Source organism: Chenopodium album, chromosome 20 (genome assembly GCF_948465745.1).
Source record: "Chenopodium album chromosome 20, dcCheAlbu1.1, whole genome shotgun sequence".
NCBI lineage: Eukaryota > Viridiplantae > Streptophyta > Magnoliopsida > Caryophyllales > Amaranthaceae > Chenopodium > Chenopodium album.
Genome location: NC_137853.1, coordinates 14,871,429 through 14,943,517, shown reverse-complemented (window position 1 = coordinate 14,943,517; position 72,089 = coordinate 14,871,429). Strand labels below are relative to the sequence as shown.

Here is a 72,089-nt window from a genome sequence, read left to right as displayed (position 1 = left end):
TTTTATTTTCCCAATTTTTTGTTCTAGGGTTTGTTTTTTGATCTGTTTGAATTTGGATTTTTTTTTATGTTTGATGATATGTATGTATATGAAAATTAGCTTTTGAACGTGAGAAATGCAGTTTTGAATGAAAATTTTTAGATTTTTCACCTAATTTTTCAATGAAGGATAGAGTGAATTACTCTAATTATTGATTTAATTGGGATGAAATTAAAATTGGAGCATTTTGTTGAATGGTGGTTAATAATTCTATCTTAATTAGACTTCTTAGGGTTTTAACGAGTATGCTGATACGAAGTTAATCGAATTAATGGCGAAATTGTTGTGCTTTTTTATTGGAGTTGGTTATTATGTTTGATCATTGCATGGGGTAAATGTTTTTGTTGTGCAATTGGTTATATGTAGGATGATTCCTCACAAGACAAAGAGGGGAGCCGCCGCATTGGCAAGGTTGAAGGTGTACGAAGGAGTTCCCCCGCCCTATGACAAAGTCAAGAGGGTGGTTGTTCCCGATGCGCTTAAGTGAGTTTGATCATCATTTTGATTATATCAGTTGCAAGTTCTTGATATGAAAATGATGTTTTTGTTTTGAGGTTCATTGTTTTATTGATATCTTTTGTTGGAATAATTCAGGGTGTTGAGACTTCAGAAGGGTCACAAGTACTGCTTGCTTGGCCGTCTATCTAAGGAAGTCGGCTGGAACCACTACAACACCATCAGGGTATGGTTATCCTTGTCAATCGATTTCTTTTTAGTTGATTAATTGTAACTGCACATTTACTTGTCAAACCAAATTTCAACAATTAAGATTTTCTTTTGCTTTGATATTCTTAATGAGATACATGAGGTTTCAGTAATTTTTTTCTTATGCAAAGAACTTCAGTAATTTATGTAGTGACAAATCTTCATTAAATTTTTATAGTTCTGTTATGCTGATAAATTTCTTAATTCTTGCTTCTGTATGTGACGTGGTTATAACCTGTAGGTCTTTTTTAGTGTGATTAGATTCCAGTTCGAATAAAATGTTTGCTGAAAGCGGGAACTGTATTGTAGCTGATAATGTTTGCATTTGCCCAAGTGTATGTTGCTGAAGTTGTGTGATTTCTTGAATTAGTCTAGTTAATTTATTGACTTTGACATGATTTGAATTTTTGTTACCTTTGATTTATAATATGTGCAATTTTTTGTTTTACATTTGTACCTGTGAAGCAGTTGAAGCTTAACATGCTTCCCCTTAATAAACTCGATACATTTGATCAGATTGACAAGTTAAAACATAAATGGGGTTTTTCCTTGTAACACTAGTATGTTATGTTTTAGAATTAGTAGTCTGATTTCTCAAATTTACATAATACATTGACTTTGCATAACTTGAAATCTTTATGTTGACATGTTAGGTTTGCTATCATGGAAACTTAGTTGTAAATTGTATTACATTTTATTTGTTCTCTGTATGCTACTCATGAAGTCTGGAACTATGAGTCTTTAACTTGCTGTTTAAGCAGCCTAGCAGTAAGCTGTTTGTTCTAATCTAATTTTAAGTTGTGCTGCACATTGTCATGACTTACAGGAGCTTGAGGAGAAGAGAAAGGAGAGGTCCAAGGTTGTATATGAAAGGAAGAAGCAGCTCAACAAATTGAGGCTGAAGGCTGAGAAGGCTGCCGAGGAGAAGCTTGGATCTCAGCTAGAAATTCTTGCCCCAGTCAAGTACTGAGCATAAGAGTTGAATGCTTGCGGTTTTGTGGAAGCTAGACAAATCAAGTTACGTTTTTTTGTTTGGATACTGCCATTTGTGCTATTAAATCAATTTTGTCATACTTCAATTATCATAGCTATCAGTTGCTCTGCTATTAGATTTGTAATTGTTTGGCCCATGTATTATGAATCTATGGTCTGTTCTGCTATAGGAGACTAAATTTTAGCTTGAGGTTGGCTCGGGTTTAAAGTTTATCTTATAAATTTATACTTGGCTATATTCTAGTGTAAAGTTCTAAGCTCAGTGAATCTCAAGCTGTGAAGGTCAGCCCAAACTATTGTGATTTCAGTTCCACAACACAGTGAATCTCAAGCTATTGTACCCCCCCCCCCCTCCCTCTCATGCACAGTAGCTAGCCCATCTATAAGCGCGCACCATAGCACACATGTGCGGCAGTAGCAGCTTCTTTCGTGCTTCATTTAAAGGGTTTGCTTGAGCATGATGCTTTGTAATGCTTAACATGAGGGCAGCGGCAAATGTCTCAATTTCATGGGTGCACTAGTCTCTTTGCGTGAGCACACCTTAAGAGCATGGAAGCACGAACTAGGAATTAACCTTTTTCTTCGCTTCTAGAGTTCTCCAACTACTATGAGCTTACACCACGAGCCTTACCTTGAGAAACCATCAAGATCAAGTATTTAGCTTCACCTAGGATCTTTATTCAGTAAAAAAAAAGGAACAAGTAAAGAAGAATAGACGAAAACAACTACAAAAATGGACGAAATTAAAACACAAAATAAGAAAGAATAAATAAAGAAACGAGGTAAAAGAAAATTAAAATACTATTCCCTTTGTTTTTAAATACTTGCTTCATTTCTCCATGTGCGGAGTTTTAGGAGAAATTGGAAAAAGTAACAAAATATGGAGGTAGTGGGGTTGGTGGAAGAATAAAAAATTATAAAAAGCAAAAGTATTGGAGAAATTGGAGGAGAATATGAAATTAATAAAATATGATATATGTTGGGTCTACTAGGTGAGATGAATGAATTAAATATTGTAAAAATTTTCCAAATAAGGAAATGGAGTAAGTATTTAAAAATGCCCAAAAATGGAAAGTGGAGCAAGTTTTTAAACGGAGGGAGTACAATATGAGTGCCTTAAATGAGACTCATTATAGCTCATGTGATAAAATTGTACGCTCACTCCTTTACTACAAAATAAAACTTCATGTGAAATCATATTCCACAAATCACCTTCGTTTTTTTTTAAAAACCAGAAACGAAATTATATTACCAAAGGATGACTAAATCGACCCTTGAAAACAAAGTTTGTAACCAAAAGGGGATAGCATGAAGCATACAGGGGGAAAATGTGCTAAACATGCTATCAATCCTTGACCACCCCAAACCGAAGTGGGGAGGAGGGGAAGAACATAAAACCAGAAAACCAAAGTTAAAAGGAAAATGCGCATAAATAAAATAAAGTGGGCTAATAGGGGAGCCTATGAAAAGCTCTGTGAAACGCTGCAAGTGAGGACCTTCAGCAGCCACCAACAGCAGCAAGGGAGTTCGCCAGTTCCTCCATATAGACCTTGGTGAGCATAGGAGGTGAGAAGAAATGATAGCCAACCTCATCATCTGATCTGTTGCGACCCATTTCAGCTAGACCATGAGCAAGTCTGTTAGCTTGTCTTTTCACATGAAGAATAGTAACACTCCAATCTCTTTGCAAAAGCTGAACAACATCGTTGATAATGTTGGATAGGGCATGATCAATGTAGTAAATAGGATTTTCCAGCATGTACTTCAAGGCTTGAGCATCAGTTTCGAGTTCCAGAAAACGAATCCCTCTAGCCCAGCAAGTGATGAGACCTTCCTTGATGGCCATGAGTTCGGCAGAAGCAGGACCCAAGGTGTGGATTCTGACAGCAAATCCAATTTGCCACTTACCAGAATGGCAACGAATCAGGCCACCTACACCAGCCACGCCAAGGCTCATCCAAGAGGCATCGGTGTTGAGCTTGTAATAACCTCGTTGCGGAGGAGACCACACTCTAGGGGGAGCCAAAAGAGAAGCTTGGATATTTGTGTTTTGCTCATAATTAGAAAACGAATGATGATAAATTTGCAAGTAAAGTCGAAATGTGTATTTGTGGGATATCCGTTTGGAAAGAAGGGTTAGAGGTGTGGGCGCTATGGTCGATCAGTAGTAGCCGAATACTACTGATCCTTGCGCACATTGGTGATGGGGGTGTGGTGGTTGGGTAGTCAACTGGCCTTGATAAGGCGCACTCGGCATAGCAGCGGCACCTAGACGCCGTGGGGTGTGTGCATCGAGAAAAGTTTCCTTTAGTTAAGCTCCATGACTATGTAACTCACATGGTGACACGGTGTTTACTAATAGTCCATCTTCTTGCGCTTCGTCTTCAGATTACTCCTTTGGTACTCCATATCCTTTAACACAATATATTTATTGTGACAATTTCTCATGGAATTGTCGAAAGTTTCTTGTAGATATTATTGGGTAGATATTATTGTCGAAAGTTTTTATGAGGCAATGGAGTTTGATGGCTGGCAACAATCAATGAAAGAGGAAATTCAATTCTTAGAAGACGATGACACATGTACCTTGGATCAACTAGTACACGTGCCCTTGGTAGTCAATGGCTGGGTCTACAAGACCAAAAATTATCGAATGGGGATGTCGAATGTCTCAGGTCTCGTTTGGTTGTTTTGGGTAATCATCAACAAACCATTATTGATTATAATAAAACATTTGCTCCAGTGACTAAGATGACTAATGTTCGAGCTTTTCTTGCTATTATAGTGTCCAAGAATTGAGAGCTCCACCAAATGGATGCTCACAATGCCTTCTTACATAATGATCTTGATGAGGATGTCTAAAAGGTGATCATTTGCGGGCTTGGGCGGGTAACGGGCCGAGCTTATGCTCATTTTTTTGTCCAACGGGCTTTATGTAGCACGCAAACCCGAACCTTTTATGCGAGCTTAATACTTTGTACATGCCCGCTTATTAAACGGGCTGGGCTTGCCCGTAGGCTAACGGGCCTTAATTTTTTGTTTTATTTTTTTATAACACTAATTAATCTTTTTATTATTAATTTGTGCTAAAATTATTTTGGTAGAGTTGTCTTAAAATTTTTTGTTCACAAATGATAACAGAAAGTAAAAAAAATTAAACTATGACAAATGTTATAAATATATGAAAGAAAAAACTTATTTAATAAGTATTAATGATAAAATATAAAATTAAAATAAATAATTGTAACTAACAAAAGCTTATAGTTCAATATAATCTCTTTGTATTTAATTTCTAAAATGCATAAAGTATGTCATAATTAACTAACTAAATAAAATTACTAAATAATAATAATAATAATAATAATAATAATAATAATAATAATAATAATTATTATTATTATTATTATTATTATTATTATTATTATTATTATTATAATAAATGGGCCAGGCAGACTGGCCCACGATACATATTTTCTTGTCCATACTCGTCCATTTATATTAACGGGTCGGGCCTAGCCCGCCCAAATATCCATTCTTTTTCAAATGGTTGCCAAGCCCGCCCATTTGCAGGCTGGGTAGGGCGGGCTTAGCGGGCCGTCCCGCCCATGAACAACTCTAATGTCTATATAAAGCTTCAACCTAGGTTTAAGAGCTCGAATCCTTCTTTGGTGTGTCGATTGTGAAAGTCATTGTATGGTTTGAAGTAAGCTACAAGATGTTGGTTTGCTAAGCTTGTGACAGCTTTGAAAAAGAATGGTTTTCTTCAATATTATTATTCTTTGTTTACATTTATTAAGGCCGACATTCAAATTAATTTCTTAGTATATGTTGTTGATCTTACTATTGTTGGAAACGATTTCGTTGCTCTTGCTACTTTCAAAGCCTATCTTAGTGCGTGATTGTTTAAAAATGAAAGATTTTGGTCCTTTGAAATATTTTTGGGCATAGAAGTAGCCCAAAATTCAGTGTAACACCCTAAAAATTCATTTTCTTTTAAGACATGTTTTGCTCTTTTTAAAGTACGAAATAGGAAATTCTAAGATATTACCGCCACCATGATAACGGCGGCTAAGATAATAATCAAAGAAACACAGCGGAAGACTCACTTTAAAACCATCTGAAACAAGTCAACTTTAAAAGTCAAACCAAACGAAAGTAAAATCAAACCAAAGTCAACGAAGTCAACCTACAACTCGGAATAATTGTAGGCCCTTTTCAAAACCCAAACGAATATTAAAACCACTGCGTTAGTCTCACAAGCAAATATATAATAATCAAAGCAAATAAAACACATCATAATCTTATGGAAACTTAACAAGATTTTCTCTTCACTCATGCCTATCATGAATATGCTCCATCACTTGAAAAGCTTCTTTTATACTTTGTCCCCCACTACTCGCCATTAAAAATGAGTCGTCGTAGGGCCAAGATATAGACAAAGTCAAACAAACATACAACACACAATCAGCAATGCTGAGTACATAAGCATAAACGATTCACACTAACATGCATATATCCTAGAATCACACAACTTACCTTTTTCCACCTATTTATAAGCATACAACACACATTTCATTATTTTACAGACATTTACACTCTTTACTTAATTTGATTATGCATCGAACGAGTTTCCCCCCTACCTGCCCCAATAAAGGGGTACTACCACGGGAGCTAACCAAGCCAGTATAAAAGAATCATTCGTAAGTAGCAGAATTCTTGCGCATAATAAAAAGGAAAATACAGCGTCTTGTACTCTCAGTAGAAGTTATGATCAAATGTAAAGTCACATAACTCCCCTTATATAATCATACTCAAGATATATACTTTGCAAGAGTTGTGGTGCATAATCTCTTTCATTTACGTTATTTACATATTTTAGACCTGTTGATGACTTTCAAACCATAAAACAACCAACACACATAATTCATTCAAGCAATTAAACATACCTATTTAATTCTTGAATACTTAGTGACCACATTTAATTTAGTGTTGAACCCCTTTTAAACTACCTCGACGTTAAATATTTTTTTTAGTGCATAATGCACCACAAATCCTATCCATCAGTGTTTAGAACACCTTAAGTGGACTTTGGCACCAAAATATAAATTAATCCTCGTGTACATAGACACTTAAATAGCTCATTTCCCATGCTTATAGCATCAATAAAAATTATATGAACTATAATAAAATTCTCTGCTCATAATCCAAACCAAATTAAACATTTAGGGCCTGTTCACATTTACTAATTTGAGCTGAACTGAACTGAAGTGAACTGATTGGACCTGAACTAAACTGAACTGAATTGAGCTGAAATAAATATTTTATGAGAGAGGGAAATTAGGAGCTGAACTAAACTGAACTGATTAGAGCTGAACTGAACTGATTGGAGCTGAACCGAACTGAAATTAAGTAAATGTGAACAAGCTCTTAGTTTGATTAAACATGCCTTTAATCATTCCAATGATGTTAGTGTGGTCCATATTCAACATGCCATCATAATCAATTCCAATCATTAAGTCACCTCAAATAATTCATACTTCATTGATCAATCACCACAATCCATCCAACCAATAATTGCAACCAATACCTATCATGACACTATCTTGGAATTAATTAAATAAGTCCTAGTATGCTTCTACACTTAAATAATTACCGAGTACGCGAACGTTCCTCGAATATGATTTTAAAATCGTCACGACTACACGAAATCACTCACTTGAAAGTCTTCTACAACCCAAAATTACAAAGAGACATTAATACCTATTCATAATAAATTTTCAGCAAAATATATACCCTTTAAAACACTTTTAAACCTTCTAAAACATGTTGAAATTTTATTAAACCACTCACTTTTATTCCCAATCAATGGGTAATCAAAATACCTTCAAGAAAACTTAATTCTAGTTTCTACATAAAAATTCCAGCATTATTAAAACTCTTAAACTTGCTGTAATTTAGTTTTAAAAACATTAATTTCAATAGTGTTAATCAACTACAACTAAATTCCATCAATAAATATAAATTTAGAAACCTAAGGTTTATCAATTTGGGGTTTTTTTTTAATTCAAATTAAAGATAAATTTGGAAATTATACACATATTAATCATCCTTAAATCATCACACACACCCAATTTCCTTAATTAATCAAATCTAGATTAATTTTAAAGCAAAGAGAAGAGTTTATATATATATATATATATATGGTTGATGCTGGTGTAACACCCTAGAAATTCCTTCCCTTTAAAATACCTATTTTACTCTTTAAAATACGATTTAGGAATATCTAAGACAATACCGCTACTGTGAGAACGGCTAAGGCAATTATCAAAGACACACAGCGAAAGACTTAAATCAAAACCATTCAAAACGAGTCAACTCAAAAGTCAACCAAACGAAAGTAAAGTCAAACCAAAGTCAAATAGAATCAACCTATAAATTGGAACCATTGTAGGTCCTTATTAAAATCAAAACCAAATCCAAACTTTGCGTTAGTCCCACACAATAATAATAATCATAATTAATCAAAGCATTAAACATATAATAAACTAATAGAAACTAGCATGATTCGCTCTTCACTCATACCCCATCATGAATATGCTTCAATCACCTGAAAAACTTCTCTCTACTTATTTCCACTACTCTCCATTAAAAATGGGTCATCATAGGGCCAAGGTAAATACAAGGCCAATAAACAAACAAACACATAATCAGCAAAGCTGAGTACATAAGCGTATTTAAACACATTAACATGCTTTCACATATCAACACACACTTACCTCAATGCACCTGTATACAAGCACACAACATTGATAAGTCTATTATATATATATTTTATTCCCTGTCCCACGGTCATATTTGTGCTTATTTGAGCTCTACGGAGCTATTTTTATTACTAATATACGTTTTCTAGTGTTTTTGTAGAGTTGGTATTATTTTGTAGGAATTTGCAGAATTATGATAATTCCCGAGCTTATTGAGCCACAACAAAGGCATTGGAGTCAGACCGTATTTTATGACCAAATATTTTAAGCCCAAGGCCGTGCTAATTAATTTGGCTCGGTGATTAAGGGCTCAATTAAATATGAAGGCCCGAGTTACTACCATGAGCTCAAACAAGTATGACGGACCAAAATATTATAATGGACGAATTCAGTTATAAGCCCAAGTAAGGAAAGGCCCATTATCAGATTTGCTGGCGTGAAGCAAGCGGGCCCGATCGGGCGAGTTTCTTGAAGTTTTGTAGTTAAGTCGGTGGGTTTTGTTATAAATAGGAGTAGTAGTATTACGTAAGGGGGAGGTCAGCTTTTAATTAATTTTCTCTTTGTCTTTAGTTTTAGTTGGTTCTTCCGTAGTTAGTTTCCAACTTTTATTAGTTTAGATTAATAATTTAGTTGATGTTTAACTTTGGATTCTTTGGTTTTTATTAGTTGCTTTAGCTTTTGATAATTACTGTTGGTTCTACTTTTCTTTAATAAATCCTTCGTATTGTTTTACTTTAATTTTGCTATTCTTAATTTTAATACTTGCTTTATTAATATTGCTTTTAATCATGTTTTCTTTAATCGCTTTATTTAGTTTAGATTTAATTATGTCTGAGTAGTTTAATTCTAGGGTTTATGGGGATCCATAATTAATATGAAGGGATAATTTGTTATTATTGATTATTGATATTGCTTAATAATTTCTTATTGAATTGTTTTAATTCTTTGCAATTAGATTATGAATCGAGCAGATGTAATTTGATTGTGAATGTTTAGCAATATTGAATTAATGAATCGAGCATATGTTAATTCGATATTAAAGGCTATTTTCAATAGGAACTTAGATCTAGTAAATTGCGAGAGCCTGTTAGATCTATGTTGGTTAATAAATTGCGAGAGCCTGTTAATCATGTTATTTGTGCAATATTAATTATTGATTGTTATGTTTTATCCCGGAATATTAATTATTGGTGAACCTGTGACCCTAGGCCTTCTTATTATTGATTTTCTCCCAAAACTTAATCTCCGTAGTATAATTTCATATTAAACACAACAAATTGGTTACCTTAATAATTTAGATTATATTAATTAATTAATTAGGAGTAGAAAGACCAGTTTCCCTGTGGATTCGACCCTACTTCCCTATCTACTTTAGTTAGAGGACTTAGGTATTACTTTTGATTAGGGGATACGACTTTACCCTGTCAAAACTTGGCGCCTTTGCCGGGGAAACGATTTTTTTTTTATTTCTGATTATTTTTGTAGTCTAGATTATTATTTTTATTTTTATTTTTATTTTTTTTTTATTTTTTTTTTTTCTCGTCTCAGGAGATAGTTTCTCATATTTGTTTGTTTAGTACAGATCAGGAATCAAGTATGAATCCACCGCCACCACCTCCACCTCGCAAGCTTAGCGATTATTCGCAGCCGTCCCTGACGGATTTTCCACATCTATCTCCTACACCAAATCTCAAGGGAGTACAATTCGAGATCAAACCCCAGTTTATTACTATGATTGAAAGAAAGCAATTTAGCGGAGCTAAGGGTGAAGACCCAAATCTTCATATTGCAGATTTCTGTCAATTTTGCAACACCATTAGGCAAGCTGGGGTCACACAAGACCAAATCAGGGAGATTCTTTTTCCTTTTTCTTTGTGTGGTAAAGCTAAATTATGGTATAATGGATTGAATAGAACTGCACTTGGTATTACTGACTGGGATACTCTTGTTTTGAATTTCTATAATAAATATTACCCTACAGAGAGGACAGCTTTGTTAAGGAGTTCAATCCTAAATTTTTCCCAAGAAGCGGATGAATCTTTATATGAAGCTTGGGAAAGATTTAAGGATTTGCAGAGAGAATTTCCCCATCATAAACTAGAACAGTGGCAGATAATCCAAGCTTTCTACAATGGGCTTGGATATAATTCAAGAATGATTTTGGACTCTGCAGCTAACAGAAGATTTATGAATTTGGATGTGAATATATCGAGTAATGTTGTCGAAGAGATGGCTATTCATAATTCCCAATATGGGAATCCCATAGGATTTGCAAATAAGGGAAAACATCAAGTCGATTCTATATCCTTTTTGCAAGCACAATTGACTTCTATTAGCCAGAAATTAGACAATATTAATAATTCTAATTCATCTTCCGTTGCTAATGTTTCTGCTATTGGTACTAACCCTGTAATATTTTGTGAAAATTGTGGTCTTGTAGGTCATTGGGCGCAGAATTGTAGGAGCTCACTTGAGAAGGTTAATGCTTTTCAGGCATATAAGCAAATTAGTCCATACTCCAATACCTACAATGCAGGGTTGAAAAATAACCAAAATATGTCTTACAATAGTACGAGTGTGCCTAACCCCCCACCACAGGTACAACAACCACAACAGAGGTACTACCAACCTCCACATCAGAGACCACAACAGGTTGTTACTCCTCCATTTGGTTCTGACCTATCAGAAATCAAAACGATGTTAGGTACTATGCAGAAGCAGATGCAGAGTAGAGATGCGCAAATTGACTCATTGATAGCACATAATAAAATGATAGATACTCAGATTGCGCAACTTTCCTCTACTCTGCAAACTCGCCAGCAGGGAGCCCTACCATCACAACCAGTACAACCTACAGAATATGCGAATGCAATTACCCTGAGGAGTGGTTCACACTATGATGGGCCTCCTATACCCAAAGATGATGAACCTGTTATAACAAAAATTGCTAATCCTGATTCCGTTATACCAAATGATGTTGTTACTAGCCCTGCAGGGCTCCAGGGTAGCACTAATATTTTTGATAATTCTTTGCAGGGTAAACTCCAGGACAAGAGTGGAGATGTACAGAAACCAGTTATCAAACTTCCATTCCTTAATAGGCATTTAAAGAGTAAGTTGGATAAGCAATTTAGTAAGTTTCTGGAGATTGTGAAGAATTTGCAGGTAACGGTTCCTTTTACAGAATTAATTACTCAAGTTCCTACATATTCTAAATTTATGAAAGAAATTTTAACTAGAAAAAGATCTATTAGTGAGGTAGAGACAGTTGCTTTTACTGCAGAATGTAGTGCTATTTTACAGAATAAATTTTCACCTAAACTAAAAGATCCGGGTAGTTTTTCTATTCCATGTCATATTGGTAATTTGATGATTGATAAAGCTTTATGTGATTTAGGTGCTAGTGTAAGTGTTATGCCATTATCTATAAGCTCTAAATTAAATATGGGTAAATTAAAATCTACTAATATTACTCTCCAAATGGCCGACCGTTCTGTTAAATACCCTTTAGGTATTTTAGAGGATGTTCCTGTTAGAGTAGGTAAATTTTATATACCTGTTGATGTTGTTGTTCTTGATATGAAGGAAGATTTGCAAATTCCGATTATTTTGGGTAGACCATTCCTTCATACTGCAGGGGCAATAATAGATGTGAAAAGTGGTAAACTTACATTATGTGTAGGGGATGATAATATTACTTTTAATCTAAATAATGTCCCTAAAAGCCCCATGTTAGAGGAAAAGTGCTATAGTGTTGATGTGGTTGATGTAAATAATTTTTCTAATAAGCCCCAAACTCTCGTTAGAGATCCCTTGGATGCGGTATTTTGTGTTGCATCTTCCGCGGGAAAAACTAATACTTGGAAAGATGATGTGGATGCTATAGAAAGAGCTCTAAATTGTGTAGGGTTCGGGTTTAAGGATAAACAAGTAGAGAAAGAGGAACAAATTGCAAAAGTTGAGCGCGTGGTGAAAGTCCCACTCGATCGGGTGATGGATGCTCAATCTTGTGGAAAAACGAAGAAAATAAAGTGTAAAAATAAATGTCGAGCAGCAAGCAAGAAGAAGACGCCAGTTCGGACCCTAGAGGCGGGCCCGGTCGGGCCACACTCGCCCGGTCGGGCGCGAGACCGGGGCAGCAAAACTGGCCAACTTCAAACAGCCATAACTTTTGCGTTTCTTAACGAAATTTTGCGTGTGACCTATCATTGGAAAGCTCTTCAAGTCTACTTTCCAATGCAATTAGAATCACGTCATTATCATTTGTATAAAAAAAGTTATGAGCAAAATAGTGAACCTGACTCGTTTTTGCCACTTCTCTTACTAACACTTTGTTTCTTTTTTGTCCAAAATTGTACCAAGGTGATGCATTGCAATGTTTGGGATGGTGGTGGAGACAAGTTTGATGATGAGGGGTAGTCACTTGGATTACAATCTTCCCTTTAAGCCAATGAGGACATTGTCTGATTTAGCTTCGGGGGGATTTCTTGTATATATTGTATATTTAGGTACTCTTTCTTTCCCTTTTCTTTTTATTTTTCTTTGGTGTGCTTAGTTTAGATTTTAATGCTTTCTTAGACTAGATTTATTGCTTTCTAGTATAGTTTTATTGCTTTTCTATATGAAAAATACAAAAAAATTGAAAAAACAAAAAAATAAAAAAAATACGAACCAATGAACTGTAAATCATGCTTCCCTGTGCCCCATACTTGAGAAAAATTGTTTTGATTCTTGGTATTTGATTTTGAGCATTGTGGATTTGTTGATCATGATTTGAAGTTTAATTACTTGGATTCCTAAACATGCGTCAATTTTGCCCAACTACATGTGAATATAGTGCTTGACTAGTTGATTTGGTTAGGAATGTGTGTTAGTTCCTGGTATGTCAATGAATTTGAGTATTGATTTGCAACGATGAGTAGTGTTTCATGACTCACTATTATGCACATGTGGAGGACAAAGCCATTTGTTCTTTTAGGTGGCCTTCAGATTTATTTAGATACATTTGTTCCCTTCTTGCTACCCATGTTGTTGCTTGTGCCCTTTTATTGTTTTTAGCCACATTACAAGCCATGTTTGCCCCATTGGTTACTAGTCCCAAGCTTGGCTTGGGGGAGCTATTAGTGAGTGAGGTGAGGGAGTTTGTAGTGTGCACATTATTTGCACAGTTTGGGTGGGTTTGAGAAATTATTTGTTCTTGATCATATTTTTATTTTGATGAGTTTTATTGTGTATATATTTGAAAAAAAAAAAGTGTGATGGAAAAGGAAAAAAAAAAAAGAGAAGTTCAAGAAAAAAAAAAGTGAGAAAAAAAAAAAAAAAAAAAAAGTGAACTTCTAAAAAAGAAAAAAATGAAAAAAAGAGCAAAAAGAAAAAAAAGTTTGATGTTCAAATTGTCTAAGTGAAGGTTTATCAAAAGAAAAGAAAAGAAGTTGAGTTTCAATGTAAATAATTGAGTTTTGAGTTCAAAGTTTGTTTATTCACTCTAGTTCCATATTATCATATTTTTATGAGTGAAATTGTGAGTGTTGGGATTGTTTATTTTGTTTGGAGTATATTTGGTGGATTTGTGTTGGAGTTAGTTTTGTTGGAGATGTGTATGATCATTATATTTGGTCATGGGTTTATTAGGATATGGCTCCCTTTTAGCAAGGCTTTTCTCTCACATATTCCCAAATTTATCCTACCCTTTTCCCTAGCCTTACATTACAAGCTTTAAAGACCTTCTGACCTTGTGCATAGAGTTGTGTAAATGTGAAAGTGTTGTTTATCAATGCAAGTTATGACTTGACATATTCCGAGTCGACTACTAGGTTGAGTGCTTATCTATTTAAACACACGAGTGCGTGAGTTTGGGAGGGCATTGTTCAAATAAAGGGGTTGGTTGGAGAGCGATCGAGTACATCTTTTATTCGTCACATAAATGAGAGTTGAGTGTGTGAGCACTAGTCTTGAATTCGTTATGCTCTTGTGGTTTGCTCTATTTAACAATTGTTAAGGAAGATTGGTAATTGGATAGATTTGATTGGTTGACTTTGATACATGTTTGTCAGATTTACCTTGAATCATATTTATTGATTTAAATTATTTAGGGGGTGAAGTATTGATTTATTTATTCATTGCTTTGCTTAGGGACAAGCAAAGGTTTGGCTTGGGGGAGTTTGATGAGTCTATTATATATATATTTTATTCCCCGTCCCACGGTCATATTTGTGCTTATTTGAGCTCTACGGAGCTATTTTTATTACTAATATACGTTTTCTAGTGTTTTTGTAGAGTTGGTATTATTTTGTAGGAATTTGCAGAATTATGATAATTCCCGAGCTTATTGAGCCACAACAAAGGCATTGGAGTCAGACTGTATTTTATGACCAAATATTTTAAGCCCAAGGCCGTGCTAATTAATTTGGCTCGGTGATTAAGGGCTCAATTAAATATGAAGGCCCAAGTTACTACCATGAGCTCAAACAAGTATGACGGACCAAAATATTATAATGGACGAATTCAGTTATAAGCCCAAGTAAGGAAAGGCCCATTATCAGATTTGCTGGCGTGAAGCAAGCGGGCCCGATCGGGCGAGTTTCTTGAAGTTTTGTAGTTAAGTCGGTGGGTTTTGTTATAAATAGGAGTAGTAGTATTACGTAAGGGGGAGGTCAGCTTTTAATTAATTTTCTCTTTGTCTTTAGTTTTAGTTGGTTCTTCCGTAGTTAGTTTCCAACTTTTATTAGTTTAGATTAATAATTTAGTTGATGTTTAACTTTGGATTCTTTGGTTTTTATTAGTTGCTTTAGCTTTTGATAATTACTGTTGGTTCTACTTTTCTTTAATAAATCCTTCGTATTGTTTTACTTTAATTTTGCTATTCTTAATTTTAATACTTGCTTTATTAATATTGCTTTTAATCATGTTTTCTTTAATCGCTTTATTTAGTTTAGATTTAATTATGTCTGAGTAGTTTAATTCTAGGGTTTATGGGGATCCATAATTAATATGAAGGGATAATTTGTTATTATTGATTATTGATATTGCTTAATAATTTCTTATTGAATTGTTTTAATTCTTTGCAATTAGATTATGAATCGAGCAGATGTAATTTGATTGTGAATGTTTAGCAATATTGAATTAATGAATCGAGCATATGTTAATTCGATATTAAAGGCTATTTTCAATAGGAACTTAGATCTAATAAATTGCGAGAGCCTGTTAGATCTATGTTGGTTAATAAATTGCGAGAGCCTGTTAATCATGTTATTTGTGCAATATTAATTATTGATTGTTATGTTTTATCCCGGAATATTAATTATTGGTGAACCTGTGACCCTAGGCCTTCTTATTATTGATTTTCTCCCTAAACTTAATCTCCGTAGTATAATTTCATATTAAACACAACAAATTGGTTACCTTAATAATTTAGATTATATTAATTAATTAATTAGGAGTAGAAAGACCAGTTTCCCTGTGGATTCGACCCTACTTCCCTATCTACTTTAGTTAGAGGACTTAGGTATTACTTTTGATTAGGGGATACGACTTTACCCTGTCAAACATTCAACAAAACTTTTCAACTAGACACTAAATAATTTATTTAGCATTGATTACACATTGAACGGGTTTCCAACTCTACCTCCCCTAAATAATTGAGGTTATTGACACGGGGTGCTAACCGTGCCAGCATCAAAACCACACATAGGTGGCGGAATTCCTGCGCATAATATTAATAAAAAGGAATGTGCAGCGTCCTGTTCTCCGGTAGAAGTTATGGTTAAATATTAAACCCCATAACTCCCTCATATGTTCATACTCAAGATATATACGTTCCAAGAGTTTTGGTGCGTAATCTCTTTCACTTTACGTTTATTTACATATTATTAAACTTGGTGATGACTCTCAAACCATAATAATTCAATCAACAGTAATTATTCAATCAATCAAACACACCAATCAATTCTTGAATAATTAGTGACCACATAATATTTTATGTTGAACCCTTTTTAAATCTACCTCAGTGTCAAAGACACCTTAAACCATAAAGCGCCACAAATCCTATCCCTCGGTGTTAAAAACACCTTAAGTGCACTAAGGCACCTACATACAATTTATTCCTCGTGTACATAGACACTTATATAGCTCATTTTCCATGCTTATAGCATCAATAAAAATTATATGAACCATAATAAAACTCCTTTTCAAAATTAAACAATTAGTTTAATTAATCATGCATTCTAACATGCCAAAATAAAAGTGTGGTTCATACAAACATGCCAAAATATAAGTTTCTATTCCATAATCCATCACAAATAAATTATGCTTCATAATTCAATCACCAATATCAATAATCCACAATTTCCAATCAAAATCTTAGCATGATACTACTTGGGATTAATTTAAATCAAGTCTAGCATGATACTACATCACCAAAATATGCTAAGTACGCGAACGTACCTCAAAAAAGCTATTAAAATAGCCGACTACACTACCACAATTCCCGAATCAAGTCTCCTTCATAAAGGGACAATAATACTATATTAATTACCCTTGTATGCACAATTTCCAGCAACTTAAATTGACTTTAAACGACTTAAAATAATCTGAAAATTATAGTAAAACCCTTAATTACACTCCTCTTTAATGGGTAATTAAACCCTTTCGTTAAAATCACAGTTCTACTACTTTAAATAAAATTCCGGCAACATTATTTGATTCAAACTCCCTTAAAAACTTGATTAAAACATACTTTTATGCCCAATTAATCAATTAAATCATTAGATATACAAAAACCCCCAATCAATTGCATAAGAACCCTAAAAATCAAGTCTTTAATAATTTAGAAACCCTTACTTTAATCATATCAAAATCTAAAAATAATAATCTGAAAATATAAATTAAAACCTTTAAATTATGTTTTTGATACTAATTAAACAAACTTTAAAACAATAAAAACAAAATCCAAACTAATAAATAAAGTAAGGAAATAAAGAGGAGGGAGAAGAAGAGGTGTCAAGGTGGTGGAGGTGGTCGCCGGTTGGCGGGTTGCCGACGGTGGGTCGCCGGCTGGCAGGGTTGCCGACGGTGGGTCCGGTGTGGAAGCCGCCATCACCAAGTTCTCCTTGTAGAAATCCTCGTGAAAACAAGAGGAAACAAAAGAAAAGAAAGAAAAATAAGGAGGAAAAAGAAAAAGAAAGGAAAAGAAGAAAAAAAAAGAAAAGAAAGAAAAAGGGAAAATAGCTTACCTTGATCATTTGACCTTTTGGGTGGAAAAATTTTTGGAGATTGAATGAGTATTTATAGTGTAGGGTTGTTTAGGGTAGATTTGAACTTTATAAAAAATTGTGGACTTAAATAATAGAATAGGCAGCCTAAATGTAAAAATAGAATGATTGGATTCACAATGGAAATTGGCTACATTCGTATTGATTATTTGTTGACCTAAAAATTAAACCTTGTATTATTTAAATCCCATAATAAAAATAATTTGACCCAAAATTATATTTTACAAATAAATAAATAATTTATAAAATACATCAAAAATACGGGGTATTACAGCTGGTGGCAGTGGCCGGCCGATGGGAAGTGGAGGTGGTGGCAGCCGGCTACCCTAGTGTGTGTGTGTGTGTGAGTGCTTATGAGGAAGAGGAGAAAAATAAGAGGAGAGAGAAAGAGAATTTACCTTTGGGTATTCTCCACCTTTGGCAAGGTCTAATTTGATCATTAAATGGGTACTTATACTCCCTCTCAAACCCTCCTAACTTAATTTCCCTTTTTTACCCTTGATGATTCCCATTCAAATTGGTATTTTGACTTTAAAACTCCTTTGTAATTCCAAAGTGCCCCAGCGCTTCTAAATTCATGAAGTAGAATATTTCCAAAGCCAAATAAATGAATAGAAATGAGTTTTTAATTAAAATAGACCTTTTAAATTATTAAAGAACCATAAATAATTCATTTCAAATTATTTGAAAATGCCATAAATTAATACTTTAATTTAATATACATATAAAAATACGGGGTATTAATTCAGTAGGTTTATTTTTGTGTCAGAGAAAATACACTCTATACATCATTTCTGAAGCTGGTTTGTTAGGGCTACATCGAGTGGTCTTTTTTTTATAGACTAAAACCAGAAAAGTCTAGTTTCTTGCTGATCTAAAGACCTATTATCGTCTTGTGGCTCGTTTGACTTATCTTGGATAGTCACTCGCCCAGTGGCCCTGATTTGGCATATTTTGTTCATATATTATCACAGTTTATCATGCAAGAGCCTCGACTTGAGTAGTGGAATGCGGCATTAAGAGTGGTTGATTATTTAAAGGGTACTCCATGTTAGGGAATTTATTTTCATGCCGATTGTGATTTAAATTTGTAGGGTTGGTGTGACTTAGATTGGGCGGCATGTTCTCTAACTCGGCGATCTTTGACAGGTTGCCATGTGTTCCTAGGCCAATCACCTATTTCGTGGAAGACAAAGATGCAACACACAGTGTCACAGTCCTCTACAAGGGTCGAATATAGATCTATGTATGGTTCTGCAAACTTAAGTGGCTTAAGGCTTATTATTGAGTTTGGGTATGCAACATCCAAAGATGGTCAAGTTATTTTGTGATAGTAAGTTTGTGTTACATATAGGGAAGAATGCAATTTTTCATGAGCGAACAAAACATATTGAAGCTGATTGTCATTTTGTCGTGATGCGATTAATGAAGACTTGATATCTCCCTCATATGTTTTGACAATATCACAATTGGCGGACATTGTTACAAAAGGCTCTCGAAAAGACGCAATTGATATACCTTCCTTCCAAGTTGGGGAAAATTAAAACTCATGCTCCAGCTTAGAGCGGGGGTATTGAGATGATATTTTTATATTAACTAAGATATATTTCATTAGTGTTTCTTTATCTTAGAATTACCAAAGATAGTTATTCTAGGTTAGGGATTCTTATCACTTTAATAAATCCTTGTGTCATATATCAACATGATGAATCAATGAGAAGATAAGCCAAAAGTTTATACAAATTCCTCACCTTCTATAAAATCAAACGCAATAAACACCATGACTTTTCACCTTCTATAGATCATAATGCTCTCAATTTACCTCGTCATTTACACCAAGGAGGAAGAGTTGTATATCTCTAGATGTTGATGAGATTGCTGACTTTGAATGTACATTATGGGACAAATTCAACGTTATGGCAACGATATTTTGTTGCACTACAAAATTAAATCAAATAGGTTTCTCCTAATTTCATTCGTATTAGTCATATCTCTAACATCAATAGTATCAAAAGTCTTAATGTTAGAGTTATAAAAAACTGAGCTTACCCAACTCAACTAAACCCTCACTTAAACCAAAAGATACGTTAGGAATTCCCCTCATGAAAAGGGCTTCGTAATGTTTTTTTTTTTCTTACCTTAAAAAAAAAAAAAATAACCAACTTAAACCAAAAGTGACTCTTCAGCTTTCAACTTGCATGGCCCAATCGACAACCAAAACTCCAAAAGTAACTCTTCAAATTTCGACTTGCATGACCCAATCGAACTGACCTAAATACCCAACTTAACATCTCTACCAATCTACTACCTTAAAATAAAAATAAGGAATATATATTTATTTTTTTCAAAAATTTTGAAATCTTCAATTAAATATTATTTTTGGCAATATACTTTCTAGATTTCTAAGAAAATACTAGTAGTGTGACAGTGTCCCCCCTCATTGCCTCTCTATCCCCTTCTTCATCCTCTCACCCACTTTCCCCCCTTCTCTACCAGCTAACACTAATGGCGACGCTCCTTCGAAGCGCCAACTTTCGAGCACCTTCGCCTTCCCTCGCTTCTACAATCTCTCCATTAAGATCATTCAATTCTTCCCTTTTTGTTAGTTTTAAAACTAAGTGTTACACCAGAAATAGTTGCTTATATACCCACAATTCTCCTTCAAAATTATCAGCTAAAAATGTTCCTTCAAAGTTTCTGACTTTTTCTTCTTCTGGTGAAGCTACTGAAACTGAAGAAGCCCAGCAGCCTGAGATCCAGGTAATACCCTTTTCCTGTTTATTTATTTTTTTCCCATTTTTAATGATTTCTGGAAGTTTTTATCGGTTAATTCTGTAATTCAAGTTTGCTAGTCATTTAGTTAGGAAGAAATGGTTCGACTATTATAATTTCATTTCATTAATTGATAATTGTAGATTGTGCTATAAATTTTGTGTATAGAGAGTTGTGACATATAATGCGGGTAATGATGTAGACGGGATTTGATTATTGTTCTCGGGTTTAATGCCCGAGAATTAACCAATAGAGCTAGTTGATATATGCATTGTAAATTATGCTGTAACACATATTTTTGCTAGATTAGTGCTATTTAGTGGGGGTTTGAGTAATTGTTGATTTGGAAGGTTTTTTTAATGCCTATGTTGTTGTGTTAGACTCTTAAATTGCCATTTGAGCCTTTGAAAATTGATGAATTTGTAATAGAAACACTTGAATAATAAGAAGGAAAGGTTGATGTTGACTTATGCAGATTGTGCAGTGAGGTTGGATAAATCAATATTGGCCTGTGCTCATTTCGGGTGCAAGCAACCTCAATTGGTATAAATAGGAGTGTTGTTGATACCCAACTGAGCCATTATGTAACAACACTCCACAAATCACAGCGAGCATTTAATACACCGACTAAGCCCTTAAGCCAAAGTAGTATACTCAATGCTAGTTTTTAACTTCTATCTTTGTCCTTTTAACAACCACCAAGATGGATGTCGGAGTATGTGTCACTATGAGTTTAGACTTTAGACTTTTCATTCTCCCCGTTTTCTAAAGTGGTGGATATATGTATGCAAACACTCCAATTTATTTAGTTTTTCTACGTTCCTTTTTGGGATGTTTGGAAATAGTTGCTCCACATTTCATTTTTTGGTAAGATACCCCCTAGAATGACTCTATTGTCTTTTGATGATGTAGATAGAGTAGAATAGTGTTTAGTATGAAGAATTGTAAAATATTTTCCATGAGTATGCAAGCTTGATTTTATGAACAAATTATGTATTGTTGGCTGTAAACTGTGAAATAGTTTTGTATTGACATTGTAAATTTGGTGTAACAGAAATGTCTCAATATCATATTGTATGAATAGGTAGTTTAGTTATTTTGTATTTTTCATGTCCAAGAAAGGGGAGAGGGCGGGAGGGGGTGTCTTGGTAGTCATCTCTATCTCTATTTAATGCCTTTAGATTATGGACAAGTCTTTATTGAAAAGATAAATTCAGATTTCAATTCTAATTTATTATAATTTCATTTTAAAGCACTTTCAGAATTGAGTGATCCTCTCTAATTTACTTTGTCAAAGAACCTCTGAAGCCATCGGTGTATTTCAGGGACGTGCTACTTATATCTTGTTTAACTAAATATTTAATGCGCTAATTGGTGATTTTGTATGGTAATACATGGTATTGCACTATACATATTTATTATCATCCATTACCACTACCACTCTTAGAGGTGGTAATGAGAATTTATGAGGACAAGCACATGTTTGGATGGAGTGCCATTACCTTAATGTGGGATGAAAACTTCTTTACCAATAAGCATATAAATCCATCACCATTGCTATCACTTATTGCTACCTATCAGCATTACCTAATACGGTCCCCTCCCCCCTTGGCGGTTTGCTTATTTAGGAATGTGTGCGCTAGAACACACATATTGGTATTTGGTAAGGTGGAACAGTTTTGGATTATAACATTATGGAGAAAACAAACTCAGAGAAGAAGTTCTAAAGGTAGAAGATGGTAGAGAGATGAGAGAGTTATTTGATTAATTGGAGCATAAGGAAAGTGTAACAAATTGCAAATTCAAGTGGCCTACTAAATACAACGAGAATACTTTTCTGCACAATTCTTCTATAATTTCCCTGTGTATTTATATTTATACTACACTATTACGTCAGTTCTCTCTCCTGAACTAACTCTCAAAAACTTTCCCTTATTAACGTCTAGTTGCTCCTCAAGGCATTCTTGATTCTTCTACCTAAACTTCCTGGTATGCCCTTCCCTTTACATCTGGTATATGTGAATTGGATCCTGGGTTTTTGCTAATCTATGACAATACCTGCCACCCACAACTTCGTTCCCCATGGTGACATGTTGGGAATTGATGATTGAAGATTTTGAAAGCTTCTTCCATGCTTAAGCCCTGCCACTTTCAATACCTCGAGGCCTCACACTGCTTTTTGATGGTGCACTCTCAACGAGGTTTCAGGAAGAACTTTGAGCTCTAGGTTGGAGGCGGACAATAGTCCACAACTCCCAATGAGCTCACTTCAAATGTGACATGAAAAAGAGTTGGATATTCGTACCTGGGGGCAACTCGAGGCAATAGGCTGCCTGATCCATGCATTGGACCATTGAACAAGGTCCATAACACGTGGTGATTCTCAAAGGGTGAGGGGACCAATGACCACTGATGGTAGGGTTGCAGTTTGAGTCATCTCCTATTTCGAATGTCACCTCCCTCCACTTCCTATTTGCCACCAACTTTATACGCTGCTGAGCCATCATATTTGAATTGTTCTTTCAATGGATGAATCTTTTTCTGTCCTTTTCCCATTCTTTTTAAGGCTAGAGGATAATGAGCATAAAGGCTCCTGAAGGGGTCATAAGAGTGGAAGAATGTGGTGAAGTATTTTATTAATACTGAGCCCATGTGAAAAATTGAGCCCATTTTCGAGGCTGGCCATTGACAAAGCACCTTAAGTGTATCCGTGCGCACTTATACACAGCTTTCTGTCTGCCTGTCCCCCTGAGGATGATAAGTCGCACTGCTTAATAACTCAGTCCTTGTAATCGGATAAGCTCCTTCATCATTAATCAACTCCAATCATTTCACTAACTCACTGTCTTGGGATTAATAATTCCTACCATTCTTCTCTGTGTTTGGACTTGGACAGAGAAAAAGGGGAACATATATTAGAAGATACCAGTGTTGAGTGGCCTTTGGTAAATCTTATTGTGCTGTCTGTCAGCCAATAAATCTGTGAAGTTCACATAATATTGTTCCTAATCTTTTATATAATGGAAATTAATGAAACAAAAGCTTATGTAAATTGATTTTCTTTTGTGATTCATGGAGTGCCTGACTCTCATTGTCCTACAAACTTTTTCTTATTGTTATCTTCTTGCTTCAGATAAGTTGTAATCCGAATTTAACACCTATGACTGGGAACATAAATAGCTTCTCTGAAGCAGTGGTAAGGCTGTATATTTTGGACCCCCAGTATCTTGCCCAGCTTCTTTAGAGGTGTTGGGGTAACATTAATGCCAGATTGCTGATGTTCATGTTTGTAGTGTATGTCTTTTCTGTTCCCTATAATGAATTAACAAAAACCAATATTTTGTATACTGAATACTGGATGGTATCCTGAACTAACTAGTCATTGATGCATGGTCCTGAAGCATAATCGTACATTTGTACCAAGATCATGATTTGTGATGTGATCTGGGGTTTACCTGTACTCTGGTCAATTATTCTTTGCTAGAATACATTTTGCATTTTTGCTACCTTTTTTTAATGTTGAAAGGTAGTGAGTAGTTTGTATTATTCAACATCTTCATGATCTTTTGTTTTGTAACAGGACAATACAGATGAAGGTGTGAATGGTGAAACTGCTGAAGAGGCAGCAAGTGATGATGTCAAACATGATGCTGATGAAGCTCCCACATCCCCAGTAATAACTGCTTTACAGTTATATAAAGAGGCAATAATTAATAACGATGAGTCCAAAGTTGCTGAGTTGGAGACATTCTTTAAATCCATTGAAGACGAAAAGGACACACTTGAAAGAAAGGTGGCCTCTTTGTCTGAAGATCTTTCAGTAGAAAGAGATCGTGTTCTGAGGATTAGTGCAGATTTCGATAATTTTAGGAAGAGAACAGATAGAGAACGCTCTTCTGTGGTGTCAAATGCAAAGGGAGAAGTTGTTGAAATTTTTTTGGCTGTTTTGGATAATTTTGAGAGGGCTAAATCCCAGCTCAAGATAGAGTCTGAAGCAGAGGAGAAAATCAACAATAGTTACCAGAGCATATACAAGCAGTTTGTTGAAATTTTAGGGTCAATTGGTGTTGTTCCTGTCGAGACAATCGGAAAACCTTTTGATCCTTTGGTGAGTTCATTTATATTGATTACATAGTCCTTAATTTCTGTTAATATGCTGAAAATATTTGTTTGCTGCTACTTGAGAAAATAGGCCTCTTCTTTCTGTTTCCCCTGTTTTTTTAACCCTATTCTTCCCTTCTGGCCTGGGTCTTGGACTCTTTGGTCAAACATAGAGGAGCTTGGCTTACCATTGTACTAGATAGGTTGACAAGCGCATAGCATTTTGTTAAAGTAGATGATTTATGGAAGTACTGTATAATGTTTTGCTTGAGTTACATAATATGGAGCTCCTCCTGAATAACTTGATTGGTTTAGTGATTATGCTGTTTGCTGTGTGGATAAACAGGTGGGCAACCAAGTTGGTATGAATATCAGCCGAGTACTTGGCAAAATGATTCGATTACTCAATCATGGTTTTTCAGGTTTTATGAGGACCTGGATACGTTCATAACTCAAAACCCCAAGTATTTCTTGATTTTCTTGCCAACTTGGTGAGTCCACGTAATGTACTGTGCTGGAAGTATGCCCATGTCATGTATGGAGCTGTCTTAGGTTATTGTTAGATCCCATATTTTACCTTTTCTTAGTTCATGATTTTCACTCTTAACATAATTCTTGTTCACGATTTGTCAAAAGCTGCATGAAGCCATCATGCGAGAAGATTCCACAGTATATGATGAGGGCGTTATAATTGAAGAATATCGTAAAGGGTTTAAGCTTGGTGATAGACTACTACGTCCAGCTATGGTTAAAGTATCCGCAGGTCCAGGACCAGAAAAGCCTGAACCGGTTGAGTCATCAGTACAAAAGGAGGGTTCAACTGACGACAATGATGATGTTAGTGAGGAAGGCGATTCAGAGGACCAGGCAACTCCTTAAAGTACACTTTTGTTAGATTAGGGGAGACTGGGAGAGTTTGAGCAGCTTTTAGTTGGATAACAGTTGTTTTCGCTGCTGTATTAAAAATCTATTGTTATTGTTGTTCTCCTTGATTATGAATTTATGAGAGAACAAAGATTGTAGAATTTTTTTGTCCAGAATTCTGAGAAGATAGTTATAGATACGCTATTTAGCGTCATTTGCCTTCAACTTCGGTGAACCCAAGAAGATAGAACTTTGTATTAAGATTTGGAGGATCATTTTATTGTTCCACATCATGTATGCAGAATACATTATTTTTACGGTTATTTCACAAGGTATCTTTTGGTATAAATGTGAGAACCTCGTGTTTTTGAATTCATGAGGTGTCGTTGAAGCTTGGTGGTAAATGGTAATGTATGAAATGACATAATGACTTATGGTGTTTGATACTTTTTGATGGACGTTTAGAGGTAGTTTTTATTCTTTTAATGCACAAAATACCCCTAAATCATACAAGTGTTAAGTTTTACCGATAGAAAGTTTTATTCCGAGAAATAAAGGAGTAAGAGAAGATGGAGAAATTGGTAGTGTTGCTCCGGTAAATTTTCTTGTGTCATTTACACTTGCATGACACTCTTTATATAGCCATGAGTATTCAACTAGGAGTATAATAATTTCATACATATAGCCATATGAGTTCACAAGGGTTTGGACTCATATGAATGAGCATTGTAACAACAAATCAATAATTGGCATTCACATTGCCTTCTAACACTCCTCCTTGAATGCCTAAACTTATACATAAAAAGGTATTTGTTGCCTCATTAAAAACCTCGCTAGGTAAAACCCTATGGGATAAAAACCATAGCTAAGGAAAAAAATTACAATGATATTAAATTATATGCTTTGGCATACTGCCTCGTTAAAAAGCTCGTCAGAAAAAATCAGTGGGATAAAAACCTGATCGAAGGAAAAAAGAGTGCAGTTGTAAGGGGAGGATGTTCCCGTCGTAGGGGATCCTTCTCCTTAGATGCCCATGGCCCTTTAAAGCCTAGAACTTTACACTTGTTAGGGTGTATTAGGATTTGAATTCGTGACTGTTTGGGGGATCTTGAATTAGAAATGATTCTATCATACACGCGTTTTTGTAAGGAACAAGTAGGAGTCGCCAATGAGTTTTAGGAAAACCCATAAACCTCGTTCATGCCTTTCTCCCAAGTAGAGTTCAAGGGATATTTAGCATGAATCATAAGTTTACCCATGCCCAAATTGGTCTACATAAACCAGAAATGAGTTCGGGAGAGAGGGTACCAAGATAACGTTCCTTTTAGAGGGGAATCGCGATCTTAGCCCTAGTGCGGCCTCTACTAGCTCTTCCTTTTGCACAATTTCATCACCAAACAATATATGCAACACGATACCTAAAAACTAAGTTAGTTGATTTTATTTACACACATTAATTCACGTAGGAATTACATCGTATAGTCGTTATTCTTATTTAATTAACTTCGTGAAAAGAACAATAAAATAGACAATATTCGCCTTGACTTAGGTGATCAACCAACAATTATTTTATTCAATTCTAATCTTGATTAACGAAAGAATACTATGTGAAATCAATTAATTTATTATGTTAAGGCAATCAATCAACATTAATTAATTAATTAATTAAAGTTCTTTTAAACAATAAAAATAATGGTGATTTAACTAAGTGCTCGGGAATTTACCACTTCTCTTTGCTAGATCTCCGTTTAGAACACTTATAGACTCCTTCTTGTTGGGGAACCTCCACCGCAGTAACAAAATATCGAAAAGGGTGAGTGTTTAGGACAAGAGGGTTTAGATGCACAAGTTCACAAGTATTCTGCCAGAGTTTAGGTTAATTTTCTGTGTCTTCAAGCCTCGGATTAGGGTCTTATTTGTAGGGAATGATTAGGTTAAGGGTTTAGAGCATTCTGTCGCAGCAGGTGTCGCGCGCAACCTACTGTCGCGCGCGGTATACGCGCGCAACTATTTGTCTTGCGCGTAGCTCTATGATAAGATTCAATTTTCCAATATTTTAATATTCTGAATCTTACGCAAGCGCATCTCTGAAAGTTGCGCGGCCTGCTGCGCGCAACTTAATACGTTGCGCGCGACTGCTAAGCGCGACTTTGTGAGATGCGCGCGATATTTTCCACGACAGCTTTTATTTTAACCTAGACGCTCCTAAATCCGTCATTATTGGGTTTTAAGAACGGGCTTAAGCCTAATTATGATCGGGTTTAGTTAATTTGGACCTTGTGTTGGCCTTGTTCTTTTATCTGGGCTAGTCTTTGTGTTTTTTGGCTTAACCAGTTATCCATAAGCATTCTTTACTTTGATCTAACACGAAGATGGTTTTATTTATCGTCATTGCACTTCCTGTCGGGACAAGAGGCTAAAAGTAGATGTCTATAGCAGTACATATAATACTCCCCTTGATTTCAGCATAGTTCACGGAGATGTCGCATTCCGATTTTGTGAACTAACGGCTCAAATTTCTTCGAAGGAAGTGATTTAGTGAACAGGTTGGCAAGGTTGTCATAAGACTGATTGCTGGATATCTATTTCCTCGTCCTTTTGTAGATCATGTGTGAAGAATAGTTTTAGGGCAATATGTTTTGTTTTATCTCCCTTAATATATCCTTCAGTTACTTGAGGAATGCATGTTGTATTGTCTTCAAATATGATGGTTGGGTATTCTGTTATTGCGTTCATTCCACACTCCTTTTGGATAAAACTGATCATCGACCTTAGCCATACACATTCTCGTCCTGCTTCATAGAGGGCTATCAATTCTGCATGATTTGAAAAATGTCGCGATCAATGTCTGCTTTGTTGATTTCCATGATATTGCAATGCCGCCATAAGTGAACACATATCCATTTTGTGACTTGGCATTTTGAGGATCCGATAAGTATCCAGCGTCAGCGTACCCAATGAGAGTAGCATCTTGTTTCGGTTGATAATATAAACCAAGGTCTTGTGTCCCTTGTAGGTACCAGAGTAAGTGTCGAACTCCCTTCCAATGCCTATATGTTGGTGCATTGCTGTGCCTGGCTAACAAGTTCACGGAGAAAGCTATGTCGGGTCTAGTGTTGTTAGCTAAGTACATTAAGGCTCCAATTGCACTTAAGTATGGTACTTCTGGACCCAGAATATTTTCATTTTCTTCTCGGGGTCTGAATGGATCATTTTTCATTTTCAAGGAACGAACAACCATTGGGAGTTGGTTGGAGTTTCTTTGTCCATGAGGAATCTTTTCAAAACTCTTTCTGTATAGTTTGATTGATGGACAAAAATAACATGACTCAAGTGCTCAATTTGCAGTCCAAGGCAAAATTTAGTTTTCCCAAGGTCTTTCATCTCAAATTCTTTCATCAAGTATTTTGCAGTTTTCTCGAGTTCATTTGGGGTTCCGATGATATTTAAATCATCAACATAAACTGCAATGATAGCGGATCCTGATTGTGATCGCTCTATGAAAACACAGGGACTAACTTGGTTGTTCTTGAATCCTTCTCTCATAAGGTATTCACTCAGACGATTATACTACATCCTTCCAGATTGTTTCAATCCATAAAGTGATCTTTTTAGTTTTATAGAAAGCAATTGTTTAGGCTTGTGGTTTTCTGGTAATTTTAGTCCTTCGGGGACTTTCATTTAAATGTCTTTATCAAGTGACCCATACAAATATGCAGTCATTACATCCATTAATCGTATTTACAGTCCTTTTGTGACTGTCAAACTTACCAGAAATCTTAATGGGGTAGTTGCATCAACCGTACCACTGGATCGAGAATATGTTTCTTCATAATCAATCCCTAGAATTTGAGAAAATCCTTGGGCTACAAGTCTTGCATTGTATCTAACTATCTCATTTTTCTCATTACGTTTTCTCACAAATACCCATTTGTATCCAATGGGTTTTACACCTGTTGGTGTAAGGGTTATTTTTCCAAAAACTTCTCGTTTTTCAAGTGACTTTAACTCAGCCAGCATTGCCTCCTTCCACTTTGGCCAATCACTCCTACGTCGACATTCTTCTACTGTTCTTGGTTTAACATCATTTTCATCAGACACAATGTTGATTGCGGTGGAATTCGCAAATATTTCATCCACGATAACATCTTTCCTATTCCACTGAGTCTATGTAGAGACGTAATTCATTGAAATTTCATTGTTATCGATGTTTTGAACATCTTGTTCATTCCCCGTAGGGTTGTCTTCTTGTTCGTGCCCTTTTGGATTATCATCATTTTCTTTACTTTCATCCACATTTGGTCTTTCTTGACCTTCTGACGGGGGAACATCATTAGTCTCATTTTCTATTCCATCCAATCTTTTCAATTTACTTGGCTTAGAATCTTTTGAACCAAGTGGTCTTCCACACTTTCTGCGTGCTAGAAATTCATTTTCTATGACCTTATCACCAGTTGGAATTTCAATACGTGCGGGGCATTTTCTGCCGGTATATGTGATTTTGTCACCTTCTTTGTGTCTACAAATGCATCAGGCAATTGATTTGCAACACTTTGTAAATGAACAATTTTCTTGACTTCTTGTTCACACATATTTGTTCGTGGGTCTAACATCAACAATTGTGTTGCATTCCAAATAAGTTCTATTTCTTTCTTACGTGAGTCCACTTTCTCTCCCCCTAAGGCTGGGAATACTGTTTCATTAAAGTGACAGTCGGCAAATCTAGTCGTAAATAAGTCACCAGTCAATGGTTCGAGATATTTAATTATAGAGGGGGATTCAAACCCGACATAAATTCCCAGCCTTCTTTGTGGACCCATTTTTGTTCTTTGGGGTGGAGCAAAGGGAACATATACAGCACAATTAGATGTGAGATACTTGGTTCTTGACCACAAACAAGTTGTAGTGGTGAGAATCTATGATAAGCTGTAGGTCTCAATCTAATTAGCTATGCTGCATGTATTATAGCATGTCCCCAAGCAGATGATGAAAATCTTGACCTCATTAATAATGGTCTTGCAATCAATTGTAATCTCTTAATTAGGGATTCAGCTAGACCATTTTGTGTATGAACATGAGCTACTGGGTGTTCAACATCAATTCCATTGACATACAATAATCATTAAATGTTTCGGATGTAAATTCCCCAGCATTGTCAAGTCTTATTTTCTTTATTGCATGACCTGGGAATTGTGCTCTTAATTTGATAATTTGGGCAAGTAATTTTGCAAAAGCAACATTTCTACTTGAAAGGAGACTGACATGTGACCATCGTGTAGAAGCATCAATTAAAACCATAAAATATCGAAATGGTCCACATGCTGGATTAATTGGCCCACATATATCTCAATGAATTCTTTCCAAGAATTTTGGAGATTCAGTAGCAATTTTGTTCATAGATGGCCTTATTATTAATTAGCCAAGTGAACATGCAGAACATTTTAATTCATTTGATCGGGGAATTTAATTTGTACATTTCTTATTGAATATCCAACTGAATGTGCTATTATTCTTTGCATCATTTCAGTTGTTGGATGTTCCAAACGATCATGCCATAAAATAATCAAATGTTTGTCATCTAACTTTTGGTTAGATACCATATTGATTTCCACGGGTCGTACGTTTATACGATATAACCCCGTAGAGTATGTTGGCAATTTCTCATATATATGTTTCTTGCCATGTTTTTCTGCCGTGAGGCATATATACTCTTTTTTATCTGTTGTCATTGTTTCTAGATGATAGCCATTTTGACGTACATCTTTAAAGCTTATGAGATTTCTTTGAGATTTACTTGAATATAAAGCATTATTGATTATTAATTTTGTTCCATTTGGAAGCATTATACATGCCTTTCCAGATTCTTCAATTAATTTAGCTGACTCGAAAATAGTGTTTACATTTGCTTGAAACAACTTTAGTTGTGAAAAATATTTTCAATACTATAAGATAGTATGTGTTGTTCCACTGTCTAAAAGGCATTGATATTCGGAACAAACTTCAGGCAGATCCATATCTTCATAAAATAAATTTGAGATTAGTTTAGAATAATATCATACAAACTTTTATTGATGATAGAGATTAAAAGTACATGACTAGAAATTTAAAATACAGAATGAAATCATTAGTAGATAGGAAACCTAAGCATTGTTATTTTCTCCAAAAATGAAATCATTTCCAATTTCAGCATTATCCATGAAATAATCAGATATGTCAAGGCTGGGACAAGGAGCATTTTCCACGTTAACATAATTTGCTTCTGCTTTTTTCTCTTTGCCTTTTACAGAAGCCTGATAAAGGTCTACCAAATGTTTGGCCGTACAACAAGTACGTCCCCAATGTCATGTCATGTCACATCTGTAACATGTGTTTTTTCCTTTTGAAGGAGTTTGTTGTGGCTTCCAAATGACTGTCCCTTTTGTTTTTCAAAATTTTTAAAATTACTATTTCTTTGAAAATTTTTTCTACCACGACCTCTGTAATTTCCACGGCCTCTTCCACGACCATTGTAATTTCCACGTCCACCTCTTCATGTAGCATTTGACTCGGGTGGATAAAAATTTGTTGCATTTGCCTCATGATGAGTGGCAAAAGACCCAGTTGGTCTAAGATTATGATTTTTCAACAAAAGTTCACTATTTTGTTCCGCAACAAGCAATACACTCATTAATTCATTGAACTTTTTAAAACCTCTTTCACGATACTGTTCTTGCAACAGTATGTTGCTTGCATGAAAGGTAGTGAGTGTTTTTTCATCATCTGTTCATCCGTGACTGGATGATCACAGTATCTCAATATAGATACTATCTCATGTATGGTTGAATTATAACCAATTACAGATTTGAAATCCTAGAACCGTAAATTTGTCCAGTCAAATAATGCCTTAAGAAGATGCACCCTTTTGTGGTGTCCAAATCTTTTATTAAGGCAATCCCATAATTCTTTGGGATCTTCAACCATCATGTACTCAGTTTTAAGGCCTTCATGTAAATGATGCCTTAATAACACTAAGGTTTTTGCCTTATCTTGTTCAGTAACAGGTCTTACAACAGTCATTGTTTGACCAGATGTACTATTGTTTTCTTTAACAGTGTGTTCCAAGCCTTGAGCTTTCAAATTCATCATTGCATCCACTTTCCATTCCAGAAATTTCTTTCCGGATAAATCTAATATGTTGAACTGTCTTTTCATAAGGTCTCCCAATTTAGCTACAACAAATTACGTGATATTTAGTTTATAATAATAAATTATATGTACAACTCACATGTTTAGTTCTTCCATATTTATAATTAGGTTAATAAAGCACGTGATATTTAATTTTAACAATAATAAACCATAAATAATATAGTCTTTTCTTCCCCTTGGTTTATTATTGTGAGTAAATTATATGATTAGGAAAAAATTAATTATGTTAGTTGAAAAAAAAAAAGCAAAATGACAACAATTACAGTAGTAACAGTAATTATAATGATAACAGTAATATTATACAATGATGATTAATAACAAACCAACATCATAAAACAAAAACAAGCTTTTAATATACTAAAACGACAAAATAAGTGAGTTTTACTTGTACGTAATGACAAAAATTAATATTGCTACTAATAAAACTACAAGCGCCGTAATTAGAAGAAAATATTGTTTTATCTTTCTTAAATCTTCCTCAAAAGTGAAGGTGTGGGTGTTTTGGTTGCCATCGTCGGGGAACATATCGGAGAAGAAGGGGTGATAAAAAAATTTCCAGGTGATTTTTGGATAAAAAGTGGGATGGTTTAAGGGATTTGTGGTGAAATCGGGGAAAAAATTCGCCTTTTATAGAGGTAGGTTTATCCGTTACTATTCTGAACAACTGTAAAAATATTATATAATAGTCTAATGTACTGGCATAAAATTATGGTCTATATACATATATATATACATATACATATATATATATAGGGTAGGGATCCGGTAAGAACCCCACCTTATATAAGAACCCTTTCTTATGTAAGAACCCTAATTATGTTCTAAACTTTTTCCTATGTTCTAAATTTTTTTCAACTTATGTTCTAAAGTTTTTCCTTTATTCGAAAAATTTTCTTACTTATGTTCCAAAATTTTTCCAATGTTCTAAATTGTTTTTTAGATTATGTTCTAAATTTGTTCCTATGTTCTAAATTATTTTTTTTCAGCTTATGTTCTAAATTTTTTTTTCTATGTTCTAAATTATTTTTTCAGCTTATGTTCTAAAGTTTTTCCTATATTCTAAATTTTTTCTACTTATGTTCCAAATTATTTTTAATGTTCTAAATTTGTTCCTATGTTCTAAATTATTTTTTCAGCTTATATTCTAAATATTTTCTATGTTCTAAATTATTTTTTTTTCAGATTATGTTATTAATTTTTACCTATGCTACGATTATTTTTTTTAACTTATGTTCTAAATTATTTTTCTTATGTTCTAACTTTTTTGGTTGTTTATGTTTTAAATTTTTGCTATCGTTTAAATTATTTTTCTTATTATCTTAAATTTTCTGCTTATGTTCTAAATTTTTTCTACTTATGTTCTAAATTTTTTTTCTATGTTTAAAATACGAAATTCTCAAAATTACAGAAATGCCATTACTAAAGGATCATTTTAGATGGTTAGATCAAAACTAATAAAGGGCTGAGATTGGTTCTTATATAAGATTGGGTTCTTATATAGAAGAGGGTTCTTACATGAGCCTTCTTCTATATATATATATATATATATATATATATATATATATATATATATATATATATATATATATATATATATATATATATATATATATATATATATATAGCCATAGTGGTCCGAGAGCCCTAATATCTATAAAAGATCATGGGTTCGAAAACAGAAAGAAACACAAAAAGTATGTAAAAGTAAGGAAAAAATAATAAGTATAAGAGGCTGCATCTTTTTGTTAATCTAGTTAATATTATGCATGCAAAGTTACTACTACGAAATTATGATAACTAAGATCAAAATTTACGTAAAACATGAGCATGTAATATCAACATGCATGAAACAAACAAAGAAACATCAACATTAATAAAAACAAGAAACATCAACGTGACTAAAACAAAAGTAGGATAATAATGAATTCATAAGTAAGAGAATTTTTTCACCATTGTTTTTGAGGTATATATAATACTGTTAATGTTTGAGTTTCTGGTATAGAGGATCCCGAATATGGGCAACTATAGAGCATACTCCTCAAAACATTTAGAAGTAGATAGTATTACTTGTAATAAATTTTAAGAAGTAGGTATAAATAAACCTGACTGGAAATTGGTGCTGATAATGTGTTAAAGTTTTACCGATAGAAAGTTTTATTCATAGAAATAAAGGAGTAAGAGAAGATAGAGAAATTAGTAGTGTTGCTCCGGTAAATTTTCTTGTGTCATTTACACTTGCATGACACTCTTTATATGGCTATGAGTGTTCAACTAGGAGTACAAAAATTTTATACGTATAGCCATATGAGTTCACAAGGGTTTGGACTGATATGAGCATTGTAACATCAAATCAATAATTGGCATTCACATTGCCTTCTAACATAAAGTATTTTTTTTATGAATATTGCTTTTTATTTTTTATTTTATTTTATATTTATTTATTTATTTATTGGAAATGGTTTAGCTTTAAAGTAAAAGCATCCATAAAATTGATGGCTATTTAATAACTCCATCGTTTAGAGGTAGATTTAGAAATTCGTTTTGCAAATTTGCAGATCTTGATGACCAATCAAGTTTTATCGCTTTTACGACTATTCATCAATAGAGCTCCGTTAGGATAAGGCCCATTTTTTCTATATATTAGGACACTTCGACACAAATCGTGTCCAACTAGGATAAGGCCCATTTGGCCTTTTGACACACCATTTCATCTTTTAAACTTTTTTTTTTAATTGGAAAATTTATGTAAAGTAAGACTAATAACGTGAGAGATAATAATATGTGTGCTTTCATAGCTCATTGTTATATATGAACCAAAAAAGACAAAATGATAATATAGTACTCTCTTTGTCCTTTTATTGGAAGCATAATTGGGTTTTTTCATAGAAATTAAGAAAGTTGATTCAGAGTAATATGCATGTGGGGTTAGAGACAGATAGAGAGAAAGAAATAGTGGTTGAGAATTATTGAAGAGATGGAGAGAGAAAGTGTTGAAAATTAATGTCAATAGTACAAAAAAATGACAAATCATAAAAAGGGTAATATTGTCAAAAAGTACAACCTATAAATAGAAATATATATGCTTTACCCAAAAAAGAAATACATGCGTCTAATAAAAGGGCGAAAGCTAAGGAGTATTAGAGAAGAGAAAAAGATCAATTGTGTAAGTATTTTTTTGGTAGCAAAAATATGTCATTTATTAAAAGTCAGACGACATCTACAATACAGATTCGACGTTAACAAATACATAAGATATTGAGTCAAATAGAATTTTTCTTCATAAAAACTACGATTATCGAGTAGATCTTGCACTGTAGAGCATCTCCCGCTTAAATCGCTGAAAATTACAGCCTTGTTGGAGAGTCAATATAACGATCCTTTGTAACCATGATGATGTTTTCCTTCTGATTCATCTGTCTGTATTAGAAAACTTGATAACTTTTTCACCAACGAAATAATTTCACGATAATCCATTAGGTCTAATATCATGGATTCAAAACTAAGAAATTTCTCCTTCGAAAAGAGGAGACAAACCTTGTCTTTTGAAGGAGGTCAAAAAACCCTTATCTTTCGAAAGAGATCGAAAACCCTTTCTTTTGAGGGAGAAGAGTTCCTCGCAAAAGGAGGAAGCGTTATTATAAATAAAAAAAAAACTTTAAAGAAAAAAGGATTGGGGCTTTCCACCAATTAAAATCGATGGAAGCCCCTTCAATATTCAACCATGGAGGATAAGGTTTTGGAGAGAGAAAGGAGGAGAGAGAGAAGAGAGGAAATTCTTTGTAATTGTGTAAGTATTTATGTTGATTAGTTGATAATTTGATACTTCGTATATTTGAATTTATGATTCTAAGTATAGTCATTTTAATCATTTCTTTTTTTTTTCCTTATTTGTAGATGACAATGATATGAAAATTTGATATGGCGTCATATGGAATAAATTATCAAATTCTAATTTTTGTAAGAGCATGCCTAGCAGGTGACCAAAGTGTTGGTCATGAGGAGAGAGAACAATAGATTTGCATTAAAATATTAAAGAAAATAAAATTTGGCCTAGTGAGATTGGGAAATGACCAAGGCTTGACCATGACTAAAACTAAGATGTTGGGCAAAGTTTCTTAGAGCATCACGTGGATTCTTATTATGGTGAGATTGAAGAGAGAATGTATTGTGGGGTATGGTAAAAGTAGGAGAGCGAAAGTTCATGACCAAACTTTCTTGAACAACCATTGGGATATTAAAATGAGAGTGGTCATAAACTTTGGTCATTGGTGAGGTAGAATAGAGAATAATAATAATAAATAATTTCATGACCAAATAATTTGGTCATCTAATGGCCTTACTCTGAAATACATTACATGAATATTAACACGTCGTTTGCGTGTCCTCAATTTTGAGATTGAACTTTTCTGTATATGTTTCGTACTCGTATCCGTGTCAGTACCTATTCTTGCGCAGCCTAGCTTCACAAATGTTCTTCTTTATTCAATCATAACCTCAGGCAATTAGCTCATAATGTAACACATTTTATTCAACATTTAAATCTTCTTCGATCTCAATTAATGCATGTAAAATGTAATTATTTTTGAAAAATGATTAGGTTTTGATTGCCTTAGTTATGTAGTCATCCTTTGACCTAGATTACTTAATTACAAAAGTGATGTAAAGAGGTAAAGTTATGATCAATTCCCGTTAAGGAACTTTTTGAAACGCCTATAGTTCATGAAATTCTCATTCATCTTGCCTTTTTTTTTCTCCTTTTGAAAATTTTGATAGACCATTGTATTGTTATTTTCAACGCTTTAAAAGGCATATATATAATAACTTTTTTTTGTTGAAGAAGAAGAAGAAGAAAGTCATGTAATAGATTTATTCTTTGTTTCACTCTATTACTAGCCGTCAATTTATAATAAAATGCAATTAACCTTATTTGTTATGTAATATTAGTAAAGTATCTTATTTATAACCATTATGAGTATTTGTAGTGCAATTCAAAGGTTGAAGGAAATGTCTAAGACGCTTGAATTTTTAAGTAGAAAAAACTGTTAAAAATAATACCACCTTTGAGCTATCTGCCAAAAACAAGACAATCTTTTATTTATTTCAAAATAATACAACCTTTATGGGGTATATTCTAAAAACAAGTCATCATTGGCGCATATTTATGGCCACCTATGCAAGGGAAGCACTTGCATCCCCTTTATTTTCGCATTAGAGTGATGAAATTTAAGGTGTGTTAAAAAAAATCTATTTCATATTATAGTTTTTGCTCTCCCATTCTAAAAAGTTGATTTCCTAAAAAATAAATTATACATTTCTCCATATAAAATTGCAAATAATATATTGTTTTTAGATTTAAAATATTGCAATGTTTGCGCTTTTGACACTAATTCTATTATGATTTATACGTAAGGAAAAATAATCACTTAGGGTTATTATTATTGTGGCATTGCATACTCGTAATTAAAGGTTTTTTAAAGGTTTAAATTGTGTATTGAAAAGAGTGCTTACCCCATGTTCGTTGCAATATTAAAGAACAAAGATGTATGAGGCTAAATATGCATTAGAAAGTAAAAACATTATGCAATATTGAAACATTAATAATATCAACGTCTCCATTTTTTGGGTTATATAAGTTTAAAAAATTTGAGACCCCCATTTTCAAATTTCTGGATCCGCCACTGCAAGTCATGACCTGTTATTAACTGGTTTAACAAGTTAAATGTGACACATTCACTATTTAATTGGTATGTGTTTTATTACTTAATTTTTATAAAAAATTATTTTATCTCTCTTCTCCATTCTTTACTGCCTCTCCCCTCTTATCCCTTTCTCCATTGTTTCCACCATAAAGCTACTTTCATTGCTGCCGTTTAGCTACCATCAACCTTTGAAAACCACCCTCTCCTCCTTCTCCATCACTGTCGTCGTGTGGCTAACCCCAACATCGACCACCATTATCTCTGAACACCACCTGCACCACCCACAAAAAATTACCCCAACAACTACCAACCTCCTCTCTCTCTCTCTCTCCTCTATTCAAACCCACACCCTCCCTTTCACAACCCAACCTTTACCCACAAACATCATTATTGCGAAATCGGGGTTAGTGGGTTTGTTTTGAGATGGTATATGGTTGATTTCCGAGTAATTGGAAATGGCTTTGTGTGAGATGGATTTACGGGTGGTTGATGTGGAGTTGAATTTCAGGGCTAGAGGTTGGTATTGGGTTGATTTTTGGGTGATCTATTTTTGGGTGGTGTGGGGTTGATTCTCATGTAGCGTTGGATATAGCTTGGTGGTGATGTTGGGTGGTAGCTGCTACGGTCGTTGGAATTTTATGCAGTGAGGGGATGAGGGTCGGTGTTGGAAGATAATGGTGAAAATAGAATAACTAGCTCTTATATCCTTTATTTGAACAATACTCATATACCTTAAGGGGCATTTCGCGCATCAAAAACTACCTCTTAACGTCCATCTAACGTCGTCAATCATTAATGGCACACATTTGTACATTAACAACATGCCTCAAGTACCTCGCGAATTTTAGAAACCACGAGGGTACGTATAGGTATAACATGAATTTTGTAATACCTCAGAGGTATTCGGTAAAAGAAAAATGTTTTTAATTTAACAATATGTTTTAAGTTGCTTAATTTGTTTGGAATTAGTTACAATAGCTCCCCCAAATTGAATGTTTTTTTTAGTTGCAATGTTACTAATTTTACTAAGCTTTCCTTATCAAACTACCCAGGGTAACTCGTATAGGGACCAATACCCACTAACTCCCTTTACATTATACAAAGATTTCTTTGTCTAATCTCAAATTCATTGTGGGGACCACAACCCACTAACATCCATGCTGCAATTAATTCCAAATCTATGAAGTATATTTCTTCCATAATTAGGATTATTTGGATTCATTACAAAAGAAAATTTTAAAAACAGAGGAAAAACATGAAAATTTGAAGTGCATAAAAATTGACTAAAATTAGGTTCATTTTATAGATAAAAAATAGATAAAGCTTTTGGTGAAATCAGTTTTTTAAAATAAGTTACCGTTTGTTATTAATTACCGTTAAAAGATTTTTTTGCTAGTAAAATCATGTAACAAATATAACAAATTAAAAGATACCACTTGTTAAGCAACGGGAGGTTAATTTAAAATATATTGCGTTGCATCTTTTTTGCCATTTTTGTAGTTTTGATGTTTTTCTCAGATGATTTATTTTTTCCTTTTTTTTTTATTTAACAAAACGTAGTCGTTTGTTTTGTTGTTTGCTTCAAATCAGTGGCGGACTTAGGGGATGGCTGGGGGTTGGCTACCCCTGTAAATGGTAAACTTTATGAATGGTTGTATAAAATATAGTGGTAAACTTGGCAAAGTTGGTTTCTTTGGGGTTCAAATAGTGTAGAACTTTTTTGCTGAGCTGTGTTCGATCCTTGCAAAGAACATTTACATTGTTTTCTTTGGATTTAAACAAAACTTTAATTCATTTTGGTTTCATGTTCTTATCTTTCTCTTTTATTTTCATTTTTCCTAGCAATGCATATGACCTTTTTATTTTTGGTAAGAAATACAACCGAAATTTATAATTATGGCCCCCTCTATATAAATTTTCTGGTTCTGCCACTGCTTCAAATGCTGCATTTATGCTATTTTCTTTCAACCTCTTGGGGCAGAAGGCGAGGTGCAATGTCCTTCAATAGAGGATTGTTGAGCATCTTCCTCCCCTCCAGGATCCTCAACATTTCCTAACATCAGAGAGGATGTGTTTACGTAAGCTAAAACCACATACAAGAGGATATATATATATATATATATATATATATATATATATATATATATATATATATATATATATATACATATCCTCTCCAATGTTCATGCGTTAATACATGTTACTTCCAAGAGTAGGGATGACAATCCAGTCCGGATCTGACCCTACTCCACCTTGATCCGAGGTAAAAAATCCGCTCCGAGTCCAAGAAAAAAGTAATTATTCGACTGCGTTAAAATAATCCGACTCGAGTCGGAGGTGGGTTGGAGTCGATTCCTACAAAAAAAATCCGAGAAAAATCCGACTCCGACAAATGTCCGAACTTTGACAGATTATCCAATTCTGATAGATCGTGGATTTTGGTAAGGGTCATGGTGGCATTGGGCGTGGGTTATAAAGGCCCGAATAGCCCAATTTCTTAAAGTATATTGAATATCGAAAAAAACTCGGAGTTAGAGTCGGAGATCGGATATTAAAGTCGGAGTCGGAGTTGGATGTCAGAGTCGGATTTAGCCTCCGACTTCCTGTAGGATCGGAGTCGGATTTAGCATAATCCGCTCCGAGTCCGACCCGTTGCCATCCCTACCTAGAGCAGTGGCGGAACCAGGGGGTTGGCGTAGGCCATGGCCTCCCCCTTGGTTTTGGTTATATGATAGATATTGCTAGAACTTATGTTGAATGTATCATAGCTTAGTTGATATTGGAGTAAAGTGATATTTTTGGAGGTCACAAGTTTCGAAACTTGCTCCCTACATTTTTGTAAGATTATATTTACAAGTATTTCCTAGACATTTTTTTCTAACCAGTATTTCATTTAATAAGTTATAGCATAGCTCTAGGCATTAAATTTCCTTTTCCATACATTTTCATTAACTATTTTTTCACATTTAAATTTTACATTTTGTTCATTAAAAATTAAAGACATACTCCCTCCGTCCCATTTTAACGTGCCTGTATTCCATCTTGGGTGTCCCAAAATGTTACGCCTTCTATAGAATCTTTTCCATTTTAGAATACATTTTTGGACAAGAATACCCACATCCCCTAATTAAAATGACCTATATATCCTAGTTTTTGGTGAGTTGGCTTTATAAAGTGGGGGACAGATATTTGGGACCATGTGCCTTGCTTTAATATTATAAGCCAAATTTTTGACCATTATTACTCTCTTAACAACCATATTTTTTTCTCCCTCTCTCTAAAATCCTCTTGAGTCATCATCTTGAATCTTGAGCTGCTTCATACTATCTCTTCGTACTTTTCGATTTAATTTCATTTTTTTGCTTAAAATTGAGCTCATTGTGCTCATAATTGTTCCCTCTACAAAAGCCCCTATTAATTTCGAGTTTCCTTGAGTTATCGAGGGAAGATCTGGAACGCTTTGTTCACTGTTTATTTTCTTTCTCATCTCAAATTTCCAAATGTGGGTTTTTTGCAATTTGATTTATTGATTTTTTTTATGTTATTGAGCAAAAATAAACCCCAAATCAATGGAGATTTGTGTCCCCTGTACCTAACTAAACACAGTGAAGGTAATTTGGGTGGTGGCAATGGAGCAGATCTCGGTGATGGCTATGCCACCGACTCTTGTGACTATTTTCCCCTTGAAGGATATGCTAGTGATTCTTGTGAATCACATAACTAAACGTATTTGCTCTCTGGTAAACCTTAAGTGTTTTGCCTCTTTTTTTTTTAATTTTTTATTTTTTTTATGATGCATGTTTTTAGGCTAGTTGGATTATGAAATGAATGCTAGAAACTGTGGTCCGTTCCTCGCCAGGAGAATTATATGTTTGATTGAATTGATGATTAGTGGGGAATTAGGTTTAATGTGCTTGCATAAATTGAATTGATGATTAGGTTTGATGAAATGATGATTATATTTGTGAATTGATTATTGCTCTTGATTCTTGATTAACAGAGTCTACTAATTAGAGGATTAATTGAAAAGTGGGTTTGGAAGTTGAGAAAAAAAATTGTAAATTCATATATATTTGTCATATGAGGATTAAAGGTCATGGGAAATATATTATTTTATATTTTATTTATGTCTTTGGAAAGTGGGCTTCGGAAATATATTTGATAAAGGTAGTTTTTTACGGTAGTGAGTAGCGAGAGTGTGAGACTAGTGGGTTTAATATGCCTATTTATTTTTTTTCCCCTACAAATAAACATTTTGTACAAAATTTTTTTTTGACCTAAGTGGGGTCAAATGATCCCCTCAAGTGCACATGCATCCGCCCATATTAATATATTATATTAACAAAAAATGTTAATACCAAGGGTATTTTTGTATTTTTTACCTTATTTTTGTATTTTTAGCTTTGTCCTCTTTCTCTCTCCTGTATCTATACCATTAACCATCTTTGTCACCACCGCACGACCATTACACCACTACCACTACCTCCGCAAGACCATTGGCACCACCACTACGACTATTAACACCATCGCATGACCATTAGCACCACCACCACGACCATTAACACCATCGCATGACCAAATTCCTTTCCCTTAAGGGTTAATTAGTATGAGCCCAATTTACATGCTTTGTAACTAGGATGTCTTTTATTTGGCCAATCGGTCGGATTATATCCAGAAGGTGGTCGTGCAATGGTGGTTGTGCAAAGGAGAGAGACAAAAATGCTTTGGGAAAGGAGGAGAGAGAAAGAATTGCTTTTGGAGGAGAGGAGAGAGAAGCATAATAATATTAAAATAATTGAATCGAGATCTCATTTTTGCAAATTGCCACTATATTAACATGTTGTTAATATGGCATATTAATCGGGCACAACTCCTCCCAAGAGCACAATCTAATATAGTAATAACTTTTGCTTCAAGTTATATCTATCTAGTGTTATTGATGAGAAATTGAAAGTCCAAACAAGCTTTGTTTGAGAAAAATACAAATATGATTGAAGTTCACATGTATGTAGTTTTAACTGCTTAATGCAATTTTACCAAGTACAATAATTTATATGTAGTAGTACAATAATGTGTATTATTATATTTCATAAATTTTGCTGTATAAGAAGTTCACGTATTGTGAACAATGGGTAAGAATCAATAAAATGTTTCTATCATATTGCTTGCTCTCTATCCCTTTACTAATAAATCCTTTACTATCAGAAATCTTTAATAAGCCGACAATTTTCCAACCAAGCTAGTTATGATCAAACATTGATATTTTGCTTTCATTGTATACAAAATATGTGAATCATGTTTTGTTTTTTGCATCGGTGCATCCTACTTGTTTAATCTTCAAATCTAAATTGTTTAAAGTAAAAAGAATTAGAGAGAGAAACCGAAGATTCCATGGTGTTAGCGAGTGAGAAAGAAAGAGAGTCAAATTGTTAGAAGGATATCTTTCATTTATATATGCAATAGCCATTATCTTAATTCAATGTAGATCAAATAGATCTGAAAAGTGCATAATTATAATATTTTATTTCAATTTTGGTACTTCGTATTAGATTTACTTGATATTAGCCATAATGTCGATAAGGGTAATTTTGTACACTTTGGCGGGAAAAATATTGTATGAGAAACAACACGTGCACAACTTTGAAGGAAAATGTTACTATTGTAACCGTTTTTATTTTAAATTTTTTGACACATAACAAGAAGCAATAGTACTTCTGATCTACTACTAAAAGCCATAAATAATCTAAATATGAATGATCTTAATGCCATTAATAAAAAACATGACAAGCATACAATATTTAAATGATGATAAATTTTGAATTTTAATAAACTGGGTTTGCTGTGCTCCAACTCATAGCTAGCTAATTAATTCATGAAAAGTGGGGACATTTCTTAGTCTTATTATAATTAATATAAAAATTAAAAACTGATAATATTAATAATCAATAAATATAAATATTAACAATAATAATTTTTTTAAAAAGAAAGCATTTCAAATCATTGAAACTTTTACAAGCAAAGACCACACAACGTTTTTGTTTGGACTCATTCGAGTGACAGAATCATAAACCCCTAATTTACCGATTTTTCTGTCAATTTGATTATCAAATTCGGTGATTTCCAATACAATTTCTCTATATACTTATCCAAAAAATTTTGTAATTTTTGCTAATTTAGGGTTCAATTTAGGGTTTATAATCCGATTTTTGTTTGGGAGTTTTTAATTTGATTTATCTTAAGATTGCTGAAAAGATGTCAAGCAAAAGGGAAGAGGAAAGGAATGAGAAGATCATTAGAGGACTCATGAAGCTTCCACCTAATAGACGTTGCATCAATTGCAATAGTTTGGTAATTATTTCTTCTTAAACTTTATATTATACGCTAATATTTTTTAATTAATTTTTATGCTGTAATTTGTTTGGACTAAAATTAGTTGGGTTTTTGTAATTAGTTGGGTTTTTGTAATTGATTCCATTTTTTTTGGCTATGTAGTTGCGTAACTTATAGTATTAATTGGGTAATAATGATGCTGAAATTATATGGTAGTTTTACTAATGTTGATGAATAAGAGCCTTTTATATAGTTTATGGTATAAATATGTGACTTTTGTAAAGGGTTGTTTATGATGGGATTTTAATTCCAAGAAAATGGTAGTATTTCATTTCGAATCGAAGTTAATGTCTGAACTGTTTGTAGCTATCAAGTACCTTACTCACCTACTGAAAATGAAAGCGGGTAAAAGAAAGCAATATTTGTTTTTTAAGGAATGCCATTTGGTTTATGAAGTTGCATGATAAGTAACCAAAAATGGGGAGAATTTTTTGTGAATATTACTTGCTGTATTAGACCAAGAAAGTCTCATTAGTTACAAGTTATATAGGGCTTAGTTGGCGATGAGAAAAGGAAAATCTGAAATAGGATACTTCTTGTCTCAATTTAAGCATATGTTTGTCCAAGTAATAATCCTTTTTTTTTTTTTGTAATTTGTCCAAGTAATAATTCTGGATAATGGAAAAACTTCCTGCAGTATTGACCTTTTTGAAAGCAAGGTCATAGTCGGCAAATTAGATATGCTAAAACAAGCAGTCTTGTAAGACAATTGGATTATTAGGTTATACAAAGTCAGCAGATATGCTCAAACGGCCAAACCTATGTCCAACATAAATTTTTTTGAGGCCTTTCTTTAAATGGGTCATTAGCTACTTGGCTAGCATAAGATTCTTTGTATTGATGACTAGAAAAAGATTAAAGATTAAGTTGATTTGAAAATGGGTTTCCTCAGCGAAGTTAAAATATTTAAGTGGAAACTATATGATGATGAACTTCTAAAGAGAGAAAGACTTCAAGGGTTGAACTTATCTTGTTTGTTAGTTGTGATTCGTGTGAATTGAACTTGGGTAACCTTCATTGGCCATGAACTTATCTGATATTATTAGCCTTGAAATTATCTTATTTGAACTTATCGAATTTTGAAATAAGGGAGAATAAGCGAGGAGAATAAGGCGAGGAGAATAAACTTCAAAAGAAGCTAGCTATTCTCAAGCATAATAAACACAACTGGAATAACACTTTAAGATTGGAAATCCAACCAAATTTTGAGATTAAGACAACAGTATAAGGATTCTTTGGTATGTTTGAATAAGAGTAGAACTACAGACACCTATGGTATGATGAGAAGAGGAAAACATATCATGAACTGAATTCACAAGGTTCAACATAGCTTACGCAGCTATAATTGCAGACAATTGCAAATTCAGCTCATATTTCAGACTAAGATATCCTTGTGAAGATCTTGTGCTATATATGAATAAGAGTAGAAAACTGAAGGTGGAAAAGTTAATTAAACATGACTGTAAGTGTTGATGGTTTTAGAACTCATGATAGGGAATTAGCAATTGGCCTTCAATTAAAGTAAAATATTATTCAAATATTAGCTATCATTATTGGTGAAGCTTTGGCAAAGAGAAATGTCATCAAAGTAGCCAATATAAGATGCATGAAGAACCTTAGTACCGGAGATAAGAATTATGTAGTCAAAGCCATGAAAGGTGTTCAGCCAACCATTAATTTTCAATTTAATATCCCCTCTGAGCTAAATTAGGTGCTAATAATATGGCAATCTATGGGCATCCACTCCCTAGCATGGTTAATCTCTTTTGATTATGAGCCTTTAATTCTTGTCTGCAAGGACAAGGCTTGGTGACATTTCTTTAGATGGTCTTTACCTTTAATGAAATTGGTGCACTTCATTGATGCTACACTATAAGTGGTTGGTTGTAGCAACAAGGGCAGTCAATTTAGGAGCATATATGGCAATCAAATGGAGTGTTTGTCTAATGTTGTAAACTTTGCAGTACACTCATATAGTCATATTGACATGTTTGTGTTAGAAAATGGATGAATGGTAGCGGGTAGCCTACAGGGTATAGGGTTTGGGTCAAGGTTAAAGGATTTTTATTGGATAGGGCCTTTATTGGACGTCATTAATATAGGGCCAATTTGATAGAAAAAGAAAATAGATAACATAATTTTTTTGTATATGTATAGCTTCGTATTCATGTGTACTTACTTTTGTCTTTCTTCTCCAAATGTTTTTCTTGCTCATTCACTCGTTCATTATCGACCCACCATTAACTAGTGACCTCGCATTGGTCTGACCCGCTTTGGACCAATAAAAGGTGACCTTCTTTTGACTTGTTATTGACCCACATCAACCTGTATCTGACCCACTTAAACTAGGTCTAATGAGGTGACAAAAATGTGATGGTCCTATATGAAATGGTAGTCTTAGATGCTCTACTTACGCAAGCTAAGGAACTCCAGTGCCCAATGCAGAAAGTGTCAGCAATAGGGAATCCAAGAGTTGTAGACTAAGGCATAAGACTTATGGATGGAGGTTATAAGACTAGATAAGACTAACTTTTTCTTATTTTAATAGCACTTTGGGGTGCAATAGCATTTGAAGAGGGGTTCACATAATAACATTCTATATGGTAAGTTGTTATAGGACAATATTATTTGTAAAATTTCCATTGTCATGCTTGTGCTTTGATTATTTGTTGTGTAAATCTTCCTTTTTTGTATTTCTACTTTCTATTTTCTTGCTATTTTGTAATTTATTATTTGTTACATTTGATATTTGCACTTTTAATTTGTTTACACCTTATTTTATCTTATTTTTTAAATAATCCACAGTATTCATAATATGGTGAACTGCTATACTTTTTCTAATATGGTGGCTACTGATTTTGTTAATATCATAATTCTTTCTTTTGTACTAGTGTTCTTGACCATTTTTCATCTGTTATATCTGATCTTTTCCCTTTTATCTTGATTGTTGTTCATATGTTGTGCTCAGTCCTATATGCCATGATAATTACTGTCCTTGTCCTCTGATTGCTGTTTTATGGACTGTTGGAGTCTATGATGTGTATTTGCATGGCTTATGTTCTTCTGCTCCCTTTTGGACTTTTCTCTCTAGATAACACAAGGGTTGGATTGCGACTTTTGTGAATATATGTTGTGTGTGTCAGTAGATTTTCTGATATTAGAGAAGAGTTGATGATCATATCTAGTGCTTGTCTTGTTTTATCAGAAACCAGTTCTTTCTTTTAGTCTTCAATTATGTGATTTATGTCTACTTTTCCTGATTCATATTTGTTTAACATGCTTCAAAACTTTTGTTGCAGGGTCCTCAATATGTTTGCACAAATTTTTGGACGTTTGTTTGCATGATTTGTAGCGGGATACAGTAAGATTCTTTTTCTGTTTTTGAATGATTGAGTTTGACCATTGTGGAATCATTGAGGTGGCTGCACCTCTACCACAAAAGAAAAAAAAAATATATAAATGAAGAGAAAGAAAGAAATCCACAAAAAATGAATGCATATTGGTTAAATAGGTTATTGGCACCTATGCAAAATCAAATCAGCAGTGTTGCTGGTTTTGCATAGCTCATAGAATAGCATTTCTAGTCAAGGTCATGTCTGTTTCCTAATCTAAGGATCAGAATAACAAAATTATAGTTATTCATGGAGTATATGAAACCAAGAGATGTTGCACTCTGTCTTGACACTGCTTAATCTTCTTATGTTAGTCATACAAAACTCAGCTAGTAAGATTCTTATAGTTTAAAATGACTGGAGTTGCTGTGATTTGTTAGTCATCTGCAGTGATTAGATGCTCAACTTTGTCAATAGGCTCAAATTTAACTGAAATAGGGTGGTTCTAATTTAGAGAGATTAAAATTCTGTTCAGTTTGCATTGCTCAAAAATGACATGGCTGTCAGTCTAGAATGATTTGTGTAATTAGTATGTTGTTGAATTGAGTACCAACTTCGTATAGCATTTTTATACAGGATCGTATTTTCATTGTGTCATAATTTTACCAATTATGTCTGTTTATTCATTTATGCTGGCAATAATGTTCTATGCCTGCTATCTCAAGTCTGTGCCATTGGTTTACACAATTAAACAAATTTCACTGTTTATTCTTAGATTTCATCCCAATGACTATATACTGCCTATGTTCCCGGTGAAGTGCCTTGTATAGGCTGGAGCCATTTTCATTATGTATCCGAATAACATTGACAATACCATGGCTGCTATGTTGCGTATTTTCTTCCAACATGCTTGACCGATCACAAGGAAATTTTTTGTTATTGCAGTCGTGAGTTTACACATCGTGTGAAGTCCGTGTCAATGTCCAAATTCACGTCACAAGAAGTTGAGGCTCTTCAAAATGGTGGTAATCAGGTAGATATTGACATTGGTCTCGACAAATACTCCCCCCCCCCCCCCCCCCCCCCCCCCCCCCCCCCTTCTTTCTCTGTCCATATATATTATATATACCTGTGTGCATGCTCTTATAAAAGGTGTTACTGTTTTTAGCGAGCAAGGGAAATATATTTGAAGGATTGGGATCTGCATAGACAAAGACAGCCAAACAATAGGTAAAGAGTAATTTGTTACAATTTAATGTATGTTAAATATCACATTGAAGAATTTTAGAATTTTTATTATTTTTCGTTCAGTGATGTTGACAAGGTCCGAGAATTTATCAAGTCTGTCTATATCAATCGTAAATATGCCGGAGGAAACAATTCTGAGAAGTCTCCTGGGGATACACTGGTGAGTTTTTCTTTAACTGTAATTATGTTGCATTAGCAGTAGTTTGTTGGGAGATTTAATTCTTGCTTGCTGTCGTCATGTTTCTGATGTTAATTAGGAATATGTGAACCTATGCTAAGCATCACTAATCTGTCTGTGTTTGTCAGATCCAGAGAAATGCTGGAGATGAAACCAGGCGAGCCAGTTCGTATCACTCTTTCTCTCAAAGTCCACCTTATGATTTTCAGTATGAGGACCGACTGAACAGAAAGAACATAGGTTCACTTTCAAGAAAGCCTGGCTCAGATCATAACCTTTATGAGAGGAAGCCTGCGAGTTTTATATATAGTCCTGGTCGTTTAAGCGAGCATCATAATGAGGACAAATTTGCAAATGATGGATCCAGCTCACGAGTTTCAGACTACTCTTATTCAAGTGGTGGCGATCCATTTAAGTCTAATCCTCATTCACCAAATTTTCAGAAAGATGATGGATTTTCAAGCCCTGCCTCTGATTCTTCAAGGGAAATAGTTGATGGTCTTCATCGCCAGACTTCAAGCACACATTCAGAATTTTATGCAAAGAGAGACACTGACAAAGCTCCCTTGCCACGCCCACAGGTTGTATTTCTAACTCGACTGGTTAATACTTCCAAGAGCATACAGTTTGTGGTTACTTTTTCATGTTGCCTCTTCTTGATGGGAGGGAGTGGAATGCATGTTTGGGGATCTTATGTTGAACCCTGTGTGTCATTTAATGGTGTGACTAGCTATAGGAACAAGAAGCCAAGTGGTAAGACTGGTAACTACACCACCACTTATTTATTAGCAAACCTATGCTTTATGAAAGTTTCACTTTGTTGGCACTACAGTTAGTTGTTCTGTTGAGAAAAACACACGATGTGTCTGATCCTATTGGCTCAAGCTAATCCTATTGGGGTCCCTATCATTGTGAAGGACATCTATGTAGGCAAGCATGGTGTATTGGTGATCTATGTAAGTGGCAGACATATGCTTGCCAAAACAAAGCTTTGACTCTTTATAAGGCTTCCACTCTTGAATCTCTCACGGGATGTGATTTCCACAGCCCACTAGGCATCAAGGGACTGCCATTTTAGTTTTGTGTGGTTGACATAATTCGTGAATGTGATGGGGATGCTTTCATATATCCTGGAAAGATGGGATGAGAGGGACACTGTTGTTCTTTGAAGGTTTCACAAATCACAAGGGCTAGTATACATCCATGGAGATGAAATAGTGCTATAACAGGGTTGGCCTTCCTTAATTAGTTCTTGGTGAGCAGTATACCATAATGCTGGATTGTGCATGTGGAGGCAGCCCTCTTAGGCTTCGCTGGCCTTAGAGGAGTATGAGCTTGCCCTGTTGCCTACTCCTCCATTGGAGAGTTATAGGTTTTATATGATAGTTAAGGTTCATTTTCTTTATCTAATTTGGGAGAGAAAAAATTATTTTTCAAATAAAACCGTGTGATGGGAAGCTAATTGTGGTCCTGAAAGAAATCACTCAATTATGATATGACATGGTGTGATTTATGCTAGTTTTTAATCAACTTTTTCTAGTTAGACAATAGAAATGCTGTTTGGTGAAGGGTACATCAATGAAATATGTTTATTATTATTATTATTATTATTATTTTTTGGTTCATTATGAAAAAAATTAATTGTCACGTTTTGCTTATATTTCAAACTTGCCAGAGTGTATGACTTTGAGAATAATTTACTTTCGCTTTTGTTTACCTCTTATCTACCCTCCCGCCTTCTCTCCCATATTAAAAAATTCCATCTCTGCCACCAAGCATATCATAAATCTCGATCATTAAATCAAGTAGGCATGCTGCTTGTTGGCTGGAGAGGCCTATAGGTTGCATGGTACACATTGTGAAGCGATTGATGTGGATTTTGCTTGAGAGAGCACTTGAAGAAGATATTTGAAGTTGATGATTAGCCTTTTAATGGTTTTCTCAGATTCTCAATTCTGTTGTTTTGATATGAAACTAAATGACATCCCTACCTTATAAAAAGTAGAAAACTACTCTTATGAATAGTGTAATGCCAATTATACCCTTCAAAATGTGAATTTACATACATACCTTCATTAATATGTACAAGCTATTTTTTATGAATAGTGTTTAGACAACTATACCCTCTTAAATATTTATGTACTTTTATGCTTTCATTAATGTTAGTTGTCTTGAACATTTATACCGCCTAAATATAGCTGTTTACATATTTTCTCTTATTGTTAATTTTACTAATTTGCGATTTAAAAGCCAAACCAAAAAAACCTTCTAGATAAGGCTAGCTATGACGCGCGCATCGCGCCCGTTAGCTGCCCTAGTTATAGTAAAAGAGGATATAAGGTACCTGTGCTTGGGGCCTGCCTTAGTGGTATGTATATGTATTAGATATAGGTATAGATGTCACCACTTTTCTGATATTGGTAACTTAACTTGCTTTCCATCCTAAGCTTATGGTTTGGAATTCCTACCAACCCGTTAAGTATCGCAGAATTTGTTCAATGACATATCCACTCTACATTGTCAGCTTACAAACCAATCTCTAGAATTCTTCCCGTCACACATTCAACCCCCCTCCCTCCACTACAAGGTGCTTATATGTCTGTCATATTATGTTCAGATAATTAATTTAACAGATTGAAAAACCTGGAAAGGAACACCATTAATGCTGGATAAGGTTTGCAGTGTTGATTTGTGGGCTTCCTGTTTCAACCATCTATGAGAAGCTTACATAGCCTGTAAGAGTTGGGGTCATATACAGGAGTTGAATGATGGGGGAATTAAGCATAGCATTCAAATCTGTAATAAGCTGAATTGGGTAAGGTGACTCAGGCCTTGCGGAAATGCCTGGACATATCCTAGGCAAGTAGTGCCATTGGTTGCTGAACTATCTTAAATATTTAGTCTGCCACTTGTTTGCGAGTCTTGGACATTAGTGTGATAAGGTACAGAATCAGGTGGAGTTGTATGAGAATTATCTATCTTAGACACTGAACTTTCCACTTGATAATACGTGTACAAAGTTTCAGATGCAAAAGGTGCTGACGACAAAGTATCAACTATTTGTGCTCCTTAATAGATACATAATGCACGAGCTACATTAAAATTGATGATACATTGATTGTTGAGAAATTTGCGACCCAAGAGTTATTTGAAAAGGCCTTTTTGTGGAGGATTCATGTTTTCTATAAGCAGAGGCCCTAGAAATTTGTGATTCGTCAAAAGAATAATGCGGTTCTTACTCTTCTTAGTTAATCCTGTTTGATTTACTTCTCAAAAGATAAAGAGTTTTGGTGCTATACCTTGGTACGTGAATTAATGTAAAGAGGATAAAGTTCATCCCGGCTCCCCAAGTCCCCAGTCCTGATACTTGTAATGGCACTAATTTTAAAAATGAAAATAAAAATTTGGGAAAATAATATAAAATTTTCTCCTGGTTGGTTGACACTAAAAGAAGGCATATCAGAAGTTTTGTTGAATGTATTTAGCCTAATTTTTAGAAACAAGTATAGATGCTATCGGCATTCAGGCTGCAGAGGCTAATGGTTTCAGTCTCATGCATTTACATGATTAAATTCTTTTACCGATCAAAGGAAGAAAAATGTATAAAATTTGTGTAGGTTTATTGATTCTTGGAAGCTTGCAAATTCAGGATGTTTGATCATCTTCTTAAGGCAAAGTCTGATTCCGAAATTAAGACCACCAATATCTTAGTTTCATACAAAAGGAAATGTTCTGTATGACCTATTCTTTGCTTGGTGAATATTATTCTTTACTCACAAACATGCATCTGTGCTTATATGTATGCTCTGAGATCCTTTAACTTCATGTATGATCCACATTATATGATGTCATTTAGAAACTACAAAGGGTATTAATGCCTCTGAAAAATAAGCTAATTCTTGCTAAGGGCTAAAGGGGGTGGAAGGGGATATCTGAGTTGGCTGTTTGAAAAAGTATACTTTCTAAAATAGTGCCCTATTGTAGAATGGTTGATTTTGCAACTATGTTATTATTGATAACTTTATGAAATCATCCCATAGTTTCCGTTTGGTACATTTCATAATATTTTGCTAAAAAATCTAATAGTAGGCCCTAGTGTGGCATGCTTAATTATGCAATAATGCAATTATTCATGGCAGAGTTTTAGTTTTGTGTTTGTAAGCATGTGTGTGTATAGTAAAGTCATTCAGTTGTACTGTTTTTATGTTTCTAATTGACAGCAATATTTTTTTTCTGCAGAGAACTGTATCTTCAGGGAGTGTTGGTTCATTTGAAAAGAACTCTTTATCTTTTCAGTCAACTGATACTGGTAGCTTAAGTGATGTCAAGTTTAAGCCCAATCACTCAAATGCTGCCACTCAAAATAAAGTCTCCTCCACTCCTCCTTTACAGTTTCCAGTTGGTGGACTGAATCTATTTGAGGATGCATTCCCAAGGCCGGCGCCCACCAATCCTATTGTGGGTGTTGATCTGTTTCAAGCACCAACTGCTGGACCTGTTACATCAATAGATTTGTTTCAATCGTCTGCAGATTCTCCAGATTTGTCTCAAAAATTTCCACAAACTAGTTCGTCATCTTCAAGTTTCTTTTCTCAAGATCCTCAAAATCCTCCCGCTTCAAATCTAAACCAAAAGCTGCCCGAGCCAACAGAACCCAGTAATGAGGGGTGGACAACATTTGATTCACCTCAGCCCAGTCCCCCTTGTACAAATACCTCAGATACTGGTGGTGCAAAAGCTGGATCCAAAGGTGGAGTTTCTGCGAAAAATCTAGGCTCTGCTGTACCCTCGAATGTCAGCATGCAGTGGCTAGAATTCCCAAGTTCAACTATTCATTCACCTCCCCTCTTGGTGTCTAATACATGGAATGAGGGCCTGACAAATGTTCATATTCCAACTGACATGCCAAATACTCAGGTATTTTATCTTATATGTGAAGTTTTTGATTTTGTGTGAAAAGAAAGTCATTCCTTTGCCTGACTGTGAGGGCCTGGAGATATGATGTACTTAATAGAGTCCATGGATATAGAAAATTTTCTCCAACTTCTCCTTTGATTGACTTTCCCCCTCTGATTGACTATGCTTTGCATTAGTCAATAAATGTTGATCTGTTGCTTTTTTTTTTTTTTTTTTTTTTTAAAAAAAAAAAAAAAAAAAAATTTGTTTTGTTTGCTATAGATTTTTACGGGGGGTGCTGGGTGAGGAGGATTACCAGTCTTGGTAAACAAGAGTGGATAACTTAGTTTTCATTTATTTGATACTCTGTTCGGCAGAATTGGAAAGCCTTTGAAGAAGCCAACGAACAACGACATCAATGTACAGACATGGAAGGCATAAATTTGCATGCTTCTGCTGACAATAATTCCTCTAGCACTGATCTGTATTTTGGCTTGAAAACTCCACAGGTGATTTCTGTAAAGGGGGATTATCATCTCTCTTTCTTGGTTTTCTGCGTAGATATCCATATTACTTGTTGATATTATGCATGGTTTTCATAATAATTGCATAATAAGACTTATTTTTTTCTTGAAAGCATTTTTGGAATTTCATTTTTGCAGGATTCTGTTGTAGATGAGCTTCAGCAAATTTCATCTACTGAAGGATTCTCATTTCCAACTTTACCATCTCATGGTGCTTTTGGATCATCATTTGTTGAACCAATGCATCCTTTCATGGTAGGTGTTGTCCTTTCCTTCCCAGCCTTACAGGGATTGCTTGCATTATTTTCTTACCGGTGTTTGAGTTTTTCTTCTCATTGTGGCAGAATAATATAGCAAATAGTGAGCAGAAAGTTGGCAATCCATTTGATTTGCCATTTGATTCTGAATTGGAAGCACACAATACGGTAGGTAGCATTCTATTGATTTAATAAACGGTTCCCTGAATTTTAAATTAGCTGTCATGTTTCTTTTATCACATTTGCCATTGCATAAAGTCAATCATAAATACCTCTAATTATCAACAAGTTAAATTTATGAAATGATATTTGAATATATGCATTGAAAGGAATTTAACAAAGTTAGACAAAGTAGGGATTGTGAATAGTATCAAAAGTCGAAACATGGTAACTAATTTGATAAGGAGGGAGTATTATGACTTATGAGTAACTTTTTATCATTTAGGTGCATATTTTCATTCTACCTAGATTTAGGCTTCATTTATTTCACTTGAAAAACATTTACTCCTTCCATCCCTATTTAGGCAAATTTTATTTGTTTATTTATTGTGTGATAGTTGATGGTGGAGTATATCTTAATTATAGTTAGTGGGGAGCAGGGCATTATTTTATAATAGGTAGTTGGGCATTATTTTAATTATAGTTAGATGATGAGAAATAATTGAGATGAGAGAAATAATAAAAAGAAAGACTGGGTCCATGCCATTTATAAAAAGAAAGAGAAGTGTGTTAATAAGTGGGGACATAGAATTATATTAGAACTTACTCCCTCCATTTTTTTTAAGTGCCCTACTTCCCAAAAATGCCCTTTTTTTTATTTAAGTGCCCATTTCCTAATTTAGAAACCCCACTAACATTATATATTATTTCACTCTCTTTCTTTTGACCCCACTATCATTTATATAATATTTCTCCTTCTCACATTATACCTAGTGGTTCTCCATTCAAATTTCTCTCTCTTACTTTACCAAGTTTTTTAAATTCCTAACCATACCCAGGTATATGTTACTTTACTCATTTGCCTAACACTCCACGCACAACTCAATGGGGCACTTAAAAAAAAACGGAGGGAGTATTTTCTTGGAACTACTGGAACTTGTTTTAGACTACTTACCTTCAATATTGGAACGTATCGGAATTTTTAAACTTGCTAAGAATGTTTCGAACTTATTTGAAATATATTTGAAGTCATTTCCCGTGATACTTCTAGTTTATGCAAAAAGAACAAATAATGAGATTCCATTACATTTCAAAATAATACTTCCTCCGTTTTCTTTTAGATGAAACACACACTTTTTCACGGTACTTAAGAAATGTGGGGTTCACATGATATAATACACTTTAAAATGGGATGAGTGGTTGTTAGGAGTGTAATTTAGTGGGCCATGTGCTTTAAATAAGGGAAATAGTATAATTTTTCCCTAAAGTAACTTTCCTTTTATAGTGTGTTGCAAGTATTGTGACATTTCCTTTTTAGGGAAGTGTTGGAAGTAAAAGAAAACGGAGGAAGTATAATGTTTACTTGTAATTATAATTAATTATTGACAAAATTACACACAGTGGCACCAACTTTAGCCTAAAGACAAGTTCATGACAATTTAATTAGTCCAAAAGGTTTGTGTCAATGGTATTATTTGGACTAAAGTTGGTGTTGCTGAGTGTTATATTGCCTTAGTTATTTATAGACTTTAAGCATTATGTACATATGTGAACTATTCCTATGTAAATTTGGAGTATAGTTTTTATTCTAACAAGTTGTCAATGCTTAATTGTACATTAGTGGTATAGTGGCATCTCCTCTCATCAATTGGCTCATGCTGGAGAAAGATATCTATTTATTGCTGATTCTTCATGCATTGCTAAGACAAATTAAGGACATGTAGAAGAAAATTGGAAAACTTGCTAGTGTTTAAGTTTACTCTTTTTTTATTTCTTTTTGGGGGAAGTGTCAAAGGAATTGGTTGATTTCAATTGTTTCTTTTTTTCTTATGACAGCAGCTTGCCTTTTTCTCTATATTATGTCTGCCAATTTCTCCTTTTTCCTAACTTCTACCCAGTATCCACTGTCCGTTTTCATCCAATTTGTTCTTTTTAGTTATATTGAATATATCTTCATTCCTTTCATGTAAATCGTTTTATTCATTTTTTCATGATCTCTAAGATTAATTTCCTGTTTGATTGTGCATTAAGCTGTACAAAATATTAGGTGTTATAGGATAAGCTAATAGTTCTTATTTGATTATGGTGTTAATTTGGTATTATATGTCTTATATGTAGTTCTTGGACATGAGTACATTGCAAGCTGCACTTCCCAGTACGCAACTTCCATCCTCTTTTATGGGTGGCATAGATGAGCCATGGTTTCCTGGAAATCCTGTGGTTTCTCCTGGTAACTGTTTGTCTTGTCTTTTACAACTTGATATATGGCTTATTGATATTTTTGGGAACTTGATTCAGTTTTTTTTTTTTTTTTTTTTAACAGGTGGGATGTCATACATGGCGACACAGGCTCCAAGCTCTCAATTGCCGTAAGAATGTCCTATATTATCTTTGTCTTTACACATTTCATTACTCCCAACACTCCAATGCGTGTGTGTGTGTGTGTAATTTTTTTTTCACCAAAAGTTTTCGTAACACATGGATGCCAAGAATTATCCATCCTAGAAGAACCTCTGTTTCTTTCTCCCTCACAGAGTCTCTTCCTTCTGTGTATAATTTCCTTGTCATAGGGTTCCAATACAATTGTAATACTTAGGGTTCCACCTTCCACTGCAATCTCCTATGCTTTATTTCTAGAAGGGTTTAATTTGATTATCTACCCAGTTGTCAAATAAAGGGATGAATTAATTGAATTTCTATTATTCCTGTCCTTTTTCTTTTTTTTCAAAAGATATTTATATAATTACCTATCTTAAGAACATACTTTTCTTCTATGTTGCACAAACCCGGAGGGTGTCGTATCCAAGTAGGGATCAAAGGAACCGATATGCTACTACAAAAATCTAGAGGATATGAGGATACGGCCAAAAGAGTGTCTTGACTAATTTTTGGATCTGGTCAGCATGTAAAGTGTCGGGAAAATACTTAGATACTTCAAAATAAAAAAAGTTAAATAATAAAATAGGGATAATTAATACAGTAACAACAGCAACAACAAAGCCTTGGTCTAAAAATGATTTGGGGTCGGCTAACATGAATCGTCATTAGGAACCGTCTGATATAAAATAAGGGACATAACAAGGTAATCAGTTGAAAGAGTTTGAAAAAAGGTGTGTATAGTGGGAGTAGAGAATTTATTATGGGGAGAGACGAAGTTGATGACAAAGGTGGTTTGGTGGGAGCGAGGTAGAGTTTCACAGCAAGATAAAGAGGGCTAGTGCAAGGGTGGTGATGGAGTGGAGTGATTGGGTGGGTGGGTTTTTATGGGTCAGAATTTTGTTGGTTAGGGGGTTGGTTTGAGCACCAGATAAATTATTAGGATGAAAAGCGGAAATATTATTATAAAAAGGAATTATTGAGCGGATCCATTTTATAGGTTATAAGGATAAACAGCTGTGCTTCATTACTTGTTACTTTTTTTTTTTTTTTTTTTTTTTTTTTTTTTTTTTTTTTTTTTCCCCTTTTCATTTTTGGTACCAGTGGTTTATGAAGTTGAGACCTAGGAGAAAATGACATTGTTGATAAGATAGGGTTAACATAACAAAACTGTAGTATAGACATTGGGCGAAGGTGTGCTGGTAATTTATTGGAGGCATGAACTCAAAGAGGGGAAAATGACACTACATGATGACACTTCCAGTTTTTCCAATGGCAGGATAAATGACACTACATGATGACACTTCCTTTGGTTCCCAAATATGCATTTTATCATTTGTATATACTTCCTCTGTTAACTATTATTTGCAACATATACTATAAATGGATGCTAACTATTATGTGCAACAGATGTTTTCTTTCCTTTTTAGGTTATCATTTCTCTCTATCTCTCTCCTCATCACATGCACCCAACTTTTTCTCTCTCCATTTTACACTCACAAACAAATTTTGCCTAGGAGTTCGCAAACAACCCCTTTGTTGCAAATAATAGTTAACGGAGGAAGTATTTAAGCTGTTAGTCCGAAGTACTGTAACAGATGTCAACAGATTTGCTTTTGATCCATCTTAGCAATTTAAACTTTTAAGTGAAGAGAGTTGTGAGGTTTTTGAGCTCTATTATTGAAGGAATTAAAATTGATATGACATTCAAACTATCTCTAAAGTGCTAGCAAAGAGGCATGAATTAAGATTTATCAATTTTGTGTATTATTTAGTTATTCTAATTGATTCAGGCAAATGCTGTTGGCTTTTTGTTATATTATGTATTTGACTAGGATATAATCAAATCTTGTGCTGTGTAGAATTTCTTTTCATTTGTTTTAGGTCTGTTGTTTTTTTTCCTCTCCTTTTGTTGTTGTTGTTGTTGTTATTGTTGTTGTTGTTGCCCTTGGTGGTGTCTATACAGCAATAATTTGTTCACTATTCTGCAGGAATGTTCCAACTCATGGACCTGTTGCTTCTGTTGGGGGAAACCCGTTTGCATAATTCATACAAAATCAGCAGGACATCTTTGATCTTTTTGTACCGATCATATTCTCCTCTGAAGATTTACCTGAGGAAGGGTGCCTCTAGATCACTTGTGCTGCATTTTGTGCATTGAGCTGCAGGGATTCAGCGTGCAAAACCAAAATATTTTACATAGCCTGTTCATTCAGCTGCAAGGATGCTATGCACAGATTTGATTTATGCAAAAGATAGACATATACACTCCGTATATGTAATTGTTGGTAATTATAGGGTTCTAGTGTTACATACCCTGTAAACTGTATATATCGTCATTTGTAAATCACTGAGATAACTGTGTTTCTCTAGATTAAGTTGCACAGAAGCCAGTATGAAGTATTAATTTATTTATCCCTTCTGAAAGTTTGAGAGGTGGTTTGTTATGGTCTAATCTTTTAAGGTAGGTCGACAAAAGTATTGTAATAGAAGTATAGAAGTCTCTTGTGATGTATTCATAATTGTTACTGTAAACTAGGTAGTAGATGCTATTTCTTATTTAATCTTACTACCTTCGTTGCTTTTTATTTACTACCTCCGTTAACAATTATTTGCAACATTTATCAAAAAATGATATGTAGACACCCATTTGTGTCTCCCTTAAACCAAACCTAATGATGAATACCTTACTCGTTGAACCATAATCGAATGAAGTGAAAGTGTGAAAAATCTTCTTTTTGTTTTTGAAAACATGCTCTACTTTGTGGAAATAGTCAGTCCAGCTTAGTTTGGTCTATGTCAAGGGTCCAATAATGGTGTACTTGGATGGGGCTCGAAAAGAGTTTTCCAACGATATATTATAAGCCCAATACTGATGAATAATGAGAAAGTTATGGTCAAGATACTAAACTGGACCGGATTTGGTTCTTATATGCGGCCCAATGATCTAGAGGAGGGCATATTATTAATTATCATTCCTAAAGCTATTAGGATTGATTATAGTCTTCTAAAATGTTCTAGAAGGTTATCTTAAATCCTAATGGAGTTAGGATTGATAATTACTACCTCCGTCCCCTTTTGATAGTCCTTTATGGGCAATTTTCACGGAAATTAATACACTTAAATAAGAATAGTAAACTTACATTGAAAAAGTAAATTGACATTGGGTATGCAAAAAAGTAGAAAGAGAAAGTAATAAAAGTACATGGGAAAACAAAATTTACCTAGGAAATTTAAATTTTCATAAGTATTTTTGTAAATTGGAGAAAATTTTCCTAAAAAATTAATATTAATAGTTGTTGGAAAAAGCAAATGGGGTGAACATTTTGGGACTAAAATTTGCCCATAAGGGACTATCAAAAGGGGACGGGGGGAGTATGTTTTAGAGTTTTACTCGGAACAAAATAAGTGTTTTTACGAAAATATGATTTTACCCTTTAAACACAGATTTTACGACTTCATTATATTGAGAAGTCAGTTCTGCGTACATAACGTGTATATTCCCACACAGCGCAGTCTGTCGCCTGGCGACGATCCTGTCGTCTGGCGACGGATGGCAGTTTTTATTACGTGTTGAACTCGAACTATTTTCTATCAGATTCCGGACTATTTTCCTATAAATAGGGTCTCTGGACCTCCGTTTTGAATCGTTTACAATCTACAATCACCTAATTCTCTCTCTTCTCTCTCGAGCAATATACATGCTTTATTTCTCTTTCTCTTTCTAAACTAGCTTTTACAAACACGATTCCGCATTCACAAATTCTAGACACAACTAGCTTAGTTTTGAAGTTGTCTTGGCCCTAGAAGTGAAAGGTTAATACCTTATGAGGGTTTGGTCTTAAATCCAGTCTAAACTTTTTAACTCTTTCTTTCAATTATTTAATTTAATTGTTTGATTTAATTATTTCATTGAAGTTTACTAACGCGTGCATTTTGTTATTAGAATGAGGCACAAGACATCAAAGTATGTAGTCTTATTGCTCTATTCTTGTAGAAAGCATGTTTATTAATTTATTAATTCCTATCATCATGTTAGGATGTTATTATTGCTTCTAGTATCATGTCTAGGGTACTTCCTATGCTTTCTAATATCATATCAATATCATGTTAGTATCATGTTAGGATTAAAGTTTTGATCTTTAATGTTTAGTGACATGCTAGGGTTTGTCATTAATCTTGTTAGTATCATGCCTAGGATCTTGCTATTATTATTATGATTTAGCGTTGATATGATTATGATGATTGTTAATATGATGATTGTTATATTTGTTGATATCATGTTGCTTGATATATATTATTGTCATTGCTTGATCGCGCCTTTATGCAGGTTTAAAAGGAATTTGTACTTGAAATCACGCCTAATAAGATAATTAATAACTTGGTTTAGGATAATATGATTTTAATTCAAGTGATCGCCAATATTAGATTTATTTGTGCATTAATGATCAACCAACATAGATAAACATATTTAGGGTTAATATAATGTTTGCATGTTAGTCAGAATGCGCACATGATACGAGTAGAATAAAGTAGAGGCCTATTTTATAGGGCGGGTTCTTTCTAATATAGATTGGATTCGTACTCTCATCCCCAAACACCAGTCTTGGTTCCAGACCTATTGGAGTTGACGATCTCATGGATTGTTAAGGGGTATAACCTTCACCCTGTGAACGGTTTACAAGTTCCTAAAACTTGTTGGCGACTCTTTTGCTCTTGTTTCCTTCCCTTTGGACGCCACGATACTTAACTGTATGATCACAGTGGGGTTCAAGTTTGGGGTAATGTTTGAAATATTCCCTACAATTTTTGGCGACTCCACTAGGGACGATTTCTATTTTAATTCCTGAAATTTATTTTGGCAATGATTTAGAATGAGCGGATGAGACTCGAAAAGTTCTAAGTATTTCATGTGCGTAATTTTGATTAATATTATTGTCATATGCATAAAAAAAGGTCCTCATTGGAAAGACCATCCGAAATGAGTCAAAAACATAGGATTTTTACACGTAGGAAATTTGAAAAATATCTTTCACAACTAGAATCGAAATAATACAGCGAAAACTGGAAAATTCTAAGAACATAGATAGCTGCTGAGGCATGTAGGAACTAGCGTCTAGAAAACAAAGCCCGTCGCCTGTAAAATGATTCTGTCGTCGTCTGGCGACAGGGTTATTTTCTGGCGACAGTCTCTGTAGTCTGGCGTCATGTTATTCATATACCGAGCCAGAACTCTGCCTTCTAGTTTTGACTGGTTCTAGCACTGTTGGCTTGATTCTACTTCCTGATTGAGTTTTTCTCTATTTTCTAAAACCCATATGTGTTCTACATATGGCCATAACCCTTTGGGGGTTCACGCTCCATCTACTCAATTGAACGCTCCCGGCAACGACGGGTACATCCGAGTTTGTGAATCCACCAAACCGTGGAAGCAAGTTTAACTTGCGGGGTCCCATCCATACGCACCAACCCTTCCAAAGGTAAGGCTTCCGCATGATGCATCCGCACTCATAACCATGGACCCTCTTTAACTAACCCTTATCCTTGAACTTTAGAGAACTAGAGCCATGTTCAGGTTGCAAACTCATTGCATCATATTGTGACTACTTGACTACTTGTGCATCTCTTACTTGTGTATACTTATTATGTGGCTAAACTAAACGTCTGGTTTGACTTGTGATCATAAATATGCTTAAATAAACTAACCAATGACTAAAGGACTTTGCTTAATTAATTAATTTGAGCTAATAAATTTGCCTTAAATAGAGTCATAGTTCCTTTGAGTCAACCCGGATTTTTATTTCCGTATACTGTACAAGCGTCAACTTGTTTTGGTCATAGCCGGAGTTCTAGGAAAAATTACGAGTTGTATAATATATGGATCTGTAGCCCCTAATTTTATCTTTCATTAGGCGTTGGTTTTATCCTAATCAGGGTCACAGATCAAAAGTTATGACTAAAATACTACAGCCTGTCCAGTTTAGTGCACATACGTGAAGTCTTAACTTAGTCCTTGTTCGAGTCTAGTCACATAAACTAGTCACATGGTCATAACACAAGTCTTAACATGTCATCTACACCCACAAGTCCTCACACACTTTGTGAATATGTCACCATGACCATGTCTTATTTTCATACATGAGTCGATTTTTCCGTCATTTGAGTTGGGGGTTCATTCTATTTCTAATTTCCTTCATGTTTCTCCATCTACATCATCTTCCCACTCTCCACATACTTTCTCCACACATATCGTTCCCTTAGCTTCATTCTTTCATGATCTCTTCCCATCTATGCATGTTGAATCGATTTTGAGTCATGTGATTGACAAGAAAAAAAAGTAATGATGAGACAAAATACAAGGCAAGCTTCTCACCATGATTTCATGCTTTCTTCTTCTTATTTTGAGGTTGGAATTTGGGTTAAGGGGTGATTTTGGGTGCCTTTTGGTCGGCGCTGGATGGGTTTTTGTATTGGGGGTTCCCGCCGGCCATTTTCGGAGGTGTAGGGTGGTGGCCGGCCGGTTTTTGGTGGACCTAGGGTGAGGGTGAGAGTTTCACGGTGGGTTGAGGTGGCTGGTGGTTTTTTTTTTAGTTTTTAATTTTTTTATTTTCTAACCAATTACAAAATAATACGTGGTGTATTAACTTATCAAAACCGGTTACTAACAAGTTAGGGACCAATAAAAGAAGATTCCCTATAAAGTTGGGATAATTAAATAATAATTAAAAGGTGGAATTATTAACAGCGGCGAATTAGTCAAAGGTGGACTGATTAAAATCAATTTTTTCTAATCTAAATTGATTATCTTTCTCTCTCCTCCTTCATCTCATTTCATATCTCTTCAAATTCCAAACTATCGTACTTGTTGGTTTCAGTTTTAATTATTTGTCGGTGGTTTGCTTGATTTGTGGTTGGATTTGGTGGTTTGCAGAGGGATTTGCAGGTTTGTTGGGCTCGTTTATGGGTGGGTTTGGTTGGATTTCAATGGTTTTGGCTAGGTTTGTGGTGGGGTTTCGGTGGTTTTGGTGGTGGTTGAGTTCGCGATTGGGTTTCGATGCTTTTGGCTAGGTTCGTGGTGGGGTTTCAGTGGTTTTGGTGGTTGGGTTTGTGGTGGGTTTTGGCTGGGTTTGTGGGGAGGGGGGTTATACGTATTTTATTTAAAGTATGTATTTTGTAAAAGTACTTAAATAATTTTACTGTTTTAGTTATGGTATTTTAATTATTTATTCTATATAAGTTTGGAAATATTTTATAAAAGGAAAATTTATTTAATTATTTATTTTATAAAAGTTGGGTTTATTTTAGGAAAGTATGATTTTAACTAGTTTTAATAGGGAAGAGATTAGAAAAATTTAAAAGAGGAAAGTTAAGGAAAAAGGGTTGGTAGAGAAGGGGTATAAATATCCCACTTATGAGGCAAATCAACTTTGCCTAAAGTGGAGAAAACCCAAGGTAGACTTCTATCTCCTTTCTCCTCATTTTCTTTTTTTTTCCCTTCCCCTTTCTTTTTTTTTCGGCTGCTCCTCCGGATCCCTCATCACCACTGCCGACCACCAGCAGTAGGTGGCCGCCACTGCCAGTAGCATTAGCCGCCGGCAGCAGGCAGCCACCGGCGCTGGCAGCCGGCAGCAAGTGGCTGCCGCTGCTTTCCTCCTCCCCTTTCGATTATTAAAAAAAAATAATAATCTTTATTGTTAAAAACTAATCTATGCTTAAATCTAATTGTTAATTATGAGTTTTGGGATCTAATTGATGTTTGATTATAAGTATTATGTTACTTAATTTTCAGATTATGTTTTTAATTAAAAAGCCCCAATTTTTTAAACCCTAGGTTCTTGATTTGTAAAATTGAAGGGTTATGATGTATAATGGTTTAGATCTTTGATTAAAGTGTTGTAAGACTTAATTACATCAAGTTTTATTAAAATATAGTGCTAGAATTTTTAGTAGAGCATTTAAAATTAAGTTTCTTTAAGAAATTTCAATTACTCATCAATTGGGACTAAAGTATGATGTTTTAAATATTGGGACTAAAGTATGATGTTTTAAATATAATTTCAGCTTATTTTAATTAAATTATGAGGGGTTTTATAATAGTATATATTGTTGGAAATTTGTATAGAGTGGATTTTAATACTCTTCTATGATTTTAAATTGTAGTAGACTTTGAAGTGAGTGATTTTTATTAGTCATGGCGATTTTAAGATTATATTCAAGGTACGTACGCGTACTTAGCATATTTTGGTGATGTAGTATCATGCTAGGATTGCTTTAAATTAATCCCAAGTAGTATCATGCTAAGATTTTGATTAGAAATTGTGGATTATTGATATTGGTGATTAAATTGGAAAGCATGATTTATTTGTGATGGATTAATGGTTGAAAAATTATTGTTTGGCATGTTGTGTGTGAACCATACTTTTATTTATGGCATGTTGGAATGCATGTTTAATTAAACTATATGTTTAATTTGGTCTAGAATATTGAAAAGGAATTTAATTATAGTTCATATAATTTTTTATTGATGCTATAAGCATGAGGAAAAAGCTATATAAGTGTCTATATACACGAGGAATAAATGGTATGTTGGTGCCTTAGTGCACTTAAGGTGTTTTTAACACCGAGGGATAGGATTTGTGGCGCTTTATGCATTTAAGGTATCTTTGACACTGAGGTAGATTTAAAAAGGGTTCAACATTAAATTTTATGTGGTCACTAATTATTCAAGACTTGAATTGGTGTGTTTGATTGATTGAATAATTATTGTTGATTGAATTATTATGCTTTGAGAGTCATCACCAAGTTAAATAATATGTAAATATCGTAAAGTGAAAGAGATTACGCATTAAAACTCTTAGAACATATATACCTTGAGTACGAACATATGGGGGGAGTTATAGGGTTTTATATTTAACCATAACTTCTACTGGAGTACAGGACGCTATACATTCATTTTATTTATTATTATGCGCAGGAATTTCGCCACTTATGTGTGGTTTTGATGCTGGCTCGGTTAGCTCCCGTGTCAGTAACCTCAATTATTTGGGGGAGGTAGAGTTGGAAACTCGTTCGATGCGTAATCAACGCTAAATAGATTATTTAGTTGTCTAGTTGAGAAATTTTGTTGTATTTTGTGTGCTTGTAAACAGGTACATTGAGGTAAGTGTGTTTTTATAGGTGAAAGCATGTTAGTGTGTTTAGTTACGCTGATGTACTCAGCTTTGCTGATTGTGTGTTTGTATGTTTATTGGCCATGTCTTTACCTTGGCCCTATAATGACTCATTTTTAGTGGAGAGTAATGGAAACAAGTAGAGATAAGCTTTTCAAGTATTGAAGCATATTCATGACGGGGCATGAGTGAAGAGCGAATCATGCTAGTTTCCATTAGTTTATGATGTGTTTTTATGCTTTGATTATTTATGATATTATTATATGTGAACTAACGTAAAGTTATGGATTTGATTTGGTTTTTAATGAGGGCCTTTAATGGTTCCAAGTTGTAGTTTGATTTTATTTGACTTCGTTTGACTTTGGTTTTAACTTTACTTTCGTTGGTTGACTTTTTAGTTGACGCGTTTTGAATGGTTTTGATTTAAGTCTTCCGTTGTGTGTCTTTAATGATTGCCTTAGCTGTTTTCACAGTGGCGATAATATCTTAGATCTTCCTATTTTGAGTTTTAAGAAGAGCAAAACAGGTATTTTAAAGGAAAGAAATTTCTCGGGTGTTACAGGTATTCGGTGGTTTTGGGTTTGTGCATTAGGTTTTGGTGGTGGGGTTTCTGTGGTTTGGAGTGGGTTTGTGGTGGGGTTTCGGGGGTGGTTTTGGGTTTTAGGTGTCGGTGGGTTTGGTGGTTCTGGTAGTGTCGGTGGTGTTTCTAGGTTCAGTGGTTATGAGTTTAGGTGATTATGGGTTTTGTTTTGTTTTGTTTTTTTTAGGTAGGATTAATACTTAACCAAGTGTTATTTTTCAATAATCATGCTTTAAAAGTTTTTTCTAGGAGTCCGTGCTATCCCCCTTTGCTGCAAATAACTGTTAACGGATGTAGTATTATGTGAGACATAATAAATTCAATAGTTACTCCCTCCGTCTCTTTATTGGAGTATCAATTCTAATATTTATTACTCACATAATAAAGAGAAAGGGGACTATAATAAAGAGACAGAGGGAGTACAAATAAAAAGAAACCTAAGGCAGTATTTGTTTTTGTAGCAGATCTTGTGTGAACATTCATTTGTTTATACTCCCTCCGTTTCAATATGATAGTGTCCCATATGAATCAACCACATAAAATAAGAAAAGAAGAATATTTGGAATCTAAAATTAAAGTAAAAAATAATTTATAAATAGTTTTGCCTTATTTAAATTCGTTTTGATTTTTTTTTGAAACCGTCAACCATAATTGCATATTTCAAGGGAATAATTTCTTTACTTAGAGTCATGTCATCAATCTATATATATATATATATATATATATATATATATATATATATATATATATATATATATATATATATATATATATATATATATATATATATATACTAAAGTAATTTCCAGAGGGCTACTTGGCATGATTTCATGAAAATTTTCCCTCCAAAATGCTTTTTTTTTAAAAAAAAAGAAAATAAAATTCTATTGAAAAAAAATTGTAGGATAGACATTATTGAATTCAAATTTTTTTTTTTTTTTTAAAAAAAGTTATTAAGTTTCAATTAACTCTATCTCAATTGACTATTATTATATAATACTTTATAAATCCGTGCATTGCACGGGGACAAAACTAGTACACAATCAATTATTTTAACAAATTAGAATTTAATATGTATAAAATAGAAAATAAAAAACTAATTTAAAAGTGTAATACATTCAATATGGGTAGATCTTTTTGAAACGCCCAAAATAATAGAAGTATATGGGACTAACAAACTAAAACAGAGGGAGTAACAGATTCAAATGGTTCCCTTATATTGTCCACAAGAACAAACTACATTATTTTTATTTGATATAATCAATTAATTTTTTTTTTTAAAAAAAAAACCTTTATTTGATCATTCATGGAACCTTTATTTTATTTTGAGTATTAATAAAATGACTTATTTATATGAGTAACTCCATTTTTCCATAGAATAACCACCATGAGGCTAAGGTTTTTACCCTTAATTTCTTTATACTTCCTCCGTTTTTTATTAAATGTGTCACTTCCCATGTATGGAAATTTCAATTTGGATGTATCACTTTTTCTTTTATTTAATGACATAGGTTAAATATTGTGCAATGCATGGTTGTTAAATAATTATAATGAAAATAAAATTTATAAAAAAATTTAAAACATAATAAATTGACTTACCAACTATTTAAAAGTATGAAAAAAATTTGAAATCTTTGAGTTACAATGCTATACAAAAATTTTTTTTAAAAAAAATTGATTATAACACCACATAATCTAAAACTTTTATTATAACAATAAAAAAACTTCAAAATTATTGGATTTCACCAATACTTTATAGATTTTTGGATGGAATTCGTTAGCGGGGCTCACCATGTACACATGACAATAACCTATTAATTAAAAAAATAGATTAATAAAATAAAAGATAAATTAAAAACAATAGAACAATAAACCCAAATATAATCCAGCCCACCTCCACCACCGGCATCACTGACCCCCCAATGTGGGCACCCCCCCTTCCCCATCTCACCCCCCAATGTGGGCAGCCCCCCTCCCCATCTCACCTCCTATGTGAGCAGCCCCCCTTCCACATCTCACCCCCCAACCGGCACCAGTGAAACCCACTAGAGCCAACCACCAGCACGATGCACCACCCTAGCCTAACCCAGAAACACCCTAGCCACAAAAACCAGCAACCTAAACCCATTAAACCCACCTTGAAAACCACACTCCCCCTTACCCTTCACCCTTAATATGGCCAAAATTGACCATGGAAGCCCAAGATGGTCGATTTCGTTGGCCGATTATGTCGTTTTAAGGGTGGTGATCGAAATGGGGTGATTTCGCGGTGGGCTGAAGGGGCTGGAGTGGTATTGGGAGAAGGGGTGGAGTTGCCGATTTTGGGGGTGGTGGTTGGGCTGGTTTCGACAGTCAAGGTGGGGCAGGAGGTGTCGGCGGCCGGGGGTTGGGACGCCGGTGGTTGGGGTTAGAGTTGCTAGTGGTGGTGGTGGGGTTGCTTTAGGATTTAGGGTTATCAATTTCTTCTTCTTCTTCCTCTTCTTCTTTTTTTTATTTTATTTTTTTTAATTTTTCTTTTCAATCTTTATTCATCTTTTTTTACACCAATGCATTATTGACACATGTCCGTACTGGGTCCCAATAACGTATTCCATTCAAAAATCCGCTAAGTGGTAGTGAAATCCAATTTTTGGAATATTTTTGTGGTGTTATAATAAAAGTTTTAGATTTGTGGTGTTATAATCAATTTTTTGACAATTTAATGGTGTTATATATCAAAAACTCCAATAAAAATATATTAAAATAATAAATTAAATATGCAAGAGAAAGAATTAAATGTTATAATAGGCAATTTGGTTTTTAGGAAGTTTAATTAACTTATTTTAATAGGCAATTTGATATTTTAAAAACTTTACTTTATATTTTATGTAAAATGAAAGTAATAAATTAGATATAGACATTATTGTTTTTCCGTAACAATGTATTTTTGTAAGAAAGAAATTTCGAAGGATATTTTTTTAATAATACGTTGCCAAGTGTTGTTAGTAGTTTTGCTTTTTAGTATTATGTAATAGATTCTCTCTCCCTTTTTCATATTACATGAGCTCTCTTAATTTTTTCTCCCTATCTCTCTTTACTAAAAAAATTGCTTAAGAATCTGCAATTTTAAAAGTGACGCCTCTAATAAAAAACGGAACTATTTTATATTAAGAAATGGGATCCATCACTTTTACTCTCACAACTAGCTAATATGTTTTAATTGTCAAATTTTCACTTTATGTTTTCATTCCTCTCTCCTAATTTTTTTGACGAGACTCACCTAATAATTAATACTATCTCAGATACATATTAGTCGCAACTTTAAGGTATTATTTGTGAGACGTAAAATATTCTAAACTTGCAACTAATCTGTAATAATAGAGGTAGTACAATTGTAAGTTTCCTTTGGAGGGAATATTTTTCTCTTTATGACATCATTAATTTTTTCGCTATTTGTAAATTATATATAGTTGACAATTTTTTACATGCATTATTAATATTCTTATTCGACTTATTATTTTGGCATATAAACACCATATTTTATTTGTTCTATTAGACTTTTGTGTTTTATAATAATGTTCAGGTGATTTCACAATCATTTGGATGCTTTTGAAATATTTAGAGTTACTTCTGATGATATTTGGATGGAAAGTTGAAGAATTGATTGAGTTTGATAATCGAAGAGTTTTTGTTCGTAGATGTTATTATTGAGGATTTTATGCATTTTTTATAATGAAAATAGCATCCATAGGATTTTCGCGATAGGTTATGCCAATATACTATTTCTAGAACTCGAGATACAACCCTTGAAAGACGGCCTTACAAATCAGCGACAACCATCTCATTGAAGAGCTTATGGTCAGCCCACTGGCAACTTAGTGACAGCTGGTTTGGGCGTGCACAATAAGTCGTCAATGGCTCCGTCTTGCCAGCATCATATTTCGTAAGCACTCATTGACTAAACTTTGATTTGTCGCTTTTAATCGACCAATTACAATACGACTTGTGTGATTGCTATTTTTTTATTTAATTGTTTTTTAGATTATAGAATATTCTAAGTACTCTGATCCAACGAATTATTAACTTTCTTGATATCATCCTTTATCATTTCATACGTTTCTCTTGAACCTCACTTATTTTCTCATGGTATGTCCATAGAGTCCACGAATGATTCTTAAGATGTTTATTTAAATTCGTGGAGATATTTTTATTTCTCTTTTTTTTTTTTTTGCATGCTTTCTGTTATGTCTTATCCCTTAAATATAGTTTAAATATTTATTTCAAGTTTGATTAATTTTAATTCTAGGGTTTGGGAATCTAAGATTAAATTATAAAGCTTAATTAGTATTTGTTAATATTTTGATTATTCTTAGATATTTCTAATTAATAGCATTTTTATCGTTAATATTGCACCTTGATTAAAAGAGTTAATTTATCGTTAATTTAACTAGTAATTTATCGTTAATTCATGATAATAAGAGTGTGAATCGAAAGATTATACTTGTAAAATTTACCTAGAATTACCAATTTTGATTATGTTAGCAACACTACATATATGTTGCATTGAAACGTTAAGACTCAGTTGTAAGCTTAGCAATTGATCAAGTTACTT

General features: G+C 34.1%; 3 protein-coding genes and 1 non-coding gene across 5 annotated transcripts in view; 3 read left to right on the top strand and 1 right to left on the bottom strand.

Annotated features, from left to right (window-relative positions):
- The window catches only part of LOC145597374 (large ribosomal subunit protein uL13x-like), a 2,408-nt gene extending 504 nt beyond the window's left edge, over positions 1-1,904 (top strand). Inside the window, exons 3-5 of the mRNA XM_081653529.1 lie at positions 406-522; positions 634-721; positions 1,571-1,904. Coding sequence (XP_081509655.1) covers positions 406-522; positions 634-721; positions 1,571-1,714 — 349 coding nt within the window. The 3' untranslated portion in view covers positions 1,715-1,904. The remainder of the gene's footprint in view (positions 1-405; positions 523-633; positions 722-1,570) is intronic.
- An 8,586-nt stretch (positions 1,905-10,490) lies between these two features.
- On the bottom strand, positions 10,491-10,597 carry LOC145599920 (small nucleolar RNA R71). Its single transcript, XR_014104167.1, has one exon. It is a non-coding gene; the product is annotated as a small nucleolar RNA R71 (small nucleolar RNA).
- A 9,571-nt stretch (positions 10,598-20,168) lies between these two features.
- On the top strand, positions 20,169-25,872 carry LOC145597682 (uncharacterized). Of its 2 annotated transcripts, none has more exons than XM_081653909.1 (3): positions 20,169-20,527; positions 24,120-24,647; positions 24,987-25,140. In XM_081653909.1, exons 1-3 carry the CDS (start codon positions 20,273-20,275, stop codon positions 25,089-25,091), a joined length of 888 nt encoding a protein of 295 aa, XP_081510035.1. In that variant the 5' UTR covers positions 20,169-20,272; the 3' UTR covers positions 25,092-25,140. The 2 variants fall into 2 exon arrangements, with proteins under 2 accessions (XP_081510035.1, XP_081510034.1); XM_081653908.1 differs by lacking the exon at positions 24,987-25,140 and adding an exon at positions 25,277-25,872 and having other exon boundaries at positions 20,172-20,527.
- An 18,489-nt stretch (positions 25,873-44,361) lies between these two features.
- LOC145597681 (putative ADP-ribosylation factor GTPase-activating protein AGD14) lies at positions 44,362-60,312 on the top strand. The gene is made up of 13 exons (XM_081653906.1): positions 44,362-44,736; positions 48,078-48,139; positions 49,056-49,143; positions 49,279-49,340; positions 49,422-49,518; positions 49,665-50,117; positions 53,776-54,453; positions 54,810-54,941; positions 55,095-55,211; positions 55,301-55,381; positions 57,491-57,602; positions 57,696-57,741; positions 59,740-60,312. The coding sequence occupies exons 1-13, from the start codon at positions 44,641-44,643 to the stop codon at positions 59,792-59,794; spliced, it is 2,079 nt and encodes a 692-aa protein (XP_081510032.1). The 5' UTR covers positions 44,362-44,640; the 3' UTR covers positions 59,795-60,312.
- The last annotated feature ends 11,777 nt before the right edge of the window (positions 60,313-72,089 follow it).

Bases quoted from the DNA above. Each gene is read 5' to 3' on its own strand.
- LOC145597682 (XM_081653908.1), top strand. From the start codon at position 20,273: ATGGCGACGCTCCTTCGAAGCGCCAACTTTCGAGCACCTTCGCCTTCC. The intron at 20,528-24,119 runs GTAATACCCTTT...GTTTTGTAACAG, and splicing joins CCCAGCAGCCTGAGATCCAG to GACAATACAGATGAAGGTGT. The intron at 24,648-25,276 runs GTGAGTTCATTT...ATTTGTCAAAAG, and splicing joins GAAAACCTTTTGATCCTTTG to CTGCATGAAGCCATCATGCG.
- LOC145597681 (XM_081653906.1), top strand. From the start codon at position 44,641: ATGTCAAGCAAAAGGGAAGAGGAAAGGAATGAGAAGATCATTAGAGGA. The intron at 44,737-48,077 runs GTAATTATTTCT...CTTTTGTTGCAG, and splicing joins GCATCAATTGCAATAGTTTG to GGTCCTCAATATGTTTGCAC. The intron at 54,454-54,809 runs GTATTTTATCTT...TCTGTTCGGCAG, and splicing joins CTGACATGCCAAATACTCAG to AATTGGAAAGCCTTTGAAGA.